Source organism: Vanellus vanellus (assembly GCF_965231255.1).
Source record: "Vanellus vanellus genome assembly, chromosome: 16".
NCBI classification, from domain to species: Eukaryota; Metazoa; Chordata; class Aves; order Charadriiformes; family Charadriidae; genus Vanellus; species Vanellus vanellus.
Window position 1 is genome coordinate 4,300,376 of NC_138921.1, and position 54,623 is coordinate 4,354,998.

The following is a 54,623-nucleotide window of genomic DNA, read 5'->3' on the forward strand; positions in this document are numbered from 1 at the left end:
AATAAAAAAAAAATTTAAAAAATCAACATTTATAAAAAAAATATTTGTGCAGCTCCAGGACAAACCCAGCTTTCTTCTCTCTGCTAGGGGGAACAGATTAAAATTTAATCCTAGTTAAACACATTTTCTCCTTTCCCTCCCCTCAGGTCCCTCTTGCGCACACACGGCTTTGTCCCACTGATCGCTCCTTCCCTCGGCCCCAGAGCTCGTCCTCCTTGACAGCGGGTGTCCACCCGGAGCAGGGACCGCTCTCTTTTCTCAATCACCCCCCGAATTGAAGCCTGGGGGTGGGAAGGGCCGGGGAGACCCGTTCCTTTAAATGTGGGAGAGGATAAAGCAGGAGAAGGCAGGGCTGGGGGTCTGGAGCATCACCACCTGCCTCTGAGCCTGGTAGGTACCTCCTGGGTTTCCCGGGGTGGGGGGTGTTCGAGCTCTGAAGGGGGGCTTTGCAGGGCAAGGGGGTGGCAGGTGTTTTGCTGTAGGGTGTAGGTGGTTGTAAGGCTGTGGCGTTGGGGGGCAACGAGTGGTGTCGGGGTCCCGGCAGGCTCGGGGTGAGCCCTGTTTGCAGCCCCCCAGGCAGGGTGGGGGAAGCCCAGGCTCAGCCCTTTGTGTCATTAAAAAAAAAAACAACCACCAAATCATGGAAGAAGAGCTCTCTAAGGAAGAGAATGGGGGTTTTATGGTTTTGTTTTGTTTTTTGCTTTGGAGGAAATTGTGCAGCTATCCTCTGAGTCCCAGTTTCCCTGTCCCCATCCCAGAGTTTGCTCTCTCTGCCATAGTTTATTGCAATTTGGGTGCAAACGTTTCAACCTGGCTGAGCCCCGTGTTATCGCCAGGGCTGTAAATCACCCGGGGTGGCATTTACTGCGATGTCCCCAGGCTGAGTAACTGCCGGCTGGATGCTGCTGGGACGCTACCCATCTCGCAGCGTAGGCAGTACCTGCGGGGGCTTCGGGGGACGCGGTTCCCATCGCGTGACTGTGACCACCCTGAAGGCTCGGGGCAGCCTTTGCCCTGTGGTAGCACCCCCATAGCTCCTCGCAGGGGCACCGGCCCGGGCTCGGGGAAGCACTGGCAATGCCGTGGGCTAATAGATACACTAGAAACGTACGGTATCATTTCTGCTGATGATATAGTGCTTTTTCTGGGTATCTTGTAATGCTTTTTCAGGCTGTTTATTTATGAGGCAATTTATTACAGCGCAGTTATTCTATAGCGGGGAAGTCTATTCCTAGGAGCCTCCGTTAACGGAGCCAATTGCTTAATTGGCTCACTGATGTCTCCACAAGGTATGCCAGGAGAGAGGGTTCTTGTTGTAATGATCGCAGCCTTCCTCCTGCCCACACGCCACCCGTGATGCTAATTTAATAGTGCAAACATTTATTATTCCTTTTATTTGGTAGTTAATTTTAGGGTGTTTAGAGCTGTTCCAGGATTGGTGGGGGGGTGGGAAATGCTCTGGGGTGCAACGAGGACCCTGTTTGCAGCTGGGGGTGGTTGGGCTCATCCTGCAAAGCCCCGGGGAGGGGGATGCAGGGGCTGATGCCTTGTGGAGTATTTAGTTAATGAGCTGCAATCAAGGGCCTGGGGCTGATCCCCACCCTGGGTTTGGGTCATTTGCTGCCAAAACGGAGTGTAACAAGTGCTTATACCTGATCTCTCTTCGAGTTCAATGTGCTCTGGAGGGAAATGGGCTCCTAACGAGTAGGCTGTGCGTCAGGGGAAGGGCTGGAAGGGCCAGAGGAAACCCAGGCTTGGATTTGCTTGGGCGGTGAGTGGCTGTCCCTGCCCATCCATGGGAGAAGGGCAATGGGGTTGTTGGCAGCACCTGCTCCCACTGGTGGGTGGCTGTGCTGGGGCCGGTGGGTGCTGTCTGCACCCTCCTCCTGCCGCGCTGGGCATGCTCTTGAGCCCCTTCCCCCGCTCCTCCTGCTCTGCCCCACCGTTGCTGGCCGTGGCGGTCCCTGGAGGGTCCCCACTGACATCTCCTTCCCGTGGCATGCCTGATGTGTCCTGGGCTAGAGCAGAGCCACAGCTCGCAGCCGGCCTTTCCAGCCCCAGCGCAGTGCCCGTCACCTCTGGGCAGTTTCCTGGGGGCGAGTAACTTCCCAGCGAGCATCTCTCTGCCGTGCGTGAATGTCGTCTGTCCCTATCGGGCTTTTAAGGCGATGTCTGGCAGAGCCGACTGCGTTTCTATAAAGCCCTGCTGGATCCGTGCCCGCTCCCGCTGCCGTTGCTTCCCCAGCAGCCGTCTCCAGCCGCTCACGGCCTCGCAGAACAAAGCCCGCTGCTGCCGGCCGGCGCGTGCCGCCGAGGCTCTCGCTTTGCAGCTCTCGGCGTGGGGACGCAGCCTGGGGGTCGCCTGTCCCCTGGGTAGCAGCGGGGCAGAGCCCTGGCACCTGGAGCAGAAAGAAAAAAAAGGGGCAGGGAAGGAGGAGTTCAACAGACAAAGCTGCCAGGACGAGCCTTCTGCTAATTTTGTATTTATCGCAAGAAAGCGATCAAGTTTCTCCGTGATTTTTCGTTCTTTCTCGGCTCCCACTGCCTATTGTTCCTGGCTCCATTATCCCCCCGTCACTTACATAAACGTGTCGTGCGGGTTTCCAAAGCACAATGGAGAGAGTCTCATTCATCCAAGGTCACCAGCTTTTACTTGCGCTTCAAAGCGTCTGGTAGGGGAAGCATTTTCTCCTAAAGTTGTTTGTATTGTACTCGGTGCAGAGGCTAAGGGAAACAGCCCTGCTGCACTCGTGCTGCCCCTGCCCTTCCCTCCGCCTCTCCACGTGCCTGGTCCCAGCGGGCCAAATCCTGCCCTGCGAGGTGAGGTCTTGCTTTCTGATCTGGTTGGGACCCTGTTGCTGGGGCCAAGAGGCAACATGACCCATCCCTGCCTCTCCACCAGTGTCTGTTAAATGGGAAAGGATGTGGAAGGTGGGGGAAAAACGGTGTTCTTCCAAAAATCTCCTCCCCAGTGGGCCCCAGTATGGATCAGTTACAGAGCAGTCTCCATGGCCTCCTGCTGCTTTCTGCCTTGGCCATCTGAGCTGGTGGCCCTGGGCTCTCCCTCTTTCTTCACCCGTGTCTGGTAAATGGTTGGCAGTGGGCAAACACAAAGGCTACTGTTAGCCAGTGTCAGTGGATGGGGACGTGTGGGGTGCCAGGCAGATGCTGTGCCCTGCAAAGGGCAAGGTGTGGGGGTGATCTAGCAGCGAGTAGGAAGCAGTAACAATGGGGACTGACTAAGGAGGGTCCTGGGGACTGCAAAAACACCAGGGTGGGGATGGGTCTGTGAGTGAGGGTGGTAAACCTGCCTTTAGGGTGGGAGCCACCTGAGCCCCCCTGGAGCCACCTGAGCCCCCCTGGAGCCACCTGAGCCCCCCTGGAGCCACCTGAGCCCGGGTGACCGGCAAGGCAGCTCATGTATTCCGCAGGCGATGGGTGAACCCAGCCGCCGGGTCCCCTCCGGAGCTGCCCTGCTGCCGCCGGGGCGCCCCCGGGGGCGGGTGAGAGCCCCCCCGCCGCCCTGAGCCGAGCAGTGCCGGGCTCCCCGCGGCTCCGGCGGCGGCAGCTGCGGGAGGCGGCACTGGGGAGGGGACGGCGGCCGAGCCCGGCCCCTCTCCCCGCCTCGCCGGCACAAAACGGGAGGCGGGGGCGGTTGGGGGCCGCACAGCTCCCCGCCACCGGGGCAGCGCCGGGCCGGGCTGCCGGGAGCGGAGCGGAGTGGGGCCGTGCGGGGGATGTAGCGCTCAGCACCGCGGAGAGCGGCGGGACCGGGGAGGGCACCGGGATCCGGGGCGTGGGGGCCATGGCCAGCGTGCAGCAGGGCGAGAAGCAGCTCTTCGAGAAGTTCTGGCGAGGTACCTTCAAAGCCGTGGCCACGCCGCGACCCGAGAGCATCATTGTGGCCAGCATCACGGCCCGCAAGCCACTGACCAGGTAAGGGCTGCCAGGGCATGGGGGGGTTCAGGGACATATCCCACCCCCTGCACCCCCCCGATCCTGCCTTGGGATGGGGGCTGCATCACCCCGAGCCTCCTCATCACCCCCAATTGGTACCACACCCCACACCCTCCCCCCCATCAGGAGGGTCTGGAGTGTATCCTCCCCCCCACTGCAGGTTAGGGGCTGGAAGACCTGGGGGTCCCCCCCATGCCTGGGGCAGGGGGATGTTGGCTGGCTGGGCCCCCTCCCCGTGTAGCTGCTGTGCTCTGGAGGGGAGCAGGCTCAGGAAACTTTGGCTTGGTGGTACTTGGAGCTCAGGAGCTGGCTGCCTCCCGAGGGGAGCAGGGTGAGGTCCTGGAAGCTCTATAGGTGAGCTATGGAGTGGGGGCAGTGGTGGGGGTCATCAGGCAGAAACCATGATCACCTCCATCCGTGCCTTGCAGACCCCCGGGGTGTGTGTCCTGATGGTTGTCTTCTCTCTGCATCAGTCCTTCACTAGGGACCCTTGGGAAGGTGATGCCCGGGGAGTGGGGCAACCCCCCGTCCAGCCGGACCCTGCCTTAGCACAGGGGGAGACTGATGCACCCCCAGGGACGTGCAGCCCGGAGGCTATGGCTGTCCAAGGTGCCTGCACACAGCTGTGGGCACAGGCAGCCGTGGGACTGGTGTCCCCCAGGTCTCAAAGGCGAGCGGTCTCAAAGGCGAGCGGTCTCAGCTTTGCGCGCCTGGTGCCAGCCCGCTCTGTCCCTCCTGCTCCCAGGGAGGCTGGTCCCCCTGTGTTTGCCAGAAGCAGAGTTGGGGCCAAACCCCGTGAAACGAGGTGAGGGGCTGCTCGTACCCACCAAGCCACTCTGCTGGGCTGTCGCATGGGCAAGGCTCCGCGTGGCTTCCTCACAACAAAACGCGCTCTCCAATTTAAACCAGTTTTGTTTTGCTGACTGCCTCAAGATTGATTAAAAATACCCTCTTTGCACTGTTTTTGTAAGGAAAGAAGGCTTTTCCTGGTTCTTCTCTCTCTTTGCTCTGTATTTCCAGTGCTGGCTGCTCCCCATCCGCTGTGGGGAGCAACCCAAAGTTTCATGGAGGCGATGGGTGGGTAGAGGAGAGGGGTTCAGTCTGCAGCGGGCTGGGTGTCGGGGGCTTAGCCTGTGCTAAAGAGCAGAGAGCTCACGGGGAGAGAGCTGTTTTGGATGCTTCCCATGCTGGTGGAGGCTGTGAGCTGCAGCAGCAAGGGGGTCAGGGGTCCCGCTGCTTGTGCAATGGGGGGGTCATTTTTGCCCCCATGGCCCAGCTGCCCGAACATGAATTTTTCCAATCTCTCCAATAGTCATTGAGCAGGGTAGGAGATTGGGAAAGGAATGGCTTAGGCTTCCAAATGAGAAGAGCAAATCTTGTTTCCATGAGCAGTGTTTGCAGGACTTCAGTCTTTGTGGGGGAGAGGAACCACTGTGGCTTTCTGCTCCCCTGCACCGGGCTACCGTCGGCACCCAAAGGGGCCGTCAGCAGGCTGGGTGCTGGCTCACCCACGCTCTCTCTCCTGCCCAAATGTGCCTGAGCGAGCCATGCTGCTTAAATATCTCGCAGTCGGCGATGTAATACAGCAACAAATTAGGGCACTGGAGAAATACAGCAAGCTCAAGTACCAGGAACGATGCACAGCTCTACACAGCAATTTAGATTGCCGCGGACATCCCGGTTGGGCTGAGAACCGCAGCTGGGAGCGTTTGCAGCTCTGTTAAAAAGTTAATAAACGCGCATGCCTTTCTGTTTCGCTGGCAACGCCAGCTCCGCTGGCAGGGGAACTGTCTGTGCAGGGGTCGGGAGCGCTCCATCCATGGCAAAATAGACCCGCCGGCTCAGCTTTGCCACCTTTCGCACCTTGGCACCGGCAGACCCTGCGCGACGGGGTCCCCGAGCTGGGGTGTGCTCTGCGCAGTTGGTGTGCTCTGTGTGGTTGGCCACGATGTCGCCAGGTCCCCGTGTTGGTGCAGCCCGGCTCCTTTTGTCTCCTCGCAGCGTGTGCCGCCGGCCGGAGCCCCAGGATATCCCCTGCGGCGCTGCCATCTGCGCTGCCGCTACAGGTGTGGAGCGGGGTCAGCCCCCCGCGGGGCTGTCCCTGGGGGCTGTGGGGTGTTTGTGCTCACCCCTGTCCCCGTGCCATGGAGGGGCTTTGCCACCTGGGGGGCTGAAGCCGAAGGTTGGGGGAGCAGGAGGACCGCAGTCCCTGGCTCCTCTCGTAAGGGCTGACATCGCGCGGGGCTCTGCCGGGAGCCCGAGGCTGCTGTCTTGGCAGAATCGTGCCTACGAGATGCCAGATCTCGCATCCCCGGCGACCTCGCAGCGGGTCCCCGTTGGGGTACGCAGCAATGTCCCCAGCACCCCAAGCTGGTGCCAGGTTTGTAGCCCGGCAATAGGCAGAGCAGGGCTCTTCTTCCCCATCCTCCGGGAGAACGGCCCCAGGGTTCGCAGCAGCTCTTCTCGCAGCCGGCTCCGCTCTGGGTTTGTTTTTCCTGGAGATTTTGCTGCGCCGCTGCTCGGATCGGCCTCTCTTCCCTGACGATGCTCCCGGCTAATTTAAGAGCAAATGACTGCGGTGCCAGTGAGCAGAGTGCACCAGAGAGGAAGACGGGGAGACCAGTTAGCCAAATGAAAAATTAAGATGACCATCTGGATTTCTGTTTTCTCCCACACTTGACAGCTGCTCCTCTGCAAACGCCGCAGATCTCTGCCCTGGATCCAGCCCTGTGCTTCCCGCAGCGGTGGCGGCGATGGTGGGGTTTCTAGGCCAGTGCTGCCCGTCTCCCCGTTAATTTTGCTGGAGGGTCCTGTGCCCTCACGGGGTGCCAGGGGGCTCGGTCGCAGCATGGGGGTCCTGCCGGGAGCCCTCACAGTGGGCATAGCCCAAATCCATCCCTCCAGGGTGCCCTGGGCACAGCTAAGGGCTCAATCCTGTATCCTTGTGTCACAGCAGTGCGTTCCTGGGGTGGAAGATGATTGTTTTTTTGATTTGTTTGTTTGTTTGTTTGTTTTTGTTTTTGTTTTTTTTTTTCCCCCCCTCCCAGCTGGCTCTTGCCTGTGCCCCATCCTCACCACCACCTTGCTGCTGGTCCCAGAGATAAAGCCGCTTCCACCTAAATTCCCTGGGAGGTTCGGAGGGTTAAAGCTCTGCTAAACCCAGGGTTCATCCTGGAACAAAAGAATACATTAATCCCTTCCCTCGGTCCTGCCGGGGCTGGGGGGGCCGCTCACTCTGGCCCCCGACGCAGCTCCATGCCTGGAGCAGGGCTCTGCCAAAGCAAATGGATTATTGACCAGTTTGCAGTGTGAAAGGAAAAAACGAGGCGATGGGCAAAGGGGCTTTTCCAATTAACCTTTCCCCATGAAGAGCACGGAGGGCTTCACGGTGCAGCCTGGGGCTGTGCTTTTGGGGCTGGGGATGAGGGATGAGGTGCTGTGGGGAGGCTGGGCAGGGCTGGGGCAGACCCACACTTGCCTTTGCTGGGGGGGTTGCTCCAGTGCATGCAAAATCCCAGGTTCGTTCAAGGGGTTTGTGTGCCTGGAGGGATGGGGTGAGGGACAGGGACACACACACACACACACACACACACACACACACACACCCCGCCCTGCCCCAAGGCCCTCCGCTGAGCCGGGGTGGTCCCATTCCCTTTAGCTGGTCTGTAAGGATGCTGCGATCCCCACCTTGATGGCAGCTGCGAGGGGCTTTGACTCTCGTGAACTCAAAACCCTCTTTAAATTTCCACTGATAAGGTGCCGCCAGCCTTTGGGGGTGAGTATCGCTGGCCCTGCGACCAAGACCCCCTTTCCTCCCTCTTGGGGAGGCTTTTGGCTGTGGTTCTCCCTTCACCGTGACCCTGGTGGCAGTGTGGCCGCTGGCAGCCCCGTTCGTGCTCCGCAGAGTAACTGCTCCGGTGCCGCTGTGCGTTTCATCAGCGTCCGTCTGACGGGGAGCCCGTGGGTGCCAGAGGTGGCTGGGCTGGGAGATGCTCCAGTGTCCCCCTGGGACCCTGAGCTGGTGGCAGTCTGGGAGCTTGCGGGATGTTTTTTGGGGTGTTTGGGTTCCCCGCTCGCATATTGCCAGCCACGGTGGTGTGGCACTGGCTGCCCTGTCCCAGCACCCCCAAACTCAGCCAAAATCCGCTTCTACACGAAAAGCCAGGGCACTGCTGAGTCTGGGGGATGTGGGTGCTGGTACCAGTATCTGCTCCTGGGGCAGCCGGTGATGCCGGGAGAGCACTGGCAGTGCTGGGAGAAAGGAGGCTGCTGCATCCCTCCCTGCCAGATGGCCTAAGTGGGTCACATCAGGGCAGTGCAGGGGATTTGTGCTTTAACCCTTAATTCCCCCGGGATGTGCTGCGCACGGAGGGGGAGGGCGGGCTGTGGCGCTGAAGTGGGATTAAGCGCAGTTTCGCTGCCCGGTTTGCCGTCCCGGGTGATCTTGGTGATGGCTCCCGGCACTGCCGCTGCCAGGACAAGGGGGGCAGCGTGTCACCCCCCGGCTGCGCTGGGACCGGGTGTGAGCCGCCGTGGCACTCCAGTGCCAGGGGGTCACAGTATCCCCAGCGAGGGCGGAAGGTGGCTGCAACTACCCTGTGACTTTTAGCCCAGCCGAGAGTCCCCGATGGGACTAGCTCTCTTCCCTCCCAACCTCTGCCTTTCCAGCCATGTTTTGGTGGCCCCAAACCCCGTTTCACCCCAGCAGGCTGGCAGCCCCCAGACATTGGGGAGTGCTGCTGGGGAGGAAGCCCCCGTTGACGGCCCTGCCGTGCCCGTGGCCCCCTCGCTCCCGTTAATCCTCCTCCTTGTTGGTCGGGCATCTGCTCTGCAGGAAGAGGCGGCTGCAGGGCCGGCCGCGCCAGCCGCCTGGCTGCCATCTGCTCCCTCCCGCTCCCAACGAGCCCCAGCGCTAATGAGCCCATGGCCCCGGCCCAAGCGGGGGGGAGAGGGGCTTGAAAAGAAAAGCAGAGGGGGAGAAGAAAAGCCCCTTCCTCGGAGGGGCTGTCAATAGGGAGGCTTTTGTCTGCCCCTGCCCTCCAGCTCCACCTGGACGGCGGAGCCGGGTTAGCTAATTAGGCAGCTTGGGAGCTGCTGGGGGGAGCCAAGCGAGGGGCAGAGCTGGGGATGCCTGCGAGACCCCCTCCCTGCTTCCTCCTCCTCCTCCTCCTCCTCCTTCCCCCCGAACCCCATCCATCTGCCTCTTTGCTGGACCGGTGCTGTGGACTGCATCCCTGCTGCCCTCCCCGCTGGGGTGGGGGACACCTCTGTGCCCAGAGAGGTGGCCCTGCTGGCACGTTGGTGGGAATGACCCACACCAGAGTGAGTGGGATGCGGGGAGCACCAGGCAGCACGGCCGGGATCAGCACCCATGGGTGCCTTAGCCAGGCTACCTGTGCATGGGATGGTGTAAAAGCACCTAAGGATTTAGGGAAAGGGGCCTTTGGAAGCCCCAAGCTCACAGATGGGGACTTCTTAGAGATTTTGGCTACCCCAAAAGTACTGCCTCTCCCTGCTGTGCCCCCACTCCGGTCATGTGGGGTTTTGTCACCTTCACTTAAAAGCTCCCAAACGCGGATGTGGGGCTGAGGGCTGTCTCCAGACCAACGCCACAGGGACTTGAAACCAGAAGGGCAGTGGGAAACACTGTGGTTTGGAGGATGGGCAATTTCTGACCTGTGAAAGTTCATTTGAGCGCTCTGCTCGGGGCCCAAACCTGGCCCTATGGCCCAAATTCCCACGCCTGCGAGCAAAGAACATGGGCACAACTGGGCCCTCGTTCAGAGTGAAGGTCCACAGGGACTCGTGGGGAAACACAGGGTGCAGCTCTCTGAATCCGGGGCTTCCTGCTGCCCCCCTGTCTGGCGAGGAGGGAGCCCACACTGCGCCAGGGCAAGCACCAGACCCGAGCTCCTCTCCTCATCCTCCTCGTCAGATGAGGGATGAAATCAGGTGGAAGGAAGCAAAAAAAGGGTATGGGGGGAGAAGTCTGCTGGCTGGCTGGAGGGTCGTTTTGTAGAAATATTTAATTTCACCCTTGAACAAAGCTGTCTGCAGACACTCCTCCGGCTGCCAGGGAGCCCCCATGTCTGCAGATGCCACAGGGGCTCTGTCACAGATGTCCCAGTGGGGTCCGGCACCTCAGAGGGCTGCGCTGGCCATGGGGTCCCCCCCTGCCAGGCTCAGTGCCATCCCAGCACTTGGGTGAGGCTGTTTCATAGAGGTACCAAAGTGTGGAGCAACAGGCCAGGGCAAAATGTGGCAGTTTAGGGTCTTGTGGGGCCAGGGCTTGTCCTGCCTGGCTTGGGGGGAGCTGGCAGATGCCTCCATTGCAGCATTGGCTCTGGCCTGCCCCCGTCCCCGGTCATCTCCCGTCCCTGGAGAGGCAGGAGAGCGGGGCTCTTAAACCCCACGCATGCATTCACGTCCCTCCTTCGAGGTGTAAATAATAAATATTTAGGGCTGTGAGGCCCTAAATAATAAACAGCAGCGATGACCCTGATGCCAGGGATTGCTACAGAGCTTCTGCCCGCCGGCGGGTTCTGTGGCCACTCTTGTCTCCTCGCTGTCCCCATCCTGCCTCCACCATCCGGGGCAGCCCGTCCTGCTGAGGCTTGTCCCCAGAAAGGGGCTCCACAGACCCCCTTCTTGCTGCGTGTGGGGGTCCCCGCTCTCCCCTGGTGTCCTCGGGCACAGGGGATGTCTCCTTCCAGAGGGCCATGGCTGGAGTCTGCTCGGTCCCATCCCTCTCCCTTTCCATGTCCCCGTGTCTGGCAGCTTCCCCATTCCATACGTACATTTTTCTATAAGATGAACTTATCAAATGCAAACCCCGCGTCACTGAAATGAAATAATTTTATGCACGACTGCCCTTTCCTTTGCTCTTCTTTTCTCCTTTTCTCCCTGCGGCCACTGAAACCTCTCCATCATTGCAAAGCCCGACCCTGGCCGGCAAAGCCCACCACGTTTCGGCTGTGGGTGGTACTGGGACTTTGCCACAGCCTCTGGTACAGCTCAAGCCCCCCGTGGCTCTTTGCTGTTAGAAGAACGTGGGTCCACTGTGCCCCACGGTCCTGCCCTGCCCCACTGGACACCCACACGTGGCTCCCAGCTCCCTGGGTCCTCCTCTGGCCCCAGTCCCTGGTGGTGCCACCAGATGGAAAACGGGACTGTGTTTGATGCCCAGATCATAGAATCATAGAATGGTTTAGGTTGGAAAGGACCTTGAAGATCATCGAGTTCCAACCCCCCTGCCATAGGCAGGGACACCTCCCACTAGACCAGGTTGCCCAAGGCCACGTCCAGCCTGGCCTTGAACATGAGGCCTCAACAACCTCTCTGGGCAACCTGTTCCAGTGCTGCACCACCCTTAAAGTGAAAAATTTCTTCCTAATGTTTAATCTGAACCTGCCCTCTTCCAGTTTAAAGCCATTAAAGATCGGAGCCCTTTGGTGCTCCCGGCAAAGGGCAGGCAGAAATGCCAAACCCCAGAGGCCGGTTTGCTTTCCCAGCCCCGCTTGCTGGTTTTATGGGTGGGTGCAAAGGTGCAGAGGTCGTGATGCCTGAAATCTGGCAGGAGCGGTGGATCCCAGTGGCACAGGATCCGTAGCAGGGCTTTGATGTGGCGTGGATTTGGCCCAAACCTGGGGGCTGTGCCAGCTGGACCACCAACTCTGGCAGCGCGGCCAGGCACGCTGCCCACATCTTGGTACCACCATCGCCTGGCAAAGGCCACACAACCCTCTGTGGGACGCCGGGTGCTGCAAAACTGCCTTCTCCAGCAGCTACTCAAGCAGAAAGCGCTGACAAACACTGGGAGTTTAAAAATAGCAGGTTTTTTTCGCACGCGGCGGGAGCGCTTTCCCTGCCAGTGCAGCGGGGACCGCAGGAAGGGCTTAAAAAAAAAATAAAGCTGGGGAAAAAAAAACTCTATGAAAAACTTGATTGGTGTTTCAGGCTGGCTGAGCTGCGTCTCCCAGCCCGTGGCCAAGGCAGGAGGCGGCAAGGTTGCGGCTAGCTGCTTCGCTGATGACCCGTTTAACACTTCATGTTTAATTTATGTCTCATCATTAATGAAACAGCTGCTGCTGCCCAGCCCCGGCCAGGGGCTTTGCGGGGGGCAGAGGTGGGAGCGGGGACACTGGGGAGGACATCTCTTCATTTGCCCCCCGAGGGGTGCCTGGGCGGGCAGAGGCATCGGGGGCAGCGTGGGCAGGGTCCTGCTGCCTGCGGGGTCGCTCTGCTGTCTCCTGCCGGCTCCTGCTTCCTCCCCGGGGGCAGCCAGGGCTGCGACGCGCTGGTACGGGCTGCAGAGACCTCTGTGCTGTCGGATGCTGGGGCCGGGGTCAGATGCCCATTTCACATGCAGGCGGCTGAAAATGGCCGAAGACCCATGGGCCGTGATGACAAAACGGGTTTTCTCTGCTGCTAACACCGAATTCCAGCAGCGCATCACCGTGGTGGAGCTCGACCGCGCTTTGGCAACGGGCTGGTTGTATTGAATTTATCTCTGTGCCCGTGTGTGCTTGGGAGCGCATGTGTTGGGGTGTGACTGGAGGAGAGAGGGGCAGGAGGCTGTGATTTTAGCTGCGTTACTGTCGGGATGAAGAATTAGCTATTGCCCAGCAAGAGAAATATTTTTGCATTAGGAGAGATTTCACAGTTAAAGACCACCTGCTGAATTAATCTGGGGGTCAGCTGGAGCTGCCGTATAACCAGCCGCCCGCCAAAGCAGCGCATATATAACACTGATATATAATAGCATGTAAATATATCATAACTTATTCTCTGCTGCTCCATCATCTGCAGCCAGTGGGGCAGCCCTCCTTGGCAGGGTGGCCGTGGACATGGCACACCGAGCATGTGAGGGCGGTTAGGGCTTTGGCCCTCGGGGCGGTATTTCCCCCTGAGGCTGATGGATTCAATAGGAATCTATTGCCTATAAAGCATTTGCCCTCTTCAAATCCCCCCTGCTTCAATCAGAGCACCGTCAGGTTCATTACGATGGGGAGAAGCAAGACAAGTGGGTTCAGCACTGCTTCTCCCAAGAGATGGCTTTTTATTTGCCCAAAAAATCCAAGATCGGGGATATATAAGGAAAAAAAAAAAAACAAAACCCAAAGCAACAAAGCAGCCGAGTGCCCACGTTTCGCCTGCCCTTCCCCGCTGTGTTGGACGGGCTCTGTGGTTATCTGCCTGCCGCAGCCGCCTGCCCCGGCCCTGCCTTTGTCTGCCCGTCAGCTGTGCGTTAGCCGAATTAATGAAGGACGATGGTGCGGGGCCACCGGAGCAGAAAGGCAGGTGGATAACGTGTGCCGGGGAGAGGGAGGTGCAGTGGGGCCTGAATGGGCATCGCTGGTGGAGAGGGAACAAAAGGAGCTGCCGGTTCATCACAGAGATAGAGGCGTTGTGCAGCTCAGCCTCCCCCAGGTGTGCCCTGTGCCTCCTAAGCAAGGATGGATATGATGTCCTGGTGACCTCCTCTAGCCCTGTGTCCCTGGACCCTGGCTTCCCTGGGGATCCCTGTGCGGGGCTGAGCTCTGCAGGAAGGGGACATGTCGGCTGCTTTGCCCCCAGGACCCCGGGGTGTCCCTGGACGCGGGGACTCTCTTGCCTGTTCTGTCTGATGGCTGGAGAAGTTGTTGGCGCAGTTTTGGACTGGTCCTTGCACTCTCCCAAACATTTCCCACATGTAGTTCAGGAGCCAGCGCAAGTGAATAATGTCCTTTGGATGTTTTGGAGGGGTTTTTGGATGTTTCGGAGAGTCCAGGCCGGCAGACGCAGCCGTTCGGTGCTCCAGGCACATCCTTGCTCTCGGGTGTGCTGGGGCCGTGTGGCTGTGCCCCCGTCCCTGCCCTCGCCACGAGCACGGAGCATCTCAGCACCCGCAAGGACAGAGCTAAAGGCACAACACCGGCAGCACGTGCCAGCAGCAAGTTTGGCTCCCACTATTTGCCGCCTCATGGCAGTAGTTACTACCCCATTGCCCTCGGGGGCCCTCCCAGAAGTGTTTTTTCCACCCACAGCCCTAATTTCCACATCCTCATCTCTCCGAGTGGGCTTGGGATGCTCAAGGGCAGATGTTCAGTGTGGGAGCTGCCACTGTGGGGATGGGCGGGTTAATTTTGCGGTGGAGACTCGTGGGCAAAAGAGCTGCCTGCCGGCTCTGCTGGGCTGCGAATGCCACCGAAGGCACGTTCATCCCTGATTAATGGAAACCGAAAAGCAGGATCCCGAGGACCCGTGGCTCCCCTACCCCCTCCCCGCCGCAGGCTGACACTTTCAACCCTCACCCTGCGCTGCCGCCGGGTTTATCCTGCACAGAGCAGAGGATGGCAGGTCTCCCCTTGCCCTTCCGCAGCAGAAGAGTGGGCAGCGAAGCCCGTGGCTGCAGCCTGCGCCCTGCCTGCAGAGCTGGCGCTGGGACACGGCCACCGCCTCACTCCCCCTGCTCGCCCTCCCCACCGCGTCAGTATTGATTTGACCTGAACTCCCTTTAACGTGCTGTGATTTCTTTCAATTAGGGTTTGAGTGAGGCCTCTGCGGCGTTCGATAGAGCCAGCCCCAGCACAGTGCCTGGACCAGGGACAGTCCAGAGGGAGATGCTTGGGGATGTTCCCGCATCCCTGACAAGAGCATCCCTCAGAGTCTTGTTTTCCCCACGTCCCATGAGGATGACCCCACTGCTTAAAGGTTTCTCCTTGTCCCCTCTGCATTTCCTAGCTCTTTCCACCCCTCGGACTGGTGACTTTGCTACCCCGGCCAATAGGGCAGCTTTGTCGCATCGTTAGCTGCTTCACCTTCCTGATTTAGATGAGCTTCAGGCCCACATGGTCCCCCCTGCTCTGTACAGGAGCAGCCCTGCTGCCAACCGGAGCTGAACCGAAGCTGAGCAACCCTCACTTTCCCATCCCCAGAAAAGCTGCCTTGCTTTCCTCTTTCTCCTTGGCGGTTGTCACCTCCTCGGGGACGTACTTAGCCAAGTCGGGGCTTGGTGTCACGTTGTTTCCGGCAAACTAATGGGCAGAGTGCTTGTTTTCAGAGATTGTATAGAGCAGAAATCCCTGCACTTCATCTCCAGCTGCAATTACCGAAGCCAAGTCGATGCGGTTGATGGTAATAGGATGGTAACACTGTCTGAATTTGTATTTAATGCTGATTCCAAGGGTCTATAATTTTCATCAGCAACACATGACTTTTTATAGAACAGAAAAAAGTGTTAATGAGCTGTAATTCTGGAGAGCTTCTGCCTTGATTGGGACTAATTATTTTCTTTATAAAAATAATTAACAATCCACACAACCTATAGAGTGAAAGGCATGTGGCATTAATTAAACCATGCGGTATTTTCAACGCGCCTTTTTCTCCCCTTTCCCAGCACGCCCCGAATAGACGGTGGCGTTTCACTGCGGAAAGCTGAGCTGGGTGCGAGCTCTCATCAGGGTGAAGACTCCTGCAGGGCAGAAAGGGCAGGTCCTGAGCGAGAGGGCTGCATCCAAATCCTACTTCTGCAGCCTCCCGACCCTGTGCGTACCATAAAAATCCTCATTTGGGTAGGAAAGGCTGTTTTGGCTAGAATAAGGTGATGGTTTCCATGCGTGGGCTGTCCGTGATGAGTGCGGAGGGGGATGCTGGGGGTGTCTCTGTGTTTCGGCTGAAGAGCAGCCGGCAGGACAGAGGTCTTTGCTGGGTGCTGTCGCTTGCTGTGGGGCGTCGGGTTATCCCAAAATTGAGACGGTTGCTTTGCACAGACCCAGCCCTTGTTCTCCAGCGCCCTGAGATCCTGGGATGAGTCCCAGGCCAATGTGCCCCTGCACCAATAGCACGCGGGTCTGTGTGTGCTTAGACACACACTTACATAATATATAATTGTTAACAAGACTAATTCCTCTATTTTCCTGGAGGTATTCTAAGAACTAATGAATATATTTGCATAATCTTGATTTTGTTTATGAATAATTCTGGATTATCCGAATGTGAATAACACCAGGGCTTTGCCGTTCTAGATTGCCTTTCAGCTGAGGACAGCAAAGCATTTTACAAATATTAGTTCAGCCTCACAAATCTCAGCAAGCAATAAAATTATTATTACACCCAATTAAAGATGGCTGTGGCGAAAAGCGGTCTGCCACAGGGCCAAGGAGCCCGGGGACCCACCTCCCTCCTCCCAACCTTCCCCCTAGAGAGCAGTAAGCCAAGAAATATCCTCCCCTTTCTTTTTTGAGGATGATTTAAAGCAATGTTCAGGGTTGCAGGGTGGCGTGGAGGGTTGGGAGCAAGATCTGGGAGCAGAGAGGGAGGTTTCTTTCTGGCTCTGACCCCCAAACAGCTCCGGGTGCCGCAGCACTGAGCACCCCGGTGCCTGCCGTGTGGCAGGGGTTGCACGGCCACATCTTCTCACTCCTTGGAGTGCAAGCGGGAGGAGATAAGGGCCTGCCTTCCCTCCCAGAAACTCTCCTTGACTTAAAACCCCCTCACCAGTCCTTCCTGGGCAGCTGGCAAGACCACCGAGGTGTTTCTCATGGGACCAAGGGATGTTACGGGGAGTCAAACCAAACCCTTGCACCCATGAAGATGAAATCTGGGAATTTTGACATAGGAGACGTGATACAGGGAAGCGAAGGGCCTTTCTGGCCATAAAAAGCCTCTGGCAGCATGTAATAGAGGGCTGAAGCCTGCTTGCCACCTCCCTTCCTGGGCTGGGAACGCCGTTGGCTCATCTCTCCGGCAGAAGAAATCTGTTGCTTAAATCCTTTCCACAGGAGCTAATTGCTGCCCACGCGTCCCTGCGCAGGGACATCTGCTCCTCGTGTGTCACTGGGCCCTCCCGGTCCCACGTGGCCCTGGCCATCTCGGTGGGATGGATGTTTGGGAGACAAGTCCCAGACAAAGGGATATCCAGGGATTTCCGTCTTACCAGACCCCCCAAGTGTGGCAGATTGATTTTTGCTGGCCGCTGCCCGCGGCTCCCCCCTGCCGGCTGCTGTTCACGGGCAGAAAATGTTATCCTCCGCCCCTATCCTTCGGGGTAGAGCAGCACCGGTGTACCCTGCTCGGGTGATGCCCCTGAACACCAGGGTTGGGGACGCCCATTCACATGCACCCGCAGATCTGTCCTGAGTGGGTGTGAGCATTTTTTAATGCTGGAGTCGTTTCAAGCTGAGCCCTTGGGATTGCTGTTCATTAGCTGCAGGCGGGCAGGCGTGCCTGTGTCCCGGCACACGGGGTGGTTTATTAACGGGGTGCGGTGACCTGAGTGTCCGTGTCACCAGCCGGGATGGATGGGGAAGCTGTCTTCTCTGTGCTTTCCCTATCAACCGGAGTCTTTCCTCAGGCAGCTCCGCAGGCAGGAGGCAGTTGTGTGAACAGGTTGGGGTTTTGGGGAGTTATCCGAGTGTTGGGACCTCCAGTGTGTTTTCCCCTCCTCTTCCAGCAGCAATTAAAAAAAAAAAAGCAAATTAAGGGAGAGAAGGAAAAAGCTTTATTTGAGTGGCAAAGGGAGCATTGCTGCTCCAAGTGGATCTTCTCCAGCCGCCTTCTCCTTGCTGCTTTCAACGTGCCTTATTACTAATTCATTTTTAAACTGATCTCTCGGCACTCCCAGGGGCTCCTGGTAACTGTGTGCTTACAATCCCCCATTTGATAAAAATTTAATGAGCTACGTTATTGGCAAATACACTATTTTGCTGCTGCCCGTCCTGCCAAACAGCATGGGTTTTTGGACAAAGGAGGGAATTGGGGCATCACAGAGAGCACCCATAATGACCAAGCACCGTGGATGTGGCATCCCATGGCCCAGCCCTGCCATTGCTTGGCAGCACACCGGGTGATGTCCTCATTAAGGAACGAGCCCAGGCTCTCCAGGACGATAGTGCTCTCCAAAGATCTCGGATTAACCTGTGCAAGGGACTGGAGTCTTGTGTGCAAGCACGGCCCCATCCATGGCAGCCAGCACTGGGGCTTGGCTTGATCCGGGGGTGCTGCGGTGGCACAGGGGACACTCCTGGGGGGAGTGGGGGGGTGGCACTGTGCAGCCCGTTGGGTGTGAAGGTGCTCTCCAGCCTGACCACATTGCAGATGGCGGCAAAGCGCTTCTGTTCTGGGACATCCTTCAGTTTGTTTTTTAGTTAAAACCCTCCGAAAAGGTTGAGCATCGTGTCCCGGTGCTCCTTGGCTTCCAGCTCCCAGTGTTGTGGTGGGAAGTGCCCAATCACAGCCGCTGGGTTCCCTCCAGCCCGTGGTCCCGCCCTTTGCCTACCTCGGGTTTGCCCTATGCTACTTGTGAGGGAGCGATTAATGAGAAATTTGAGCTGAGGTCCAGGCTTCTCCTAATTGGAAGCTCTACAAGGGCTGCGGCTCTGCCCCCTTCACCAGGGAGCTCCGGGCTGCCTGGGGGACGATGGCAGGGACAGGCGCTGGGAGGGCAGTTTGTGGCCAGCTGGGAGATGGCCATTAGTTTATGGCAGGGTTTAGCATAAGCTTTCAGCCCAAATCCCTCCTCAGATCAGTGCCTGTCACTCCAGGGTCACTCAGGAGCCTGGAGCCCCCCAAAACATGGGTCAGAGATGTGCAGAATCGCTGTGGCGTGATGCAGCTTGGAGTGACATCAGTACTTTTGGCTGTTTGCAGGCACCAGGGAGAAGCCAAGACTCCTCCTTTGCTATTCCCTGATCGAGAAGAAAACTGGTTCCTTTACAGGCATGGGAACCTACAGGGTATTTGTCTAAGGAGGAGGATTTGAGGTTGGAAAGGCACAGGATTGTCCCCCTGAGAGTAAGCCTGGCCTGGCAGCGTGCAGGCGCTGAGGGGTATGAAGCACCGCAGGGACCTCCGAGCCGGCAGCGTGGGAGGCACAAGATGCTGTAGAAACTGCTTGAGACAGGGCAGCAGTCCAGGTTTCCTTTAGAAACAATAAGACTGTGTGCCATAGTCCTCGGGTTTATCTCTGCTGTCGCTGGCAGGCGGTCGTCGGAGCCGTCCCAGATTGCTGGCAGCGAGGGAAGGTGACGGCGAGCCCTGCAAGGCGGCCGGGTGCTCGGGCGGGAAGAGGGATGGGAAGCATCCTTAGGGAGAAGTGTCCCCAGCCTTGGGGAGCAGGGAGAGGCTTTGCTCATCATCATGCCTTACCCTACCTAAGACAGTCCACGGGAGCATGGCTTTCCCCCGCAGAGTTTTACACTCCGCCAGATCCGTCCATGCCGTGCTGTGCAGCAGGAGCCGCCGCCAGCTGGTGTCCAGGATGGAGCACTCCCCACGGGCTGTGACCACACCATATCCTCCGAAGCATCTGGCACTGACCCTGCGCCGCTACCAGGGCCTCTTCCAGCAGGGAAGCTCCTCTGTTCTGCTTCAACCATGCATAGCAAATCAACTGCTGGAAAATAAAGACCCAAGCTGCTTTTTTGGCCCAGGATGTGCTAAGAGCGGTCGTTAAATGTTTCTGGAGTCCAAGAAGCAAAAGGAGCCACTGCCGCATTCAGGCTTGCAGCAGGACGCAGGGTTCCCGGGAGCAGGAGGGGGAGGCGAGTCACGGCTGGCAAAAATTGGATGAAAAATGTATATTACGGAATTGTATTTCTCTTCTGTGTTTAAACTGCCTCAAGAAAACCACGCGCTTTTCTGCAGCTGGTGCCTCTGCTGATGCACGGAAAAAATAGCGGGGAGAAGATTAAAATTGAACTGGCTAGGAGTCTGTGTAATCAGGGAAAATATCTCAGTGATTTGCTATTATAATTTTCAATAACAAACTGCAGGGCTCCTGCCGCACTAATAATAACGGTTTGAATGAGGTGGGGAAAGAACCTGCCGTGGGGTGTTTGTGTGTGTGTTTGTGGGAAGCACTTACAATTTTCCCCATCTCCTAATTTTGAAGAGGTATTTTTAGTGCATATTTCAAAGAGCTTTACGTAAACACATCTGCTGGAGTTTTTGCTTGGCAATGTCTTTACAACCTTCTTTTCTGTCCCCCTCCCTCTCCTGGGACAAAGGAACAGTTTGACCATTTCTTTTTCAATCAGATGAGCGAAGCTGGAGAGCAAGAGAGAAAATAAAAGGGTCATTTTGCCAGTGCCAAAAGGCTTCTCAGCCGAAAGCGGTGGATTTTAGGAAATGCTGCAAGCAGCTCAGCCCACCCTTGCTGGGGCCAAGAGCCCAGGGCAGAGGCTCATCGGAGGTGGCTGTGGCAGAGAACCACGGGGATGTGGGAGAGCGGGGACCCCAACCTGCCACCTGCCCCCTCCTGTGCAGCCAAAACCTCCAGGTGAGGAAAGGAGAGGGAAGATGCAATATTAAATCACGTGTCACTTTTTGCATGTTACTCAGAAGCGGCAAGAGCATCCCTGGTGTGAGTGGCTGCGGGCACAGGAGTTCCTCCTGCTTCCCCTCGGGGCGGTGCGCCTGCCACGAACACCTGCGCCCTTGCACGGGCTGATGTTGCCAGTCCCCAGGCGAGACATCCATCATTGGATTAATGCCATTGAAACATTCACAACTAATAGGCTCATCAGAGATGCTTTAACCTTTTTCGTCTTCTGGGCTCCAGGCGGCTGGAGCTGCTTCTACCTTTTCACCAGGGGCTGTAGAGATGATGGGAACATGGAGCCAGCCAGGGCTGAAAAGGGCAAGGTAGTAAAGTTTCTGTACTGGCTTTCCAATAATCTGTCCTGAGCTCAGAAACGCTGTCTGTGCAGGTCTGCCAAGAGCAGTCAGTGCTCGGGGTCTCCAATGTGCTCATGCGTGTGGCCAAGTGTCCTGCAGCACACGCTCCCGCCCAGGCTGTGCGTCCAGCACCCAACCCAGCTGTGAGTGCAAAGTAACCTAAATGATAAAAATAAAAGGGTTGGTTAGCACAATCCAGCCCCAGCGTGCTTACGCCGCTGCTTGCAAAGCAGCTGGGAAGGGCAGAGAAGCTGCGGCCAGGCTGCATCCCGCAGAGGCAAGGGACGATGCTGCCGAGGTTGGAGAGATGGCCTCGTGGCAGGGTCTGGCAGCTGAAAGGTCACTAGGAAGGCAATTTGTCTGCTCTTCTCTCCTCTCGAGCAGAGGAGCTGAGCTACTGCAGGGGAAAAGCGTGATTGATGAAAGCGTTGTGGCAGGAGAGCGCCGTGGGGCCGGGGCAGAGGAGCTCAGCTGGGACGTGGGAGCCCGCAGGCAGGGGAGGGCAGCTGCCCACCCCGGCAGCGCTGAGACGCCAGCACGCAAGGATTTCAAGTGCACACCAAACCCACACCGACTGCATGTCACTGCAGGACCTGGGGGGACGGGTGTCGCTGGGCTCAGCTCTCGGTGAAGCGTGTGTCACCGAGTGCCACATTTCATGGCCCGATGAGATGGCACTTGGCCATGGCACTGAGCGCGGCGGCCCGGGATGGAGGAACGGGGATGGTTTGTGAGTTAGCTCTGCTCCCTGAGGCCGCAAATACCCTGTGCCTTTGCCCCGTCCTCTGTGAAGGGTGCCAGGATCTATCCGTGGGCAGGAAGGGCAGTGCAATCCCAGGGGGGCTAACAGGGGGGATTCAAGCCCCCAGGACCCACCCGTGGGGCTCACCCACAGCTCTAGAGGCCAGAGCGTGTCTTTAACAACGTCCATGAGGGGTCTTTGCTGAGCCCAGCACATCTCCCAGGTCTTGCAAACGCCCCATGGCACCTCCCCGGTCTTGAGTTTTCCTTGACCTCTGCAGAGAAGTGGCCTTATCCTGCCACCCATGTGCACGGCCACCACGTGCTCTGGTATGACACCCGGTGCAAAAGCCTCCTGCTGAGCCCACCAGTGACTCTCTAACCTTCCCCAGCAAACAGTGATGTCCAGTCCCAAAAGGATCCGCCATGGAGCGTGGGGGCTGCAGCCTGGTTAACTGGCCTCCATGGTGCCACCACAAACTGGCGGTGACACCCCAGCCCCCCAGGGAAAGGGACACAGGATGGGGTGGCATCAGGCGTTGGGGCTCTGCAGGGCACTGCCAGCAGCAGGGAGCCCGGTGGGATTCAGAAATGTGACATGGCTTTGGGAAAGGCTGGTGGAAAGTGGTTCAGGCAGTCTGCAAAGATAAACAGGGACACCCCCTCACCTCGCAGCCGGGCTGCCATCGCGTGCCCCACTATCCTCCAAATGGCTATAGGGTTTTATGGTGGTTTCACCCCTCCTCAAATTAGGAATATTTGGGTTCTTTCCCACCAGTGACCTTTTCTGCATCATATCTATTAGGGTAGCAATACATCATTTCCCTCTGCTGTCAACACAGTTGACACGTTAGGGAAGAAAAACATGGTAGATCCCAAATCTGATACCAAAATGCAGAGATGGGCTGGCTGGGTTGTGAAAAGCAGTGAAAGGCTTGGGCTGGTGGGAGAGACAAGAGCCCTGCGTGCCTGCTGCTTCCCTTCCAGCCATTGAAAAGCTGGCAAAAAAATTGCCATGAGCCCCCAAAACCCCTTCTGGACTGCAGAATGCTGCAAAGGGAAGGGACAAAGCGAGCCGTCCATGGCGGGAGGTTGTGTAGGGCATGTTTTGCTGTGAGCTGGCTGCAGGCAGCCTGGCGGGTGCCCTGCTGTGTGGGGTCTCCCCGTCAGGAGCAGGGATGCTGCTTTTGGACAGGTCTGATGGATAGGCTGGATTTCTGCATGGGGGAAAAAAAGAAAAATGAGTGCAAGCAATCAAGTTGTCTAATGGAAATGGAGAAACTCGGAGGGCAGGTGGGCAGCTACCTGTGGCCAGGAGCGCATCTTCAGGGGCAAACATGCAACCCATATGTTGGGCAGAGAGGCTGCGGTCCCCGTTCCAATAGTGGAGAAGTGTTGCCCCCCAGCAGGGCAAACCCTGGGCATCCTTCCTGCCTCCTCTTCCTCCTGCCTGCTCCTGCACATGTCTCCGCGGGCAGCACGTCTGCCCCAAGCATCCTCACTGCCCTCCTGGGGCCGGCTCCAGCAAAGCACCCACAGAGGCTTTTTCCTTTCTGCTGCAGGCAGAGGACCGGCAGGGGAAGGTGTGATAATGCTCTCCTTTGAGGCCACAGTAATCGTTTGCACCAAACTGCAAGCACTTTTATATCAGTCATGAAAGACATGAAAGACAACAAATAAAAAATATGTTTTTATATATATATTCAATCAATGCCTATGGAGCTTAACGCAAGGGGATTACCAGCCAGTTTAGAGTGTTAGCGACTCTAAGCGTTCATCAGAGGAGAACATTTGGTTGAATTGAAGCCAGCCTTTGATGGGATTGGAGAACAATTATTTCCATCAATAATTACTTCCGAGCCCAGAAGAAATGGCTCCTAGTGTGTTGCAGGACGGGAGTCCTTGCTTGCCTCAGGGCCAATATGTTTTAACCCCAGAACTTCAAAATCCCACTAGTGGGAGCAGGGGCTGGGGTAAGAGGGACATTACCCTCCGTGTCCAGGTCCCTCCTGAGAGGCAGCAGTGCTCCAGCATGCTGCCAGCCCGGGGAGGAACCCTCCTGCTTCCGCTGCTGGAGCTGATCCAGCCCAGACTTTGCACAGGTCATTAATTTGGGGACATTTTTAATGGATCCTAATGATTGAGCCTCAGAAGGCTGTTCTTAAAAGGGGTTCGGGAAAGGCCACAAGCTAATTAGCTTGCACAAAGAAAGCAATTAACCATGTAGCTTCCCGGATGGTTAAAAATAACATAGATGTTTGGGGGATTTTATTACTAGCAGAGTAATACATTTTTAAAGCCAGAGGGACCATCACCTCCTGCATGTCCTGGGCCAGAAATATTTCACCCAGCTTCCCCCCGCTGACCCCTGCCGCTTGTACTTGGCTGATGCACATCCTTAAATGTTCAGGCGTTACAAAACGGGCTCCAAAAAGGAGTCAGCTATTAGAGAAAGTGGGAGCTTGTTAAGAGAGAAAACACAGGTGGAAAGAGAGGGGTGACCCTTCTGCAGGTGCTCCTGTGCCAACTCCAGCCCTGAAAAGTGCTGCTCATGGCTGGGGCAGGCAGCAGGGTGTTCCACAAGGCGTGCAAGCCTCTGGCCGTGCCTAACTGGGGCTAAAGCATCATTTTAGCTTCACGTTGCTCTTTAACCACCCTCTTGGCCCCATTTAACCCTCCAGATGTACAGCATGCACCTGGCCCCAGCCCCTTGTTCCTGACCCCACAGCCCATGTGTGATGGCTGTGACAGTCTCTGCAGCCAAAGCACCTTCCTGGCACCCCTGAGCCGCTGTGGGGCTGGCAGGGGGACACACCAGCCTCCCCCTGCTCCAGGGAGTTCATGTGGCCTGGAGGCTTTGGTGTGCAAAGGGACAAGGTGGGTGGTGTGGCAGATGCAGCAGTGGGACCTTGAAGAGCTGACCTGGGGACAGCTAAACCCCAAAGCAGCACCCAGAGCCTGTTCCTGAGATTGGCTTCAAAATGATAATGGGAAGAAATGGGGACACTTTCTCCGCCAGTTGAGCCCAACCCACCATCATTCCTCCACCCCCACCCCCCCAGCCAGGTCGGGCTTGGGCATGCCGATGCTTGCTTTATTTATTCAAACAATACTCTGGATGACACCAAAACCATAGCATTCTTGGTGCCCCTGCTGGGTATGGCTTATGGCTTTCCATTAATCTTTCTGTTCTTTGAAATAAACCTCTGCGGGGCCTGAAAACCTATTTACTTTCCTCCCGAGTGTCCGAGCTCGGGTTTGTTTTCTCTGTTTGCATTCTTTTCTCCATTGGAGCTTGCCCTGCCCAAGTCCTGGTGTTTCTTGGAGATGTCTCATCTCAGGCTTTCCCTGCCCTGGCTCTGCTCCTCACCAACTCTTACGGTCTCCCCAGGGCTCTGGCAGGCACCTGCCTGGCCCAGGTGGTTCCCCTTAGCTCTGATGGGCTCTCCCAGGTTCTCCAGTTTGTGCTTTCACTAGGACCAGGTGTGTTTACTGGCCCAGCACCCTATTTGTAGGAGCAAGGAGGAAGGCTATCTTCTGGCTGCTAAAGCTTTGCTTCTGCCTGAGTGGTGGCAAGGGGGACAGGATGAGCACACCTGGCGAGGTATTGGCAATACAATACCAGGTATGGGGAATGGCATTTGAAATACAGAAGATTTTTTTTCTACCAGAGCGCAAGACCAGTGCTGTCTCTACAGAGCTGGTGAGCTAAAACCCACGATGTAGAGGAAGGTGTCTGGGGGTGCTGGTCTGGCTAGCTACCATTGCCCCTTGCCATCGCATCGGACCCAGAGACTGTGCTGTCCCTGCAGTATGGGGTGGTCTGGTTGCTCCTCGGCTGCATGATGCTTAGAGTCATAGAATTGTCTAGGTTGGAAGCGACCTTTAAGATCATCAAGTCCGACTATCTTGTGGCATCTCTGGCCGAAAGCCAAGCGCAGCATGCCCACGCTGGGGAGCAGCTTGGCTTGGAAATGGGACCATTTCCCACTGTGGGGCTGCGTGCTGTGGGCTCAGGAGCCCTGAGAGCAACCTGCAGCTCTCCTTCACAGCAGCACAGGTCCTGCCCGTGGAAAGGAAAGGGGATTCTCCAGTACATGGGAATCCTTCAGCAAAAGAGTCCAGCTGTAAGGACAACTCTTTATTGCTCCCTCTCTTTCCTGTGCTTCCTGCAGCGGGACCCTCAGCTGCCTGCCGTACCCTGCGGAGGACAGACGTCCCGAAAAGCTGAGTGGCCGTGCAGTCAGGGAGGCCTCCACCACCAACGGCTGTGCGAAAGGGACGGAGAGACGAGACCACGCTCGCTGCAGTTCACGCAGGTAGGAGCTGCGAGCGGGGTCACCCTGAAGCAGGGGGATGGCAGAGGAGGTGTCTGTGACTTTACTCAGCCCCTCCGGGGGCCCGTGAGAGCTGGGGATGGGTTAAATGACTGTGGGAGTGTACAGCAAATTTATGTAATTGCATGAAATCCCTGTGCATGTTTGTATCTGTAGTTCACCTCTACTCCACGTCTTGCTCTTACAGCCCCATGGCAAGTAATCCTGGCTGGAAGACAGGCAACCTGCTGGCATCCCTATGTGCCACCAGGTCCATGGGGTACCCTCTGGCTGGGCATCGCTCTCGGCAATTTCCCTCTCCCCACGCCTAGATCAGACCAGCAGCATTGGCTTCATTAGGACACAGCTTCATTATCAGTTCATCATTAGCCCCTGACAACTTGAGAGGGGAAAAATGAATTGAACATTGTAAAAGAAGCACCTAGGGTCTCTGAGCCCTGCCTGCTAAACTGTCTCTGGGACTAAAGCCTCGCCGTTTGGTTAAAGATGCTGGAAAGAAAGAGCAAGAAAGCACATTTCATATCTTCAGATTTCAGGCTAACCGGAACAATAATCTAAAGCGTATTTTTAATTAGACTTTGATTACAATCGTGGAGAAACAATTAAAATCGGATCAGCACAGGGAGAAAGCTTCCACATCAAAGACAAAAGGCTTTATCTTGCAAGAGGGCGAAGGGCTGTACGGAAACAGCCTGTGGCTATACGGCACAGAGGTTTCTCCCCGCTCTCCCTTGGCCCTGGCAGTGCCTGGCCATGGCCCTGGGCGAGGGGGGGCTGAGATGCATCCAGACCCGTTTGCTGGGGGGGGGGGGGAAGAAAATTCTGTGCTAGGGGAAAGCACCTGGGAGCTGGGATCCAGCACGCTGGTAACTGAGGTGGGTGTTCAGGTCCCTTGTTCAGGTCTTTAGGGTGGCTTTGGGCAGGTGTCTGAGCTTAGTGACAATGAGCTGCTCTTGGAAAAGACATTTCTTCTACCTTAATGCAGAAAAAAAGACCTACCAAGCCTGAAGTGTGTCTGTCATACGCCATGATATGATTCTACTGGTTGGTCAAATCCTTGGGAGGAGAAAGAGAGGAGTATTTGGGTGCTTCTCGAGGCCACAGTGTGGTTGCACCTCATTTGCTGAACCAGAAGCACTCAGCACAGTTATTCACAGTTCACAACTGAAGCATTAGTGTACAGTTTCATTTCGCAGAGCAATTTTTAAAAATATACTAAAAGCACTAAGCAATTGGCTTTTTATGATAGTGTAATTTTGCTAGTAGCAAATTTTGCTAGTCCCAGGTGAGCAAGTGTTGGGGGGCTGTGGAACTTGAGTGTCTCCTCCTAAAGTGATGTTGGCTCTGCGTTAGGACTTTCATTAATGATAACGTTTGTTCTTTCTGCAGAAAGCTGCTTAATTTTTGGCCTGTTTCCACAGTGAAGATCCCACAGTGTTTTCCAAAGAGGGGGCTGCCTTCACACATTCTGGCAGGGCAGAAGTGGGGGGAAAGGAGGCAAAAAAAGAGCACCCTTATTTCCAACAGTGATTTTGCAGGAGGCCTGGGGAGCTGGCTGAGCCCCCCACAAACCTCGGTCCCAGAGCCATTGATGGACCCACAGACAGATCTGGGGATTTATTTGGGGATCTATAGGCGGATTTGGGGATCAATATGGGGATCCACAGGCTGCCCCCATCTTTATGACCATTTGCTTTGGTTAACGAGTAGCTGCAGAGTACCTGATATATTTTCAGCCCAGTGCTCTGAATTAATTTAACCATGGTATTTGCTTTTCTTTGAAACACAACCCAATTTGGCATCATATGTTTAAAAAAGAAATTAATTTACAGGAGTTTTTTTTTTTTTTTCCCCAAGGTTTAACAACTGTGTAAGAGATGCATATCTCATTAAACTACTATACCATCTCAATAAATATATATATATTTCTAATCAATTGCTATTTAACATATGCCAAGTCTTTTATTAGTTAGATGCATCTGTTTGCGATAATTATTGTATGCAAATTAAATGCCAATTAATTATTTAAAGCATATTTACAAAGAGCAACGAAACCTATAAATCTGTTACGGAGTCGTTAACCTAAGCAAACATGTTTTAAATAATCAGCTGGCTTCACCATGGCGTACAGTAGCTGTCTCATTATATCTCCATTAAACCCATGGAGGAGACACTTCATTTAAACTGTGACCAAATTATTCATTAGAGGGTAATTAGGCACTCGCCTGCACCCTGGGTCCACCATGGGAATGTATCTCTCTGCCCTTGATGTCCCTGAGGTGGTGATGGCAGCAAATGGGGGACAGCAGTCCCGTGTGAGCTGATTCAGGCATGTTTTTATTATTTTAAATTTTTTTGTTGTTGTTTTTCCCCCTTCTTCAGCCCCTCATGTGATGAGGAGCGGGCACTGCCACCACCCCGGGTGAAGAAGAAGAAGAAGAAATCTGGTCGCAAGAAGCGAAGGAGGTAAGGGCAGCCAGGGCAGCGTGTGGGGCAGGAGGGTACAGGCAGCCATTGGCTGTGTGTTTGTGTGTGGCGAAATCCAGCGTAAAATGGAGGCTGGATAACCTACAGGGAGGTATGAGGGGCCAGAGGTTCCACAGGCCCAGGAATGCACCGCCATTTTCTTGCCCCCCCTCAGGGTGGCAGAAGCCAGGCTGGGGCTCACCCCACAGCCTGTCCTGGGGGGCTCTGGGCACCCCTGGCCCCTCTCCACCATGGGGAGATGCCCTTGGTGGCCGGGTAAGGGTTGGGGTGGCCAGGGAGGGTTGTGGGCAAGCCCTCCGGTCCCTAACGTAACCCCCCCCACCCCACCCCCCGCACCCCCCTACCCCTGCCTCCTCAGGTCTCACTCCTACAGCCCCTCGCCTGTGAAGAAGAAGAAGAAGAAAAGCTCCAAGAAGCGAAAAAGAAACAGGTATTTTTTTTTTTTCCCTTGAAAATGTAATTCCCTGCTGGCAGCAACTACTGGGGGGCAGGTGGGGTTTGGACAAAAGGTGGAAGACATTACTGCCCAGCGCAGGAGGCAGAGAGAGGCGTCAAAGGTCTGACTCTTAATAATGGCTGCCCAGAGGGCAGGGCCCCACGGAGAGGTGAAAGCCGGATAGCTGAGGAGAGGCAGAGTTGGTGTCCCTCTAGGCAAGGGGGGTATGAAATGAAGTGCACACCCAGTGCAAACTGAGATATGGGCTGTCGGGGTGTGGGGGAAGAGGCAGATGAGCCAAATCAGCGTAGAGGTCTGCAGAGCCGCCGCTTGCTGCCCTTGCTGTCCCATTCCTCATGGCTCCCATCCTCTGGGACGCCAATGGGATCGGCGCTCAGGCTTGCAGTGGTCCCTTTCCCTTCTCCCCCAGCCCACAGAAAGTGTCAGCATTTGGACCAGGAAAAGGTTCACACCAGCTCCCCACATCCACATCTTGGTCTTCCCTCCCAGCCCTGGGTGACTGCTTCCACATTCCCCTTCTGAAGCCCATTTTTAATTTTAAAAGCATGATTAAATTTTAAAATCGCAAATATTTCACTGGTTTCTCTCAACTGTTAAACCAATATTTGAGGAGAACAGCGGATGCTATCTCCCTTGGAAATTTCATGTATTTACAGTATATTGAACCAAAGAGAGAAGCTACCAAAAACGGATAACAGTGAAAAGTTGAGCTTGACTGTTAAAGAGGGAGAGAGGAGGAGAGACAAGGATATAGAAACTCCTTTAAAATACTTCCTTCCCAAGGAGGGAGTCTTATGCTATTTTATGGATGCCATCTTCTGACAGCAGTCCTGGGTCAGACGCTCCTTGGCTTTGAACCTTTAGTACCCATTTATGACCCTGCAAGCCAAGGATAAGCTGTAGCTGGTCCCAAAATGCAGGATGCTAAACCATTAAGCATCAGTGACCAATGGAGGTTGTTTCCGGACAGCTGGGACCACCTCACCTGCAGATCCCAACTGGCCTTGGCACAGGCAGTCTCACAGCCCCTCTAGGCAGGACTTCAGGCCATGTCTTCTGCAGGATGCTGTGCTCCGAGCTGAGATGGGACGCAGTGGGCTGTGCAGCATACTGGGGCCAGGCCTTGCTGCAAGGAAGAGTGTCCTCCGTGCTCTCAGGGCTTTCTACGAAGCCCACCACCGTGGTGGCTCCTGTGTCATCCCAGGGATGATTCAGGAGGAAAGACAGAAGCATTACGCTGGTTTGGCTGGGGGGCTTCTCTGGAGTTATACAGAAATGATTCTTCCTTTGACTGCTATTTGGTCCTTCATACAGAAACCCATGGACTGGACTCGCCTCTGCCCCCTCAAACTAAATGCAGTGCAAAACTGTGGAGGCAGTAACAGAGAAAAGGGACCCACCAGGGACAGGGGATGTATCTGGTATCTATAGATGTGTTATTCTGAGGATCATAATCTCAACTATTTGTAGAGTGTGCTAGTCACTTCTACCACTCCAGCACTTCTCACTACCTCCTTGCCAGCTGGCTAAAGGAGGGCCTGGCCTGTTCTGCCCACCTGATACATGAGGTCTTCTCACAGTGCACAGTCTAACGCTGGGCCTAACCACATTGTCTCTGATTCAAATTTCCAATTTTGTGAGATCCTGTATTCAATGTCCATATTTGTGTCTTGCAGGTTATCTTCAAAGAAGAGAAGACACAGGTAAGTTGACCAAGAGTGGGTGGTCCCTTAGAAATATGAGTTTAATGGTCTCTTCAAGATTTCACAAGGTTGATGCTCACTGGGTAGAGGCAGAAGATACTTTTCTTCTGTGTCTCCTTGTGTAATCCCCTCGGCTCCCTCCATCCTCTACGGGCCTGGGGCTACCCTCTCCCTATTCAGCCTTATGCATTCCTCAACCCCCACAGGAATCAGGTCTTCAGCCCAACCTGTGCAATCAAGCCCATAACTGGAAAAGACCTCTTGGTATAACCTAGCCCCTGGCAACCTCACCCATGTTGCATCGGTCCTGCATCTTGAGTCTTCATTTCTTTTGTGGTTTTGTTTGCAAACAGTATGGCATCCCCCAGCACTGCCCACCTTTGAAACATTCAGAGTCAGTGGCTTTCCAGGTGTGTACTGGAAGAACTCTCCTGATTCTAGCATGTGTGTACAACAACAAGAAGTATTCATCTCTTCTACGGGAAAACACAAAGCCACCAGGATGGTTGATCCATTTAAGGATCCTTTTTGGCCCAGCGCGTGAGCTAGATTTGTCAGCAGGCACTCGGACCCCCTGTGCTGAGGCAGAATCATTAATCCTTTTCACTTTTATTGCACGCTCTTGGGCAATCTAGCTGTAACATTGATGTGTGATTGTGCAGCTCTTTATCAGAACAGAAATCTCTGAATTAATTAGCCATTTCTTATTTAGTTCTTCAAGCCCCAAAAGTAAGAGAAAGGAAGAAAGAAAACACAAAAAACAGTAAGTAGTGATTCACGGTGTTCCCTGCTCTGCCTGCACAGAGCTCCAGGGCTGGGAAGTGCTTGGTGTGGTGGGTCCCCCAGAGCTAACGCTGGCTGTGCAACCCTAAGCAATTCTCAGGATTATTTTACAGCTAAAACCGGCAATTCTGGTTTCGCTGGAATGGGAAAGGGTTTGTAGAAATTGGAGATCTTTCTTCTCCCTCTTTTTTTGTGCCACCTCATTCAGTACTTTCTTTGTATCTCACAGGGGTGTACAGTGTCTTGTTCATCCAGCCCTGAGCAGAGACTCCAGCTTTTCTGGTGAGGGCAGCGTAAGAGGATGAACTCAAATCTGCAGAGTGCAGGGCCCCACAGCCTCCACTGTCCAAAGATCAGGCTGGCATGCTTACCGAGAAGGGTTTTAGCTCCTCCTTCTTTGATACTCTTGGAGGTTACAGTTGGGGCTACTCATGATATAGTATACAACCAAGTGTCTGAATGGGGGCTAGGGAAGAAAAGGGCCTGTTTGGAAGTGATGGAAGCTGTAAAAATCTGGGGTTGAGGTTCCCATCTGCCCTGGAGCGTTAGCAGAGCACAGTCCTTGCCCTGTGGGGCAGACAATCAAGGGGTATAGTATAAAATGTGGTTCCTCAGGGCTGGCCGGAAGGCCTGTAAGCCTCCTCTGTTTTTCACTTCCTTCTCTGTCTTCTTGGAGTTGCAATTTGTGGTTTCTTACCTGCTTTTAGAGCAAGGAAATTGTTCTGGGGCTGAACTCTGGGCACCAAACCCCTGGTTGGCTCTGCTGGGACTCGGGATACCCTACTAGAGGCAGAAACTGAGTTAGCAGATGGAAATCTGCTGGTTTGTTTGTTATTAGTAGGACCTGCCCTTTAATTCTTCCCAATGCAACTTTTAGCTCTCAGGCAGAAAGGAGGCAGAGGGACAATAACCCCTGTCACTGCCAGTGTCGCCTCAGTATGTGTTAGGACTGAAGATATTGGGAATCCATGAGGTGCAGAGCATATTGTGTTGCCTGCCCAGGCCATCTCTGTAGCATGCAGAAAGCCCATCTCCTTTTCTGATTTCTGCATGTTCAGTAGCACAGCCACTCCCCCCCCCCCCCGCCCAAACTGGGCTGCTATGCACCCAGAAATCACACTGGCAAAACTGAGGATTCCCATGTTACCGGTAAAAGCAGGCACCTCATCAACCCAATGTAGTACTGGCCAGTATGCAGTAGCCTACCGGTGTGGTTAAAACAAAGATCAGATGCCCTGCTGGTATGCACTGACCTGGGGGAACAAGAGCTGCTAGAATTGGTCTTCGGGGATAAACCAGGCAAGGCGTTTTAGCCCTCAGCTCGCAAATCAGAGCTGAGCCACTGCCGGTTTCTGCAAACCTTCTTATTGCTCCTGGGTGTGGATCAGATAGATCCCATGAGCCATCTGCGATCAGGATTTTTGTATAATCACGTTGCTTTGGCTTATCTTTGTGTTGAGCTACTGGTTATCTAAATCATACAGGACCAGTTTTTCCTCCTGCAGAAAGGGAAAACTGTTAAACTGGAGGGACTGATGCAGAGTGTAAAGAGCAAATGTGGAGATTTTCATACAAATCCACCATGTGAGGGAGAGATGTTCAGTGTTGCTGATTTCAGCTGCATGGAAATAAGGAAGGAGGATCCCAAAATGGGAAGTTTTTAAAAATATAATCATAGGTTTGAAAAGCATCAGAGATAACAGCCAGGCAGAGTTCAAGCGATTGCCCTGGAGGCTGCCCTTTTGTCTTAAAGGAGATGCTGTTCTCAAGCAATTGATCTGCTGAGTTTTTATAGTGGCAAATTGCTAAATGCTGTCCAAGCAGGTTGGATTAGTGCTGTCAGTGAGTGGTGTAGCGTGGTCATGAAACCAGACTGTTCCCGCCAGCTCACCCCTCATTAGCTTTGCCCGCTGGCACAGCGATGCCAGCCTAAGCAGTTACATTACCAGATCTAAAACAACTGCTGTGGCGGGCAGTGATGAGAGGGAATGGGCACAGAAGGTGACAGGTAGCCTGCCACCCACATCACCCTGCTGCCTGCGTGCCAGACTTCAGCTGTCGGCACAGGCAACAACAGCCCTTCAGTAATAGGATCGGGTAATCCATCAGTAATAGCCTCAATGGAGCAAAATAAGCACAGCAGGGCATGGAACGTGGGCCCCTGTGTGCACAGTTTGCTGGTAACTGTCCTCTGTCCCTGTAGGAAAAGGGAGCAGTAGTGACTGGACACCTATAAGAAGCCAGGTAAAATGGTCCTGCCCCTCACGTAGGAACCGTGCGTAGTGCAGGCTGCAGTTAGGGAAGTTGTATGTTTATGTAGCAACCATAAGAGCTGCCCATAGGACTGGCTAGACGCCCCACCTAGAAAGGGAAGGCTGGATGGTACTGAGTGTGCTGTATTTGGAGCCTGTCCTTCTGCATCTGCTCTTTAACAAGGAGCCTGCGCTACAGAGAGGGTTGGAGTGAGGAATGGGAGGGTTGGAACTTTGTGATGGGTTGCCCAGAGGGATGGTGCTCAGCAATGGGAAGGTCCCTGGCTGTCCTAGGGTAGAGCGCTGGATGAAGGGCAAGCACATGGCTCTTTAAGGTCTTGAAAGCAGAAAGGATTGGTGCTGCCTGCTGCGCTCCTGCATGCTAGTCCACAGGTCTTCCTTCCCCCAGCGGGCTACTGAGCCAACCTAACAGCTTGTAGTTAAAATGCTAGCATGGTTCTTGGTGAGATGGTTTGCCTTGATGTCAGAGTAGCGATGAAGGGATGGAGAATTTCTCATGCCCTGGTGTCCTGCGCAACGTTTCATACACCACTCACTTTGGTTTAAAATACAGAGCTTTTGATTTGAATGTTATTGACTTCAGCCTCCAGCTGCTGGCTCTTGTGTGGCCCCCAGCCTGCGAGCCTAATGGTGGTTTTCCTCTCTGCTTCTTAAAGCTCCCGTGGGCGCACCCGGAAATCTCATCGCCATCATCACCGCAACTGCCACTCTCGCTCAGAGAGCTCAGACTCCCACTCCCCCAGCTGTCGAAGAAGGTAATGTCACTGCTCCCTGAGCTGGGTGTCCTGCAACACTTCCCAGTGGGCTCAAGGATGTGACTGCAATAGCTTGTGTGACACCACCACACCCCCCACACCTCCCCCCCCCCCCCCCCCCCCCTCCCCCCAACCTCTCTGCAGAGCCGCGTCTGATTGTGGTAGTAGTTATGTAGTTATGTCACATACCGGCAGTTGAGTTTCTTGTGGTCTCTGCCATAGAAAGGTTTTGGCTCAAGGAGCAGTGGCTGCAGCTTTTTGGTACAGCAGTCACTTCTAATCCCCATGGCTGATGATCAGCCCATGACAGCTGATTCCAGCCTAGTCCCCCTTCCCCAGCCCAAGGGCTCTGTACTGCTGATGTCCCAGCAAACCCTTAAACCTGGTCTTAGCAATAGAAATATATTTGCCCATGGCATTCTATAGCCACTGTCTTTGACCTGATTAAAATCTCAGTCCTGTGGATGACAGATGCATCCTGGGGCCAGCTAAGTGGATGCTGGTGCTAGATTCGGCATCACTGCAATATCAAGTCGCATAGTTTATACTCATCATGAGTTCATGTTTCACGTTTTCTGAAAGCACTTGATTGTATGAACAAACCACCCCTGCTCTCCCACTTCACTCCTCCTAACTGCCGGGAATTTTCTCTGAAAAGCTGGTGATCAGCGGGGGAAGGAATGCAGTCAGTAATTGGAGGGGTGTTCATGCAAGAGCAGAGCATGTCTTCCCTTGGAGGTGTATCACCATAGGGACATTCAAGGCTGTGTGAAAGTATGGTTTGCCTTGAGCCACCATAAAATTATGAACCAGAGCTGAAATTTGAGGTTAAGGTCCAAAGCTTGGATACAAAATAGTAAAAAAAAAAAAAAACAAACCCACAACCAGCCGAACACTAGATAAGCAAAATATCCCTTTTCTCTCCATCATGGCTCCAGAGCAGTCATGTGGAAGACCTTCTCCCACAAGTGGTCTATCACAGAGTTGCCAAGGGTTTGTATGGAGCTGGTAATGGGCACTACCGTAATACTGAGGAATAACGGTTTGGCTGTTCATGTCTTCTGGAGGCACAGAGCCAGGTCTCGGGAGGAAGGGCGTAAAACACGGCGAAGACACTCCCAGCACCATTCAAAGATCACGGCAAAGCAAAGCTCCTCTGCAGAGGTTCAGGCCAGCCAAAAAGCCAGCCAAACTCTCCCGTTCTACAGCTTCCTGTCTCCTAAGGAAGTAGTAAGTATTACACACTGTCCTTCTTTGCTTGAACTAGCCACAGGAATCTGGGCAAGAAATTTGATATGAAATTTTTATAACTCAATTATAGCAACATTAGACAAAGTTGGTTAAAGCTGTATTATTTATTAATGGTGCTGTTCTCCAATGTATTGAAAGTCATTCCTTCTTTCAGCACTTTCACGTCAAGGGTGGGGCTGGAGAGGGGAAAAATTTGCAAAGGCTTTAGCCTATGAATAATAAATTGAGGACATTTAACAAAAAAAGTGGCCTCCAGCAATGATATTTTACAGGAAAGTGTTTGTTATGCAGTCCTTGCTCAGCTGGATGTGAACTTAATTCACTGGTCTTCATGTCCAAAAGTTTAGTCCTTCAGGGGAAGAAAGGGAATCAAACATATATAAAAGAAACATTTACATTTAATGAGTTGGTGATTATGGGCAGGGGATGTTTTCTGACTATCAGGATCTCTAGGATCACTGCTGCTCTGGACTGACAAGCCCAGGAGCCCAATTCAGAACTTATGAGCAGCTCCCATAGATGCTAATGGGAACCGCATGTGCAGCCGAGGGTAAAAATCAGGCTCAGTGCCTTGGGATGTTTTTCGATATACATGGAAAGAGATGATATATAATATGCCCTAGAATTGAGGGAGCAAGAGATGGAGAGAAATATTAGATACAGATTGATATGAAGTCTTCCTTTTCCATGGCACGTTTCCCCTTTGTTCCCAGTAGCTGCAAAGCAGAGGTGTGATGCTCTTTGATCGTGGTGTTAGTATCTGATAGGCATTCTGGAGAGAGAAATTGCGACATAGGATTCAAGGCAGTGCAGAATCTGGTACTTGTGTGTGTGGATGTGTAATGTTAGAGGTGTCTTGAGTAGAGCCCTCCAAGCCCCAAAGTGGTATATAACAGGGAACTGATTTTCTCCTTTACGCCCAGTCATCAACTGGAAATAGCTCAGCGATCCACAGTAGCTACATCAGACATGAGATAGCTAGTGCCAGCAAGAGGAGAGGCTTTATCCGCTCACTCACACAGGCAGCGTTCCAATCAAAATACACGGAGATTATATGTGGGTACAGACAGGCACAAGCTGTCTCTCAACATTGTAGATACGCATATTTGCTCTCGTCATATACACCTCCTGAGCGTGTAGTGCACATGTGAGTCATTGCTTATAAAACCATATAAGGTAGAGCGAATAGCAGAACATGCACACCATGCTTAGATGTGTGTGTGCGCATGCAAAGAAAGAAGAACAGCTATGAAGCTTTTATTGCCATGAGCCTGGGGTGTTGCCTTCTGTCAACCTGGGAAGGTAGAAATGAGTTAAGAGCTCGTCCCAAAAAACAACCAGCCAAAGACTGCATCGTGTCACCAGGATTTTTTTTTTTTTTTTTTTTTTTTTTTTGCTTCAAGCTGCGTATTTTACAGAAATGTTTTCAAGTCTAAGCCTGGTTTTTAATTGGTACTAGGTTTCCTCTCTAAGCCAGGCTCCCCGAGTCCTGTGAGGCTGACTGCCAGCTGCTCTGTTCCCTGAGCAAGAGTAAACTCTAATTTCAAACTGTAAAAGCTTTAAAATGAGCTAAACTCAAGCATGCTGCGCTCCCTTTTCCACTTGCTTCACTTGGGGTAAACGAGCACACAAGCTGCAGGGCAGGGAAAACCGGAGCATTTATAGTGATAGTTGCAAAGTAAAAATCATCAGGCCCCTGCTGTATTCTTTCTGGTAAGGGTTAATAACACAGGCAAATGTTTCAATGACTACGAAGTATAAGTACCCACTATGCAACCCACTAGTGTCCTTTTTGCTCCCCAAAAGAAGCATGTTCTCTTGGGACGTCGCTCAAGAGAACATTTAAGCGCTTGTTTAAATTGAAGCACTTGGTTAAGTGCTGCCCCTGAAATTTTTCTGAGTACGGTCATTAAATATCAGGTACTCAAAACTGGCAAAGGAAAAATAGAATGGGAACTTCTGGTCTCATTTATTAATGACTATACACAACTCTTTGATGCCTCTCCTTTTTGTGAGTTAAATGGTTGCTCTATAAATAAGCTTAGTTCCGTTAGAATCTACTTTGAGAGCAGCCTGCGTGCGTTATGAAATGAAAATGTGCTCTCGCAGAAAATGTTGATCACTTATCAAAATTAAGTTACTGTAAAAGAGCAGATTTTTGTGGAAAATTCCAGAATTGGGATGCAAAAATGCCATGTTCCAGTCCTCCATGGGGGCTGATGTGTCACGCTCCCTGCCCTTCCCTCTGGCCTGGGCTTCCAAGCCAAACCATCCTTACCTGGGGAGAAGCATTGTCATATCCCCAAAGGAAAGGGGTTGTCCAGGGAAGATCCCAATGTGCGGAAGAGACACAAGCTCCCATGAGGTAACGCTATAGCACTTCTGAATCAAAGATTTTGCTTTTTAAGTCAATTTTTATTCTATATTCTTTTTCTTCTGAAAAATTGAAGTATTTTATGGTAAATTTTGCCTCCTACCCTGCCCCCTGGTTGGTTTTCCTTCCTTTCTGCTGGAACAGCCACTTTCTAACTAGGTCTACCTGTAATTTATGAGGGATAAACCACACAAAACAATGCCCTGCCCACGCATCTACCTTGCTGCTTCTTTCCCTCTTGCCATTATGTGTAAGTTGATGCGTGCACACATGCAGAAACATCCCGACGTTCCCTGCTACTTCTCTTTTTGGCAGTGAATTTCCGAGCTTCTCTTTCTCGTTCTCCCTTTAATCCCATGCAGCTGCAATAGCCACCTATCGAGAACAGGATTGTGGGTCTGTGCCTCAGCATGCAGAGAAACTGCGGGTAATATGTAGCATCTACTTTTGAACAGAATACCCCTAACTCGCTGCAGACACTTTATCCCACACTGATAAAGATATATTACATGCCACTGCGCTTTCAGTTGAGCAGTGCAATATAAATACCTGCAGGGTATGAATCTAATTGCTTTTGTTGTACCTGATGAAGATAACTGTACGCTGCATACGCTTGCCTTGCCGGCTCCTTTACTTCCACTGAAACTCGTTTACGATGTCACAAATTAAGATAGGCTTGAGCCAAATTTTCAGTGAGGCTCAATGGGGTACGATTGTTCCAAATGGCGCTGTTTAGTTTTGTGCTCGCGTGTCTGCAGAGATGCCGAAGCGAGGAGGTACGGCGCAGGGGCTGGCGCTGGGGTGTGCAGGAGGGCTCGGGGAACCTTGTAGCAGACCTGCGTCTTGGCTTGCTGTTGCTCTCTGTTTTCTAGCCTGAGTTTTGGTTCGCATAGGAAAACCTGTTATTTTAACTGTTAGGCACCATTTTTTCTGACACAAAACAGGGCCTTTGAAGAACAGAAAGGCAAAGCCTTCTATAAATATGGAAGTTGTTCTCTTTTTGCTTTTCCTGTTCTCCCCTTCCAGCCAGGGGACTAAGGTTACCCCTGGTTATTGTCCAGTAAATTCACAGCTCGGTGCTGGGACCGCAGGGAGGCGTGCAGCCCCGGGTGAAGGAGGGATACCTGCAGCTGTGGAGGGCTGTGCTGTACACCAGGTACCAAAGGAGGCGCTGGAAGGCAAACCCTTGCTCCACAGCAGTGCCAGCCTGGCCCGAGCCAAGCTGGGGACACGCTGACCTGCGTCCCATGACACTGGCTGCACCCCAGCAGGCTGCAAAGTTCTTTGCAAAGGAACAAACCTTTGCCTGGCGTTCTCAGGAATTTACCCCCAGCCATGGATCCGTGAGCCAGGCTGCTCAGCAGTGTTGCCATCCTGCCCCAAAAAAACCAAGCTCTGACCTTGCAGGGAGAGTTGTGTCATTGCCTCCATGCTCCTGGACTTAGCTTAGCCCTTGTGGGAGAGAAAGCCTCACCCTGAACTCTCCACCTAGCGAGAGCGGGGGAGGAAGGATATTTTTCCATTCAATATTCCTTGAGTCAGGGATTCATAATTGTGCTAAAAGGGGTTTTATTGTATTCCTACAGCACTGCTATGTTTTTCACTCCCTTTATAAGAGGTGGGCTTTTCAGCTGGGGCAAATCATTAGCAGAGGTGAGCCTATTTTCCCCAGGTGAAGGCGTCCCTCCAGCCCCAGCCCTGGAAGATGGAGGTACCCCAGACCAGGCAAAGGGCATCATTCCCTGAAGCAGCCCCTCTCGGCAGGTGCTGCTCCTCGGCAGATGTCTGCTGGGCCCTCACTGAGAGCAAGGCTGCCCGGGGTCATTGACACAAGTTTTTTGTTCCTTTCATTATTACAATGCACAGAAAAAGAGAGAAAGGGAGACATTATGCACCTCTGAAAAAGAAATTAACTCCACTTTCAAGTGAATGGCAAAACAAGAGAAAAAAGACCCAAGAAAGAAATCCTCCAACTATAAGTGAGGCTGTGCCATGCTGCCCATTGATGGATCTCAGTCCCCTTATAGCTGAGAAAATATGTAGTCATCTCTTGCCTCAGGGCTGGTTGCAGCGCATTAAATGGACTTGTTTGGTTTAATTGGAAGATGAGTAGTGATTGCATTTTTGTAACCTATTAGACTGCACTGCCTCTTGGTCTAGTATTGCACTCAAAATTACAGTCTGGAGTATGAGTGAGGGCCTCATTTCTACTCCCCCTTCATCTTGATTAAATAATGACTTGAAACAAAAAAAAATCCAATAAATATATATCTTGGGTTCCCTTGAGGGCAGCAGTAGGTCCCCTGCTGAAAGCTGGAGAAAGCAAAGTTCATTGAGATTATTTAATTACTTATTAGAGAGGGGGGGAAAAAAATCCAAATGTTCGCATAGAGAAAATTAGATTCATGAAAGAGCAGACTCTTTTTAAGACACCCTAGAAAAATAAAAAGCCATTAGAATTCAATTGAGCTCTGCACAGTGTTTTCAGACGTGGTGCTCGGTATCTGTCTCGTAAAAATGGGACGAGAAGCAAAGCCAAGGTCGTTAGATGAGGACTATGTCTCCAAGCAGACAGGCGAGTTAAGCATCCTGAGACTTGTCTTGGCTTTTGCTGCAGGACAGAAATCTCCCCTACGGTCTGCAGGAAGCTACAGGCTCCGGCCTGGTGTCTCGAGGTGGTGGGGCTGGGAGCTGCTGTCCCTCCCCTCGGCACCTGCGTTGCTCAGGTCAGACTCTCCACTCCTCACGAAGGCTGTGGGCTCTGTATTTCACTGATATCCATGTTGCCTCTTCCCAGAATGCTGCTACCACATATGTTGAGCTACAGAGGAGGTTGTTGATCCCCCAGTGACTTGACAGATTTTGTGATGTGCTGACAACAGTTGCTACTTTGAAGGTAGACTTCAGCGAAGGGAAAGCAAGAACATACATCCCAGGTCCCAACAGCAGTCTTAAAAGCCAGTTTAGAAATGCCAAGAAACTGCTGTATTTCTTGGCAGAAATAAAGGCCTTTTCGTTTAGACTGGGAGGGAACACAAGTGAGGTGTTTGTGCATGTGATGCTGGGGTCGGTGCCCACTCCAGGCCTTTCCTATCTCTGTAGCCAGAGCATACCTCACGTGGTGCATTTATGCCTGTAAATTAAAGGTGATCAAAAGCTGGTTGTCTCCTGTTTAGGGTTCTGATCTAATGCCAACCATAATACATCTTTAAATAAAAAACTCTGGTGCTCATTTAAAAGTGTAATCCTGTATCTTCAGGGATGTGGCTGGGGGGAGCGCAGTGGTTCATAGCAAGGAGGCCGGTTCTCTCGGAGCTCTGGATGTGGCATCAGAGTTTCAGAAAGAATTGATTAAAAGTGGAGGACAGACGGACACCTGGCTCCCTTATGTTCCTTTGACATTCCAATTTCTACTGGAGTAAACAAAGACTGTTAGAGAAGTACTAGAGCTGAGAAGTAGCAAGGAGCAGGACCAGATGCCAAAATGAGGACTTGTTATGTGTGTCTCTACTCGTTCCTAGTTGGGAACGTTTGGGAGATATTTCTGCTCTGTTCAGGGCTTCTGCGTTCAAGGTACAAGTTGGCTAGTGAAGAAGGATCACTGCATTACCACTGCTGAGGCTCCCAATGCCTCCAAGTTACAACTGAGCGCAGCTTAGAAGTTAGTATGGGGTGGGGATGGAGGAGTCCCCAGCTCTAGGATGCATTTGCTGGAATGAACCGATTCGTGTCCCTCTGTCCCTTACCCCAGAAACAGTAGTGCTTCTCTCTCTGACAATGGTAGGAAGTACTTGGAGATCCTCCAACTCCAGGTGTTTTCAGAGCATGAGGACATTGTGGGCAGTTGTCATTCCACAGACTGGGTGCTGAGAGCCACTGTGTGTGTTAGTAGCTCTGCTCTGGTTTCACCCAGGGTTTCACCCAGATCAGATGCCACTGGCAGGAGGGTAGATGTGAAGGCACCATCTAATGGCATGAAGGAGCACCATGTAAAAAGTAACACAGGCTGGGTCTGTAGCCCCAGATGCGGATGAGAAAGAGCCCTGTCCCTGTGCCAGCCAGTCCAGGGCTAAGCTCTCCGAAGGGACTGGCCCTCTCCCTGCTGTGTGACAGCTGATCCAAGTCTCCTCTGCTCCCTGAGATATTACCAACATTGCAATGTGGTTTTCTCATCTCAGAATAACCCAGATTTGTGAGGGCATGGCCCAGGTCCCTAGTGTGGAGAGCGTGGTGTAGAGGTAAGGTATTGCATGCCCCAGAACGCAGTGTGAGGACATACGCAGGTGTCTTGAGGGAGCACAGCTTGCTGGGATCGTGTTGGAGGACTATCCTGAGTGGGGGGGGAACCAAACGTATGTGTCTCCACTCTAAGGACCCTGGACCAAACCTTATGGGCGGGGATGAGGAGAGCAGAGCATCTGAGTGAAAGAGGAGGCGGCCACATGAATGTGTAGATGTGCTGGGTCTGCATTTGGCCCGAATTCACACGCCATTGTAAGGGCAGACGTTAGCACTAACACAGCCGCACTCCCGGTGCCGGTGCATTCCTGGACTGACTCAGGCAAATGCCAGTGGAGTTAAAACTGAACTGTAAAATACTCAAATGATGTAAATGCCCTTGGTGGTGCTCAGGGTCCCAGACAACAGCCCTGCCCGGGACAGCCATTGTGGGTTTGGGGTCCTTGCTGACCCCGTTGGGTTCAGCAACCCACCAAAACCCAGCCAGGGTATGGCTGCACCCCCACACAGAGGCTGGCAGGAGCAGAGCTGTCGTCTCCTTCCCCATAGGTCTCCAACGCAATGTGGGGAGGAAACTTTTCCTCCTCTACTTTATTTTTCTGGTTCTTCTCTCCCTTGAGTTCCCTTTGTCACTTCCATGAAACCCAAGGGGCTTTAGTGCAAGCTGCGACTTTTCGGCACAAGCCACCAGCCCCCAGGAATGGGCTGCACGGCCTAATTTAAAGCAGAAGGAAACAAAAATGAGGAATAGGTGAGACAAGCAAGCAGACAAAACGCAGTCATGACATTTGCATAGAGGAGGCGAGCGAACAGTTGGCAGTGTGGATTGAAGAGAGGGTTTATGTTTTTTTCATGTAATTTGAGACTCTAATGATGGACTTATGTTGCCCGCTCTTCCTTTTTTCTTACACCTTACCTACTAAAGGAGGAGTTCTTGATGGGTAAGTGGATGCTATCCGCAAGACACCAGGGAATTTATTAGAGGTCACTTGAGCGCATTAGCTATATCTTCTTCAGGGGGAAAAAAGCACACAAAGAAGTATCTGTATACCTTTTATTTCCAGAGGGATTTTTCTTTTTTTTCCCCTCCCCCTCCTTTTCTTTTCTTTTTTTTTTTATTTGTTTCAAAGTTATAAGCTTGTTTATTTGCCAGTTTTTACTTTGTACAGAAGCCCTTAAATTGATTTGATTTTTCTTTGCTTATTTTAGTGACATTCATTCAGCCTCTTTAATAAAGAAGCTTAAAAAATTCCCTCATTTAAGATTTTGTTTCATTTTTGTTTTCTTTCCAAGGATTATGTAGGGCTTTTATATGTATATTCCCTTTTTTTTTTTTTTTCCCCTCCCTCTCTTTAAGGTTAAATAAGGGCTTTGTCCTCTGTTACACCTTTTTTATTTAGTTAGCTATTTTGATTCTTTGGTTGCCCGTTTATGTTGTTGAACTCTTTTTGTTTAACATGAATCGCATGCTGATACTCTTTGCATGATCTCTAAATCTTCCCGTTATCATAGCAGGGGGAAAAGAAGTTTCTTCTTACTGTGGATTTCTTTCAGGGATATGTGCTTTTGTTTACTTCTCCTCTTTCTTTTTCTTTTTCTTTCTTTCTTTCTTTCTTCCTTTGTTTCTTTCCTTTCCTTTTGTTTCAGTGCATCATGACGGTAAAATTTCTGAGTTTATTTAAAAAAAAAAAAAAAAAGCAAAGTAAAACCAAAACCAACTCTCCCCTAAAAACCATTCAAACAATGCCAAATGGCTTTTTTGCTTTCAGATCTCTCAGTCAGGGTCTTCTGCTGACCTCTTTACCAAAACAGACAGCCCACCTGGCAACCTAGCCAGCCAGAACGGAGAGTATCATGAATATGACTCAGGAAACGATACTTCCTCCCCTCCCTCCACTCAAACGAGCTCATCCAGGTCAAAGGACAGCCAGGAGAAAAGAAGTCTAGTCCATGATGGCTTTGGCCATGCCTTCTCGTCCGGGAAGCCCAAACTGGCCAACAGCGATAACAGCTCTGATTCAGGAAATTCCTTCACCAGTTGCTTTTCCCAGACCAAGGGAACAGCTTTGGAAAATCTGTCTCCAGATGCCCAGGGACAAGACCGAAGGTCAGTGATTACCAGTAGCTGCTGCTGGCAGCCAAATACCTGGTACGTTGTTGCTCTGTATCTCCTGCCCACTCGCTGGCTGCGGTGGTGAGCTGGCAGGGAGGTTTTTGTGGTCTGGAGGCAGTTAGATATAAATCGGACCCACGGTCTTGCCAGTCTGGAGTCCACAACGCAGCGATGACCAATACTGTAGCCTGAGGAGGAGGATGAAACCCAGCCATCACACCCCTGGGCATCGCCTGTGCCGGCTTTTCTGGCATGAATGTGGCTAATGCAGGGTTTGGCCCTGGGTTGAGCCGTGTCCTGAACACAGCCCTGCTCAGACGGACATGGCCATGTCAAAGAAAAGAGTTGCCGGCCCTTCTGGGCAAAGTTTAGGAAGGTACATCAGGGGGTTGCCGTGCTAATTCTCCTCCTCCACTTACTGTGGGGAAGGGGAGCGGGGTTCATTTTTGCTAAAACCAGTATGGGCTGTTCTTTCACCTGTCCAACGAGCCAAATCCAGCCTGGCCCTTTCCAGCTTGTTCAGCACGGGTCCTGGGTGATGGGATAGGATCTCCTGTAGGTGGGGAGCACAGGGAGGGGCAGGTGTGGGATAACACAGCAGCAGCTCTGTGCGGTGGGGCCGCGGGGCATCAGGGACAGGGAGAGGAGTGAAATCACCATCCAGTGCCACAGGTCATCATCAAGAGAGGGGAGGAGATGCCAGCCTCCATCATCACCTCCCATTCCTGGGGGTTTGCCGGGTGATGTTGGGGATGGAGGCGCTGAAGCACGGTGGCGGGTACCCAAGGCTTTGCTCAAGCAGTGGTGTTAGGGAGCTCTTCCAGCTCAGGCCCTCGGGTCTTAAATGCTGAAAGTTAGAGCCAGGATGCAGTCTCGGGGTGGGAGCACTGAAGGAGAGAGGAGAGGGAGCGAGGGGAATTGGTGTTAGGAAGAACAAGCCCTCAATCTTCAGCCAGAGGGTAAAATTTTAGGGCTGTATATACTTTTCACATTGAGTCCAGTGGGATAACTCTGCCTTCACATGGGTGGAGCTGGGATTGCAGCTGGCCCTGGCTGCTGGGAGGCTGCCTTGCTGCTGGGCTCTAACACCAGTTGATAGCCAGGGCACTTCTGGAAGTGAAGGAATTCATGCAGCTCTGTCCAAAGGCAATGGGACGTGCCCGCTGGTGCTGCTCCGCAGCCAGGCTGGAGCACAGGCCCTTGCCCTGTCCTGCTCCAGTTTTCCCTTGTTCCAGCAGTTCTCACCTCGCTCCCTCCCCAGGACCTGCACCACTCACTGGCTGGACCCAGGCTCTGCCAACCAGACACCTCTGGTGTGTTGGGCATGGGGCAGAAGAGCTGCCCTTCATGCCACCCGAGACCTCTTCCACAGCCTGGAGGGTGAGCTCTTGGGCTCTGACCCACACACACAGGGTCTTCTGCAACAGCAGCCTGGGGAGCCAGGAGGTCGTCTTTATCCCCCGTTGGGGAATGGGAGGATGGGAGTACTTGTTGGCTGGAGTGTGGTGCTCCCCTCAGCCAGGGACCAGTCCCAGTTCAGCCACAGCTTCAATGACTATCCAAATATATGTTCACAGAGGGTGCCTGTCCTTGTGTCTCAGCTGTTCAGAGGAGAAGAAGCGAAACTTCCTCCCGTCCCCAACCCACAGTTCCCCTCTAAGGCCATGTTCCCGCAGCGAGTCGTACACCAGCACGGGCAGATCTTCCCGCGGCTCCAGCCATTCCAGCCACTCCCATTCCTCACACCACAAGGCTTCTCCCAGGTACTCCCGAAGCAGGTCCTGCTCTTCAGGAAAGAGGTAAGACTGGCTAAAACAGCTGTCTCTGTGATCCTGGGCAATGTCTAACTCTTGCAGGCTGGCAGGCTCCTTGCAGGAGGACGTGTAAGAGTTTGGGGGGTGCCTAGAGATCCACATGGCTTGTGGTGAACTGGCCACACAGAGCTGAGCTGAGACCATGAAATATGGGGCATCTCTTCACCCCATGAGCCCACATTTGGAGGAGTCTGGTACAGCCTCACCCTCCAGCACCATAGAATGGTTTAGGTTGGAAGGGACCTTGAAGATCATTGAGTTCCAACCCCACTGCTGTAGGCAGGGACACCTCCCACTAGACCAGGTTGCTCAAAGCCCCATCCAACCTGGCCTTAAACACCTCCATCTTTAACTCTTTTATCATTCTTCCCTATCCCTAGGTCTTCTTCACATTCCCCCAGCTATTCCTCCAAATCCTGCAAAAGAAGTCCTGGGAGCAGGAGTTCAAGGCCTCGTCGGAGCCCCAGTTACTCCCGCTACAGCCCCAGCAGGTACAGCTGTCTCCTCATGTGATATCTGCTGCCTCACGCTTTCCCGCTGCCTCTGTCACTTGTTTGGACTCCATCATGGCTGCCAGCTCCTTCTGCCAGTCCTAAACTGCTCCCTCAGCTTTCTTACTGGGTGCTTTAATCCTCAGCACTGGGGTGAGAGGGAGCAGGGGGACAGGGAGTAAGGCATATGGCAGTATGTTATGTTGGCCCTCATCCACTGGAAATTTCTCACCATTTATTGCCCCAGAGCTGGTGCTGGTTGCTGATGGAAGAGCCCAGAGATGAGCCTTTCACTTTCTGTGGGAAAACTGGATTTCCTGTAGCCAAGGACTGCCCTGCGTTGATTCAGGGGAATTTCACACAAAGCACTTTTGGGGTTAGGTTGCTGGGAGGGAGACCTGGTTTATCCCTGGCTTTGAAGCATCATGGTATCTTACACTCCGAGCGTGTGGCATGTGAAGCGGCTGTTCCTCCGCTCCAAGCCCTTGCAGGGGACACGCTATGCAGCCAAGAGTGCACAGATGGCTGCTCGGTGGTGTTTGCCAGGGCTCATGCGAGTGGAAGACGCCTCATAGGAAAACTTGGGGACTGCCCCTCTCTATCATGTTGGTGTAAATTGTGGGCAGAGCGTTAGGGTCCAGTTGGGTCTGCCCCCAGCTTTCATCACCCGAGGAGCAGCCAGCAGGGCTGCAGCCCTTGCCAGAGAGGGATCTTACTGCAGTAAGAAAAGACACTCTGCTTTTCAGAATCATGGCTTTGCCAAAGAGGTGTCAGGCCCTGGGAAGTGCCCCTCCTGCGTGGGCATATGCCGGGTACCCTCGTGCTGGCACTCAAGCAGCATTGCAGGGGGAAACACAGTCCAGGTGATTATTCCTTCCGCACCCCATAGAAAACACACATCTCACAGCTCAGCCCTAGTGGTGCCTTTCGACAGTTTTTTTTTTCCGGTAACAACTGCTGCTGAGCCTACTGTGAACATTTTGCACCCTTAAAATGTTACATTCCCAAGGTTTGATTCTTGCAGGCTGTGACAATCCCTGCACTGGTGTAGGAGAATATTTCCTGCGTGCAAGGATCAGGCCCTTGACCTGTAACATGTCGCTTCGCAGTTGGCATTGAGCAGGGTGTGTGAAGTCAGCTACACTCCACAGAAGGGCCTGTGCTGACGTGTACGGGAATTTAACAAAAGAGAAAACCATAGCAACACCGGCACTCCTTCTGGCGAGCCATGCAGAGCTGCGCAGCCCTGCAGGGATGCTGGGGGCCCTCTGCTCACGTGGGGCTTGCTGGCAGGGTTGTTCTTGCCTGCTTCTGCAGCACGGCCAGCAAGAGCAATTTTAGTAGAACTAAATACAGAGTGCTTCCACAGACACAGGTACATGGAAGCCATCTTAGCTCAGCAGCGCAGGGCCATCAGGAGACACTACTGAACCCCCCAGATACAATTTATGGGTGTCCATCTGTCTAGCGAGATGAGTGTCTCTTTGTCCAGCTAAGTCAGTGTGTGCAGGGCTGATGCCACCAGAGCACTTTGCTTAGAGTGGTCCCTTTTGGAGCTAATTGTCCTTCCGCTCATCTGTGCCTTCATGGGCTGTTGCCTCCACATCCAAAAGCCACCCCGCAAAAACCCAGCAGTGACAGTTGCCAATCTGTGCCTTCCCCAGAGACCGTGAGCGAGAGCACAAGTACGGCTCTAGTGAGAAGGAGTCGCACAGGGAGCGTGACCGGCAGCGGCGGCAACGGTCCTATTCACCCCTGAGGAAACGCAGGAGAGACTCTCCCAGCCACCTTGAAGCTCGGCGCATCACAAGGTAAGGGGACATGGTCCCATCATTTGGAGACAGGCTCAGCTGGTGCTCCCAGGGAGAAGGTGGGCTGTCCTTGGGTCCCAGCCCTTGCCAGCGGAGGTTGCTGGAGGAGACCGGTTTCCCTGAGCCTGATCAGCAGGCCCTTCCGCGCCTCCTAGAGCTTGGGAATTTCCAGCTAGAGACGGAGGAGGGGGTGTCTCAATTACAACAAAGAAAAAAGGCAGGTGAAGTCAGAGCTGGGACTCACCTGGCAGGTACCAGGACCATCCCCCCCCAGGCTTTTTGTTTCATCCTCTCCTGTGGTAGATGTCCCACACTGTAGACGGAGTCAAACATTGATTCTAAGCTTCATGCTGAGGGCTCTTTGGGACAGCATCAGGCAGAGCCCAGCCTAAGACTTGGTGCTTGGGGCATTCCCCAGGGCCCTAAAAGTGGGTGGTTTGAATCCCAAAGCCTGTCAACTACCTGATCTCTTCCTTTTCTTTCTTTTAAAGAATCACAATCACATTTTGGGGGACAGTTGTGCAAAGTAACCAGTGTTTTTTGGAGATTTTGGCAGTAAATCCATCCTTGTGTCGCTGGTAACCCACATTTCTCTGTCCCCACAGTGCCCGCAAACGCCCCATCCCTTACTACCGTCCCAGTCCCTCCTCCTCCAGCAGCGCCAGCAGCTATTCCTCCTGGTACAGCAGCTTTAGCCGCTCCCCAAGCAGGAGCCGGAGCTACTCCAGCTACCGAACAAGCCGGAGCCGAAGCTGGAGCAGCAGCAGCGCTGAGGGCAGGAGCCGCAGCCGGAGTTCGGGCCCCAGGAGCAGCCACAGCCGGAGTTCAGGCCCCAGGAGCAGCCGCAGCAGGAGCAGGAGCTATGACTCAGGAGGCAGCTCTGACAGCCTTCGTCGCTAGGGAGTGCCCCCGATGGCTCCTGTGCTGTCTTCGCCTCCAGATTCCTGGCATTCTTCGCTTCCTTCCCACCTACCTGGCCATCGATAGCAATCATCCCCGATACTGATGTGGTGGCAGTGCTGGATCCCCCTTCCCCGGTTTGGAGTAAGAGCCCCCATGCGCCCAGCGCAGCCCCTTCGCTGCCTTATGGAGCGGGTGGATCCATCCCAGCTCCCCCGGCCAGGGCTGGAAGAAGGGTCGGTGCTTCAGAGGGTCTGTCACGACAGACCTGCTCCATCCTCCCCAACATCTACCCATCGCTGCCGCTCTCCAAAGCGCTACCAGCTGGTCCAAAGGAAAGAACTCAGCTCCTTGCTCTTCCATCAAACCAGGAGCCAGCAAGTTAACTTCTGTTGGAGGGAGAGACCCAATTAGGGAGGAATTTGCTGGGAAGCTTCGGTGATGAGTGGGGGTGACCTGTCCCCTCCAAGGCAAATATCAGGTCCTTTGGGTCTCTCCTCCAGAGTTTCTGCCCACTCTGCAGCAGGCCTCTTCCATGAGAGAATATTTATTGCCGGTCAACCAGTCCCTGCTATAAAAAGAAGGCTGGAAATCCCTTCTGACGTAATTCCCTGGGGAAAAAAAAGGCCATTTCCTCTTTTTCTCCCATCCAGGTACGCATCATCTTTTGCAGGGTTGTTTTAGCCTCCCCCAGCACTGTGACTTGCTTGCAAACAAGCTGCTGAGGTCTGCAGCAGATGTGGGGCCGGTGGGGTACAAGGGAGAGGGGAGCCGGTGCCACGCTGCACTCCGAGGGGTCAGACCGTGGCGTGGGAGGTGGGGGCCATGGGGCTCCCTTCTCGGAGGAACCCTCTTGCGGTTTGGGTTTAGGTTTTTCTGAAGGGAGCCTTCCCCTTCGGAGTGCAACGCTGGTGGGACTGTAAGGAGATAAAGAGACAGCCTAGCTGCGGGGTGTAGCGAAAGCATGCAGGTGAAAAGGGCATTGCATGAGCCAGAGGACCCCAATTCCCCTTCCTCATAACAGGCAGTAATTTTAAGCAGTGCCTGGGGGATTTCAGGAAATCATTTCTCCTTGAGACCCTCAGGCTCCTGCTGAGGCAGCCACGCTGCGGGGCTTGGGCAGGATGATGCACTTGCACCCCAATTTTGTTGCTGGGAGGATGGAGCGGTGCAGGGGGACAGAAAGGGTCCCCCTCTAATTGTCTGTTTTTCCAAGAAGCCGCAGGCAGCGGCAGGAGGGCCCTGCCTGCCCGGGCCGCCCTGGGCCCCGGGGTTTTGTCTCCCTGCCAGCCCAGCCGCCTGCGCAATTACCGTGTTTTGCAGGGTAACAAAGGCTTCTCCCAGCACAAGCTGAGCTGGTGCTGAGGAGTTTCTTTCTCTTACAACACCTGGGTGCTTAGAGACGCTAATTTGGGTTTAAGGCTTTCCCTCCCTCCCTTTTTCCATCCCCTCCCCTTCCATCCTGCATGATTATTAACGAGTTTGAGCTTAATGAGTCAAAGAGGTGTGTCATTTAGGTGTCACAGAAAAGGGCCAAGTGGAGCCAGCAGCTGCTGGAGGAGGAGAGGGGGTAGAAAGAAATGCACCATCACCCCCAGGTGAAGAGTTACCTGCAGTCCCCCAGTCCCACTGGCAGCAGGTAAAGGGGCAAAGCCGCAAGCAGAGGAAGGCCAAGCACCACGTGGTGTTCTGGTGGAGCTGGATGATTGCCTTAGCAAGCATATAAACCTGTTATCTGTTAGAAAGTACAGCAGCATGGAGTGTATTTCCACCTGGATGGTACAAAGGGAAGTTTTATGCCAGAGGTCCCTTTTCCCCAGTATCCTCTTACTGCTGGTCTCTCTCATCCTGTGCCTTCAACCCCCAAAGCCCCCCCCCCCCTTTTCCCCATCCCTCATCCCCTGCCTTGCTCTCTGCAGGTAATTTGAAGATGAGGGTGGATGAGGCAGAGCGCAGGGCACTGGTATGGTCGGTGGCTTGGTGGGGACATGAGTCCGTCTCCTGGGAAGCCACTTTCTAGGACATAAAGAAAAGCGTTCCTGGTAGGGCTGAGCAAACGCTCTAGGGCTGTGATCGAGGGATCAAAGACAGGGTGTTCTTGCAGCAGGGCGCCACTGCCCTTCCTCCTGCCCTGGCCCTGACAGTGGCCCCTTGGCCATCTTCTGCAGTGAACTCCCTTCTCGTAAAGGGCTGAAAACCTCATGCTTCTTCCCCAAAGAGTCTCTCCCAGTTTGATGTTGAAATGCTCCGTCCTTCTATTCCCTGGGAAGAACCAAAAGCAGCAATGGGAGCCCAAGCCCCAAGTCTAGCAGCGTTTCAAGAGTAGCCCCATACCCCTTAATGCACCCTAACGCACACTTGCATCTGTAGCAAGGAAGCAGCGAGCTGAGAGGTCAAAAACTAGGAAAGAAAAGAAGCGGGGCTTTGTGCAGCTGGTATAAATATCAAAACACAGCATTGACTCGAGTTCCTCGTGGCTGGGGACAGATGATCAAAGCACTGCATCGGGGCAGCAGCACCCGCCGACTGTGGGACAGGAGGTGACTCCAAGGGTTGCGCGGGGCTGACGGTGGCTCTCGTACCCATCCGGCTGATCCATGCTTCGAGGACTGCCTCCGCTTGTACAGTCCGTGGCAGCTAAATGCTCCTGGGGTTTCCCAAGCAGACTTGCGTCGAAGTAAACCTCTTTATTTATTTATTTATTTATTTATTATTATACTATTTTTAATTGTATATCAGAATGGATGCAGGTGGTCACCATTACCAGTATTTATTTATTCTATTTTTTTTTTTTTGGAACAATAAGTTATTTTTGGATCTGTTTGTTTGTTGGAATGTATTTGTGCCGCTGTTCTCACGTAAAGGTTTACAGTGCTGGCCCCTCTCATCAAGGTGGCTGGAGGAGTGATGGTCACTCCTACTACCAACGTGTCCCTTCAGTTGCACTCTCCAGAGCAGAGTGGAGAGAGTGTGACGGCCAGAGGGATGCAGGGCAGAGCTGTTTGTCTGTTTTCATGTTAAAATCTAGGGTTTCTCATTAGATTTGTGCAGGAATGCGATGGATGTCACCAGAGAAATGGGTCTAGGACCTCACAGAGGTGACAGTGAGGGTCTGCTTGCCGGCCGGCCGAGCAAAGGGCAATTTGCAGTGCTGCAAGGGAAAGTCTCGCCCCAGTGCGTGCTCGTGCCGGCCGGGTGCCAGCTGGCGGCTGCTGCTGTTTCCCTTGGCTCCGCAGCCAGCGCACAACCCGAAACCGAGCTGCTCTGCACAGGCACCGCTGGTTTCCCTGGGAGGATGCCGTCGCTAGGACTCCCCTGCCGTGTTTATCACTGCGCGATGACCCACCCATGGGAAAAGTAAAGAAATAAGGCCGTGAGAGAGTGATCCACGCTGAAGATGCTTGCAAAATCCAGACCTCTGGTGACAGGACCTAACTAAGTCCGTGTGTGTACGTATATGTGTGTGTATATGTGTATGTGCACATGTGCATATACATATGAGTTTTCCTCAGTGGTGGTATTTATTTTTTAACTTATTTAAGATTTTTAGTACAATCTGGAACATGACCTTCCCTGTCGGTCGACAACTGGGTTTTCTGTTGGTTTGCGAGAAGCTTTTCTGTCTCTGTGCCTTTTGCCAGCGCTTTTTCTTTTCTAACGTTTCACTCGCTTATCGCTTTCATGGATTTTTGCTCCACGTCTAGCATCTCAGATTGCTGCTGGTGCTCTCTGCAAGGAGCAGCGTTCACCTGGTGGAAAGGCAACTTGGTCATTTGGGTGTTGGTGAATCACTGCTCGCCTGCGGTCGGCTGCATGAGGGATGCCCAGGGACGGCCGCAGCCTCACCCAGAGCAGCAAGGCTTCAGGAAAACATCTCAGCCATCTTTTGGAGGCGGTATCTCAGAGGGTTTTGCTTTCCTCCTATACAGAGGCTCTTTCCTGCCCACAATTTTGTTTCTATCCCCCAAGTGCCCTGGTTGCCTTTCCCCAGCAGAGTATGTGTCACAGCAGCACCCACTCCCAAATTTCCCCCTCACCCCAGACTCATGCCGTCGGTGCTCCCTGCACCAGCCTTAGCTCTGGGTTTCTTGCGCCGAGCGAGGCTCGTCCCTCCTCTCCCAACCCCAGCGTTGGCACCAGGCTCCAGAAAACCCAACGCAATCTCTGCAGGTTTGCTGGAAAGCAAAAATAAGGGATATTTCAAAGCACAGTTGTGTTCTTTCTTTTCTTCATGGGTTACAAGCACTCAGCCGAACTTTGCTTTATGTTGACTGCAACTTTTCTCAATGTTTTCCTTGTTTTGGGGGACTGAATTTGTACCAAACTTGTCTGTAACAGCTAATCACTGTTATTTTGCTATGCATTGTACATATATTGAACAGGCTGAGAGGACTTAGCCTCTATTTAATATTTATTTCTTCTATTTATTGAGCATTACTTTAAAAAAGCTATTTGGGTCTTACTGTTGGGTCTGTGAAGGTAGGAGCCTTTGAGGTGTTGCCATGTATGTTGGAGAGAGGTTATCAGAGAGGTGAATTACTGAGGCTTTCACCTGCCAGCATGGAGATATCTGGCAGACAAATTAGGCTCATTTGGAGCTCAACCACCAATGATTTCAGGAGGAACCTCATTTAGATGGAGATGAGCAAGGCGGGGGAAAATCCTCCGTCTTCTTGGACCAGCTTCTATTGACAAATCACAAAGGTGCTGGGCATTCGGAGGCGACAGGCCAGCTATGGCGGAGGAATAACCCTGCTCTTCCTCCTCCATGCCGTGTAGGGCTGCTTGGATCGCCAAAGGTCCCTGGAGATCTCTGATCTCCCACCACTGACCCCCTCTTGGCTCTCAGTGGTTATTGGGGGAAGGGGGGACTCGCCCTTTCGTTGATGTGAGGAAGGCAATAGGGTTGAAGAAGCAAGGATGTCCACCATACCCCATCCCAAGACCCTCATCCTTGTGTCGTGTCCTACTTTGCCCCCTTCCCCGAGCTTTGTGCCAGAACCAGTAGTTTTGCCTGGACGTGAACTCGGGAAAGGTGGCCAGGGCAGGACTGGGGAGGTCTCTCCTGTCGTCTCCAACACGAGACGGAGCTTGCTGCAGGCATCCTCTCCCGGCTTTGAAAAAAGCTGAAAATCACAACCAGCCCCAGTGTCACTCCACCGCTGCCACAGCCATTGGCCTTGTGGGCCGAGTGGGAGGTGTTTGTGCTCCATGGGCAGAGCTGCCCAGGCTGGCGGAGGGTGGATGTGGCTCCAGCGTTGGCAGGCGAGTGCCCAGGCTGTTCCAACAGAGCTGCCCGGGAGCTGCAGGGCGCTCAGCTGTGGGGCTGTCAGGATATTTGTTTGAGAAAAGGATGGATTCAGGTGCCTAAGTGAAGACTTTGTCCTTTAGTGTCCAGTGGGGTTTTATTACCTCTTTACCAGAGAATAAATAATTCTCATGACTTTTGCTGCTACCTGGAAGTTTGCACATGACCGGGAG

The 54,623-nt window shown here is 53.3% G+C and overlaps 1 protein-coding gene across 1 annotated transcript; it reads left to right on the forward strand.

Moving 5' to 3' along the window:
- Positions 1–3,805: 3,805 nt before the first annotated feature.
- On the forward strand, positions 3,806–49,142 carry SRRM4 (serine/arginine repetitive matrix 4; the record flags this gene model as incomplete). The annotated part of the gene is made up of 13 exons (XM_082491877.1): positions 3,806–3,936; positions 25,530–25,673; positions 28,074–28,157; positions 28,537–28,608; positions 30,312–30,338; positions 31,051–31,101; positions 34,051–34,149; positions 35,217–35,379; positions 43,783–44,120; positions 45,704–45,925; positions 46,321–46,431; positions 48,096–48,242; positions 48,848–49,142. The coding sequence occupies 13 exons, from the start codon at positions 3,806–3,808 to the stop codon at positions 49,140–49,142; spliced, it is 1,884 nt and encodes a 627-aa protein (XP_082348003.1).
- Between the last annotated feature and the right edge of the window lie 5,481 nt (positions 49,143–54,623).